This window comes from Nipponia nippon, unplaced genomic scaffold, assembly GCF_047370975.1.
Source record: "Nipponia nippon isolate SJK-2023a ecotype South Korea unplaced genomic scaffold, ASM4737097v1 scaffold_7, whole genome shotgun sequence".
NCBI lineage: Eukaryota > Metazoa > Chordata > Aves > Pelecaniformes > Threskiornithidae > Nipponia > Nipponia nippon.
The window spans coordinates 28,872,447-28,943,862 of record NW_028262391.1 but is presented as its reverse complement, the minus strand read 5'-3'; the positions used below and the strand labels follow the sequence as shown (position 1 = coordinate 28,943,862).

The window sequence follows — 71,416 nt, the reverse complement described above, 5'->3', positions numbered from 1 at the left end:
AGATCCAAGTGCAGCAGATGAAATGGAGACTGTGAGACAGGCCACCCTCAATTCACAAGTCATCCCATAGCTCCTGAGATGGCATGGGAGGGGAAACCAGGAATCTCCTGAAAACCATCAGGATTATCAGGCAGATGTGTGGGGTACACAGGCAGCAGCTGGATTTCCTGCCACTGCTGTCCCAGTGCTATGTAGACCAGGTGAAATATACCCTGGTAATTCAGGATATCCTGTATGAAGCCACCATACTGGGTCTTCTCCTGCCACAGCAGGCCAGGCTGTACAACAAGGCACCTTGCAAAGAGTGCGCCTCCATTCCCAAAGAGCCCAATCACCTTTGTGTGGGTCTGTGGTTTCCACAATGCATTTCTGCCTGTCCAACAAGAAGTAACGTCATGGCCAGAGGCCATGTCCACCCTCTTTTCAATAATGGGATGGTGCTGCTCACAGAAATGGGGGTGGATTTATAGCATCTGTGGGTTGGCTGATGAAAAGAGAAGGGGAACCTGGTGTTCCTAGGTGAATTGCAGCAGGGAGGAAGGCTTTTCTTTACCCACAGTTATTGAAATGTAAGGTTGGTTGACACTGGTTGTCCACGTTTCTTCTGTGCTCCACTGAAGAACACCAACAGCTTCAGGTCTACACTCATAGGCACTGGTTCTTGGCAAGGACAAATCATCCCTTGGTGGAGCCAGTATGCCCTGCTTCTCAAGGAAGAAGTGCAGATGACATGGTTGCATGAGGCACCTCATTTTTAAATGGCTACAAGTGGTGAAAGGAGTTAACACTTCTTAGTCATTTGGTGACCAGAAATACTTGTAAACTTTCACTGGTATTTATAAAAAAGTCTGAGAAGAAACTCCCAGGAAGAGTAAATGTTTCCTTTTGGTCTTTTCAGAATGAAAAGTTTCCCATTTGCTTTACAAACACTAGCTGATGATCAAGTGAAACCTAAATGAAATTACCAACAAAAGGAAAGAAACCCTGTCTCTGCTAATGGGAAAGTTTGACCAAAACTGTGGGGTAAGCAGGCACCCTTTCTGCAGGAATACAGAACTTTTTCAATTTGGAGCTGGCCAAAAGAAACCCCAGTTAAACCAAAAAGAAGTGTTTTCTGCCAGTCTGCTACAAGCAGAGCCTGGGAGTTGTCCGGGACGGAGGTGATGTGCCAGTCAGTTTATGTTATGTTAGCTAAGAAATACTGTTTAAGAAAGATTTTTACATCTGGCTAGGGGACTTTGAGGAAGATCCAAAGTTAGGCTTCAAAGTGTGGCTGGAGGGGACTATTTGTTCTGTCATTGTCCCAGACAAGAGTCTGGTGCTTGGGTGAATGTTGTTTGTTTTAGCAAAGCTTTTAATCTACAGGCAATTGAATAGATGCAGCCTATACAGCTGTTGAAAAGGTACAGGGGCTGGAGACAAATCCCATCATACAATTCCCAAGTTATCTCTTTGTGTCTCTAAGTCTGTCTATCTTTGTCATCATTTGTTTAAAGGAAGGTGGGGGAAGACTGCTCTAAACTGTGCAATATTATCAGTACATTACTATTACATTTTCCTGGGCAGAGAATCAAAATTTAAAACTACCTGATTTTGACAGTGAAAGCAAATGAAATGTTCCTGATCCAGTCTGTAATTAAATTGAAATATGGCCTATGAACTGGAGACATCCTTAGCTGCCATGCAAAACCTGGACAATCACCTTCAGGAAGACCTAAACCATTGCTGCACACTGGACTTCTTCAGATTTAGTGCTCTGGTGCTCACAGCTCCAAGGTCCGGAGCTGGCCAGGGAGGAGGACTCCAGGCTGCTTCTTGTGGCCATTTTGCCAAACCTTAACACTCACCCATAAGTAACTCGGGGAGATGAAGCTGAGGGAGGGACACCAATTTCTGCTCCAAGACTGACCAAGCAGCTTAGAGGCTGAGCATTTCCTAATTATGAAACAGGAGATGCTAATACCAGTGAGTATTGGTTAACACCCGTTTCATTCCTGACGTGAAGGAGGGCTTGATATTTTTGTGATGATCACACATTGAGCTTTTTTTTTCCCAAATGCTGTAGACGGCTTCTGTTGTCCCACCATCCCAGAAAAGCTGTTGTGTAATGAATGGAGAATCAGGAAAAATGTCATGGAAGAACTAATGCAAGAACTGCTGGAGAGTCAATGAAATCTGACAGATTCAAACAATCAAAGAAAATAGTTTCCATACAGTGGGTGTTGAACCAAGGAAGTCCTTTGCCCAGGGAGCTACTGAGGTCAAGAAATCCGCAAGATCTGGGAGGTGATGCAACATTTACATGCATACTAAGAGCTGTCAGTGCTGGTGACAATAACTGATCTGAAAATGCAAACATGAGCACAAATTCATGACCATGTCCTGATGTCTAAATATTGGAGACCTTTAATATCATAGAATCATAGACTGGTTTGGGTTGGAAGGGACCTTAAAAATCATCTGGTTCCAAAAGCCCTGCCATGGGCAGAGACACCTTCCACTAGACCAGGTTGCTCAAAGCCCCATCCAAACTAGACTTGAACACTTCCAGGGATGGGGCAACCACAACTTCTCTGGGCAACCTGTTCCAGTGCCTCACCACCCACAGATGTGATATCAGGGTCTGGAGATGAAGGAGACCTTTCTAATACACCATGATTTGCCTGGTGAATGCATTTGGGTGGGAGGAGAGGAATATTTGCTGCATGTTCCAATGAGACAAAGACCTTGTGGAGATTTACACAAAACAATCCTCCTTCCAGACTGTTTAGTCTTACGAAACCCTTTGGTTTAATTGAGAGATGTGTATTTCTACCCAAGCACATACAGCTAGGAAGGATGCTCATTTTCATGCCACTCTAACCTGCATATTAAGCACACATGAATCCTCCTCACATGCACAGGGGAGACCTAAACAAGGCAACATCACAGAGAATCATAGCCTTCTCCTGTCTCCCCACATGCACACACCCGCACACATTTGAATGCAGGATTTTCTGCAGGTATTAAGTTCCTCTGGGTTTATTTGAGAGCAGGCTGCTCTAGTTAAAATAACACTGTGCAGCAGAACAGAAAATAAGATGTCACGGCAAACTAAACATCTTCACTTTCACGACATACTAGAAAGCTCTCGGGTAGGCAGAGATGGGCTAGCAGCAAAGGGACCACGTAGCCCTGCCTGGCCCCTTGATGGGTGGGTTTAACCGGTCATGCATTTCTATCTTGTCATCATTCCCAGGGAAGAGCTGGGTGAGATGGGCACAGGCCAATCCTATCTTCTAAGACATCTTTGATTTTTGGTACTAAAGAATACATTTCGTTTGCAGTAACATCTTATTTTCTGTTCCACCGCACAATTTTATTCTAACTAAGGTGTTTTTCTCCTGGATAAACTCCGAAGAACACTCTAGCTTTCTTTTCAGTAAGAAGAGCTTTGGAAACCTTGCTTTTATTTATTGGTTCATTTTATTTCCTGTTCTTTTTCTGCCATGTTTAGTATGACTGAGTGACCAATTCAATAAAAAATGGAAAACTTGTGCGGATTGTGTAATAAAGCAGAGCAGGTTACTGAAGGCTCTGTATTATGCTTTCAATATTCTTTACAAAATACAGATTTGAAATAGAGATATGCTGAATAAGATGGGTCGCTGATATTTCATTTCAGTTCATATTATTGCTATGAATAGGAACAGTCACTAGTATATATCTTCTCAGACATCCACAGGGAATACACTCTTGGGAACAGCCCTGTCGTTCCCTGTAAATACAAACCAGAGCCTTGGAAGCACTCCTCTCCAGCCCCAGGAGATGAGACTGCAAGATCTTTGGGGCAGGAACTGCCATTTGCAATATGCACAGTGCCTGGTGAAGGCATCATCCCTTCTGCTCTTGGGACGGAGCAATACCGACAATACTCCTTCCAGCTGCAGCTCCTCTTCCCCTCTTGGATGAGGTTCACCCCACAATCACTCTACTGCTCCATTTCCACTACCAAGGAAAACCCATAATGATTAAACAGAATACTTTGTCCAATAAATATTGCTTTTCTGCATGTGTGTATGGTGTATGTTCACACAATACATGTTTTGCTGAGAAGCCCATCCCAGCTCATCATGTCTCCTACACAGCCCCCATCACCGACAACTTTCTGCATGTGATATTTTCTTTATTTTCCCTTTGCTGCATTGATACTGAAGGTTTAGTGCAGCAGTTGCTTGTATCCAAGGGGAAAGGATAGTAATGAGGAGGTTGCTTTCTCTGTGTAAGGGATACTGCAACTGGGTGATCTGCAGAGATGGGCATCTGCAGAAATGGCACCACATTGGTAGGGGAGCACCGGTGATATATAAGACAGTAAGAAGCTTATTTTTACTTCCTTTTTGTGGGAGCTGGCTAAGACAGAGTGTGGTTACAGTGCTATCTTAGTTCTGCACAACAGAGTTTTTTTGGGTGTTTCCAGGTGTTTTCTGCCCTACTCCTGTGCTAGCACAATGGTAGCACTGCTCTGTACAGGTAAAAAGTTCAGCAGCTTATGGAGAAAATGTTATCCCCCAGCAGCTGCTCATGAATTCTTATGTGCCAGCAGCAGTGCATGAACCATTCTTTGTTGTAAGATAAAATCTGACAGAAAAGCATAGCTCCTGACAGAAAAATCTGATGCAATTAAGTTTCTGTGCACAGCTCATAAACTTTGATATGGCAAATAATGGCTAAAATTGATCTTAAATCCAACATTAAAAAAAGTACCCAAACCCCCCACGTTCCACCAAATCGACTCCAGGTATCCATCTATGCTGACTTTGTGTAGGCAGGTCATGTTTTTCTTTTAAAGAGAAATATTAGTCAACAAAGAAAAAAATAGGACAGTGTGGATAAATTCCAGGCAAAGGTGTATTTCTAGCACTGCATATTAGCAAAACTAATTCTGGGGAAAAAGCTGAACAAAAATGACATAGCCTTGAGGAATTTCTCTTCTTGGGTCAGCCACGTAAGTGAAACCAAGACCATACACTTGATTTTATCACCAGTTTAGATCGCAGCTTTAACTGGGAAGTTGTTACCAGACATCTTTGCATCTCTGCCGTGTTTGCATCTTTGATGAAATGCATGCTTTGGAGGCAAATTAAGGTTTCTTGCTTGTGCCATGTGGGTCAGGGGAGCAGGTGGGAGATGGGGACATTGCCACCAGTGACAGCAACATGGTCCTAGATGGGAGGAGATGGGTAAAAAGCACGAGCTGGGGACCAAGCATGGTCTTCATACTTTTTAGAGTACATAAAAAATGGACCATGTGAGCATCTTGAGTGTGAAACAAGATAATCTGGAGAGGGAAAAGGACATTGTGAATACTAAAAATATCAAACCATTGCACTGAGCAGAGCTTACTATAGTCTTAGGATGAACCCCGATATTTTCTGTTTCCAGCAGTCAGGGATAGGATTGCACAGGTCTGGTGCCTGGCGCACACCTTATCCCAACTTCTAACGCAGTCCAAATGAGCTGAATGTCAGCATTTGTGGAATAAGCTACTTTAAATATGAGCAAAGGCATCCAAAGTTGACAGAAGACCATTCATATTAACTAAACAGCTAACAACATAAAAGAGAGACTAATAAAGCAATAATAAAATAATATTTGGAAGCAATCTCAGCTAAAGAGAAGCACAAGATTCCCTGGCTCCATGTATGCAAAATACAGGAGTATTTTATTTCAAGTGCTGCATGCCCAGAGCCTGGCAGTCACCATATCGCCCCATCGCTGAGATGTGGAAATGGACACCTGAGCAAAACCTGCCTGCAAAGAGGAATTGCCTTAGACATCGCACTTTGGAGATGCCAAATGATCCTATTACAGACTTATCAAAGCAGTGGGGATTAGTAGAGATAAAACAACTTTCAGTACTGGTCCCTGCCTTTCTTTGCTCTTTTGTTTGTCTAAATAGCTGTTTTGGTGAGTGCAGAGAAATAATAGGAGGCAATTATTGCTTCATGTAATGTTCCATGTTTGGTTTTGTAATCCTTCAGTTCCGTTTATTTTCATTTTAAGCAAAAAAGTTCCCCCTGGAATATTACAATCGCCTTTTAGCTTTCCACTGCTCTCCTCCTGCAGAAGGGTTCCTGGCTTTGTATGCACCTGATGGCAACGGAAGGTTAGCGGCATCCCCAGGGCCTGGGGCATTGAATGCCTGTTGTCTGGGCTGCAGTGCTGAGAACCAGACACAAAACAGTGGGAACAAATCCACCCAGCAGCCCAGCGCAGAGAGCTCCCTCATTGGCATCCCTCTGTGGCATCTGTGGCTCAGCTTCTTTCACCTTCAGGAACCCAGAGAGGGATTTTGAATAGTACAGAAGAAGCAGAGGAAACTAGAGGGCTTTTCAAAAGCAGCTTTTCGACGCCTTTGAAAAATCTGACCTTATCTGAGCTTTTAATCAGCTTTTAGACCCTGAAAAATTCTATCCATCCTCTCGTTAGTAGGTGATCTCTTCTAAAATCTCCTTAGGAAGATCTAGTGGGGGGTTCACTTATGCTTTCCTCCATTTCCTCTCCTTGTCCCTCCAGCCTCTCCTTAGGAGGAACAAGGAGATCTCTGAGAAGCACTGCTGTCTCCCGAGCACCATTAAGGCGGGGCTACTGGGGTCTGGAGCTACGGGATTTTTTGGAGGGGAGATTTTGCCCCAGCAAACCTCTGTCACGTAGTTCTGCAGGTAGCACTGGGGATTAAAACTTGGGGGACATCAGCTTTTTCTATTGAATGCCTCCCCAAAGGCTGAATCAGTCCCCTTTACTGGAGCCCCAGCAGTCAGGTTGCAGGAGATGGCGTCCCAGTAGATTTAAGAGCTGATGCTGTCATATATGTTATGCACCTGCTGATTGAGGCAGTCCAGGAGTGGGTCTACTGACTTGGTGTGACTGCCTGGGTCATGAAATCATGAAATCTCATCATTGCTCTGGAGAAAAGTCGTAATGCACCTGCTCCCTCCTGGAAGTACATAGTCCCTGTCTAGGACAGCAGGCAGAAAGCCAGCCCTTTCTGAAGTACATTTGTATTCTGTGACACTGACACTTTGCACCAAGGACAAAATATCACCTGTTTTCTCCCTCCATTCTTCAAGTCCCTAAAGCAGGGATGTAAGATTGCAGAGCTGTCTGGTAATCAGAATTAGTAGATTGCGAGGTTTAAGCAAATTTAACTTTTGCTTGTATTGCACAGATGACTGACGATAATCACAGGAATATTTGCATGACCCTGGGTTGCCAGGCTATAAATATCAGCCTGTGAGCAGTTGTGCAGAAGCTGGAAAGGAAGGACATGTTAAGTACTTTGCTGGCTCGGGGCCTTAAATGATGGACAGAGGGTGGATGAAGGTGCCACAGGTGGAAGATCATCCATGGTCAACTGGGAGGCAGAGGGTTGGTGCCTGGTGCACCGATGCATCTCCAAGGTGGTGGTGTTCATTCTCCAGACCCCTCTTGCAGCCTGGTCTGGAACATCACCAAACCAAAAAGGTACACCCGAGCAGGGATGTGAATTTTACCAATTTGAACTCTGTATCTACTCTGACACAAAGGCACCCCCAACACTTGACCTATTAATCTGTTTATGCCATGATTTGAGGAAAATATCACTCCTCAAGGCAACAGGCTTGTGGACTGTTAACTCCAGCACAGGGAGGCTCCCATGGACATTAAATATAAGCACGCACTTAAGTGTTCTGCTGAGCTGAAAGGGCTCTTCCACTTATGATTTTAAAATACGAAGAGCAGCTTGCTTGTTCTGCCAGGAGTGTCTTTGTTTCATTTGTGCAAGTTAGTTTTGTCTGGCTCTGTAAATCCTGCAGCTGGTCCTGGGGAATTACACGGGCCAACACTCAATGTCGGCTTGGTGGGCTTTCTCTTCTCACTCATACACCGACTGCAGTAAACAAACCCGGGTGCCTCGGCTAAGTGTTCATAGCGGATTAAACACCAAGCCTTAACCGATAGTTATTGACAAGAGCTTTCACAGCAAAAAGAGGACAGGTGACAATATTCAAGAAATATACATAATAAAGCTTTGGAGAAGCATGCTTAGAAGCTGGGGAGGGGAGGAAGGAGACTGGGAAAATAATGCATAATTCACAAGGCAAATTAATCAGTCCTCTTTCCTCTGCCTGTTGCAATTATATGGAACATGAGTAATCACCAGGTTACTTTTTTATTATTATTATTTTTATACCAGGAGGCTAAACAGTGGGGATGATGATATTTGAGTGAGGACGAGCTGAAAGCTGCAGTCACATTTAGAGTGGTGCCTCACCAAGATTTCTATCTAGTTGTGCTTTCATTGTGGAAAGGGCTTTTTTTTTTTTTTTTAATTCTTTCCCCTTTAGATTGGTGGGGAGTTGCGGAAAAAGGAGGGCGGGGGTTGGTGCGCATTAGAGCAGAGAGATTGGGTAAAATTATTTTCCTTCATGCTTGGCTAGGCCTCAGTGTGAAAAAAGGGGACCCAGCTTAGGGCTGGTGGGAGATTGCAGATAAAAGCAGCTTCATTTCTAACTGACCTTCCATGCGTTCGGCCCGGCCGGGGGAAGGCGGGGGAAGGAACAATGAGAGGCACCTCCAGAAAAACCATTCCTGAATACCTAGACCGGGATCCTGTGAAACGAGGTGGGGAAAAAACAAAAGCAAGAGGCAGGGCTTCAGCTGGAAAGGCTTTTGATAACCCCCACGGGTGGAGAAGTGTGGAGTCAGGAGTGAGAGCTGGCACTGCTGTGGCTGTGGGCACGGGGAGCCCCCGGGACCTGTGGTGGTGTGGGATCCATGCAGCCATCAGGACTCTGGTCCAGAGGCTGTCAAAGCAGTCTAAAGAAGTCAAATCTCAAAGAAGCTGGACAGTCTAAACAAGTCAAATCCAAGTCCTGATTCAGAAAGAGATTTCACCCAACACTCAACATCCATTAGCAGGAATAGGTGCAGGCTTGAAATACACGCATGAGCACTTCAGTCACCCAACATTTGTACTTCAAGACCCTCTGGAAAACATGTGCATTTTATATCTTAGGAGGAAACAAAACTTCGCATTACATTGAATGTGATACGAACTGAGCAAAGGGTCTGATGAAGGATGCAGGGTACAGGTGGTCCTGCTTGGCACATGTGGAGGGAGTTCACCAAGAGCCTCATGGGCTTAAATAGGGTATCAGCAAAATTTTTTCTCTTTTGCTTGAGAATATTGCTGGTGCTTGGTGGATCCCTCCTGGAGGTAAGGCCATCTCTGCTGTATGCCCTGAGTGGGAGATGTTTCTTTATGGGAACCTGGAGTAGCCACTTCTTTTTCTGTCCAGCAATCAAGCATCTTATTTTCTCTTTCTTTTCCTTTGTGCAGTGTAAGGCCAACCTGGGAGACTTCTCCAGGGAAGCTCTGGTAGTCATTGCCTTAGTAGAAGAGTGTCTTACTGGGTTGAATAATCTGTGGCAAACATTGTTTGAGATGGGCTATGCTTCTTGTAAGGATGGGCAAATCTGCTCATGGTAAAAGTAGACCTGGATCTTTTGGGATGGCAACTGCTGTAATCCTGTTATGTTCAGATGAGCAGCCTGGGTACTCTGTGGTGTCAAATCTTAGTGCTGTGGGTTGCTTTGTATCCCTTTTTCATATCCCTAAGCAGTTGGAGTGTTGCTTCAAGTGGGAAGGCAGAGAAGAGCTGTTTTGCACTGAGCAGGGCCGGCTATAGGCTCTTAGATTCTGATGCCCTGATGATGAAGGCAAGCGTATATTGCTCTTTCCTTGCTCTTTTCTCCACTCTAGTGACTGCCATGAGCAACTCAAAGTGGAGCTCCTTCCTGGTACTTGTATGATGATTGCATGGTAGGATTCACTCAGTGATTTCCTTATCAAGTGCCTTCATATTACAAAAAGCTGTTTCTTGCCCCAAATTCTAGGCTTGTTTCTCCACTTTGACTAATGCCCTCAGCACCTGGAAGTCCTGATGGCAATTTCAAGCCCTCACTGATGGTAATGTAGCACCGTGATTCTCTTGCTTGCAACACATTTGCAAGCCCAGCTGGGACTGCTTAAGTGCTAATATTGTCATGGAGCTCTTCACCACCTTTGTCCATAGGTTACTTGTGTGTATTTGTAGTTTTTCAAAGACCTGAGGGGAGTCTGGAGGTTTGCACAGGGAAAAGCCTGTGACATGAGAATTCCTTCCTTTCACCTACCTAAGGCTCAAAAGTCAGATATAAAATATATCAGCAGAGCACCCACCCTTGTGTGCAGACTGTTTCAAAAGCAGAGCTGAGACCAAAAGCAGAGCTGAGACCAAAAGTAGAGCTGAGACCAAAAGTGACTGTGGAAATGTTTCCTCATTTTTTTGCTGTGTGTATGTTGTGGTTTAACCCCAGCCAGCAACTAAGCACCACACAGCTGCTCACTCACTCCCCCCACCTCAGTGGGATGGGGGAGAGAATTGGAAGTGTGAAAGTCAGCAGACTCATGGGTGTAGATAAGAACAATTTAATAATTGAAGTAAAATAAAATAGAATAGTAGTAATAGTAGTAATAATAATAATATAAAAATATACAAAGCAAAGCAATTGCTCACCACCTGCCAACTGATGCCCAGCCCGTCCCCAAGCAGCGATCGCTGCCCCGTGGCCAACTCCTGCAGTTTATGTACTGAGCATGACGCCATACGGTATGGAATAGCCCTTTGGCCAGTCCGGGTCAGCTGTCCTGGCTGTGCTCCCTCCTAGCTTCTTGTGCACCGGGCAGAACATGGGAAGCTGAAAAGTCCTTGACTGGTGTAAGCACTACTTGGCAACAACTAAAACATCAGTGTGTTATCAACATTATTCTCATACTAAATCCAAAACACAGCACTATGCCAGCTACTAGGAAGAAAAATTAACTCTATCCCAGCTGAAACCAGGATAACGTAAAATCAAAAAGGGGAATAAACCGTTTTTTAACTTAAATTTCCACTGACATAAGAGGTTCATCAGATCTTGGTGCTGCTCTGTGAAGTGTCAGTACTCAGATGCCTGTTTTGATGAAACACTGAAGAGATCTTCCAGGTTTCTGGCTTCTAGCATAGTCCTGCCAGTGGATGCTCTCAGGGACACTTGCTCCAAGTTAGAACGATTAGAACAAAAGGTCTCTAATTAGACAACAGACACCTTTTTTTGATGATGCTACATTGGCGGGGGGGGGGGGGGCGGAGAAGTGCTTTTGTTTTGCTTGTTATTAATGGTGCTGGTAATCAGGAGCCTGTTTCCTGAAATTTTCTTTTAAATGCCACTGGAAGTTGAGCAATTAGCTTCCTGGGAAACCCCAGGTTGTTACTTTCATGAAACTTGAAGTGTTATAACTTTAAACATAAACATCAGATACATTTCAGCTAGCTTCCCAGCTGAGGCTTTTCCAAGAAACTTTATTGCGTCTCCTTCAAAAGGCCTGCATGTGAAAACAGCCAACAGAGGCATGCTCCCACACAAAAAGCCTGACATACAATGGTTTCTGTATATAAAATGAAAGATGTAACACTTCCTTCTGTTCCTACCGAGTGCTCTTCCAGCAAGAAGCAGCCTCCTGCTGGGCTCAGCTTGTAGGTATCTTTGCTGAACCACCCAGATGCCTGCACAGGACTAAGCTGAAATAGTATTTGGGGGAAGTTTGCTGAGCAACCTGCCCTGCTGCCTGTGGCTGCAGGGAGGTCCAGGGGTGCAGCTGGGTCATCTCCACAAGCTGCGTTATGCTGCTGAGCTGGGAAGCCCTGCTGTAAGGTACCCACTGGATGTTTTTTGGCTCCTGGTTCTTGTACTGTTTTAGAATCCTCTAAATTCTGCAAATTCTAATTGCTTCAGATGCTCTGTCCTCCCCCTTGGCTGCCCCTGACATCAGGACAACACAAGGACCAGCCCAGTGAGTCCTTTAGAGGAAAAAGATGTGGAGTAAAAATGCTTTCTTTCCCTTAAAAAAAAAAAAAGAGGTTTATAATTTCTCCAGAGTGGAAATTGCACCTGCCAGTCTGTTTTCTCAGGCCTCGGCTCTGTGAAGTACTTCAGCACAATTCTAACTTGAATTGCATGAGTTCTCCTGCCTGGCTTTGGTCGGATGACTCATGGGTTTCTAAGTTGGTCACGTCCTTCAGGGTCCTGCTGAATTGAATGGAGCCTTTCCTTCCCTCCAGCTCAAGGATGAAGAATCAGAGCTAGTGTCAAACAGATGGCTGGTTCTTCAGCATCTTGCCATCCTTCCTTCAAAACCTGCCTCCTGCCCAAGCTCATGTCAAAATGTTCTGCTTTGAAAGTTGCATTACGGTTTTGTTTGACAAGTAGTAGAGGGACATGCTAGGTACTTCATAATGGTTCACGTGGGAAACAATTTAAGATCTCTCTAGTTTAAAAAAGTGTTTTCTCAATGTCTTGTTAACCTTTTGCTGCCCAGGTAGAGGAAATATTCCTGCATACCTAAGTTTGCCTAAACCTTTATTTCCAGTCTTAGAAAGGTACTAGAGGCACTGTTAAGAGACCCTTGGTTTTGAGTTAAGTTAGAGAGACACTTTCCATCATGTGTTAAAGCTGATGGACTCCATCAGCAGTAGAGCCCCACGATGACCCTAAGTAGGCTGCAGTGCCAGGAGGAGCCTACTTTGCCTTCTGTACCATCAGCACCAGCAGAACAGCAAATGGACTTGCAGGACCAAGAAGATGTTTTCACTAGACTATAAACTCAAATTTACACACTCAGTGTTGCCTCCCTCTGGTGCTTTAAAGTTTCCAAGTGAAATTTTAGCTGTTCTCATCATTTCACTTTAGTATTGAGCATCTTCTAGGAAGCCCAGTGAGCTCCTTTGTCCTGTTCCTTGCAGGCACTGTGTTTCTCCTCTTGTTCCTTCTGGGTTTGTGTTGATTAAGGTGTCTGCTCAAGCCTGCACATGAAAAACAGCACACAGCCTGAATTTCTCCTGCTGTTTCTGCCCAAGGAAATCATGCAAATGTGTCCTGCTTATACCACCTTTCACCAAAGGAGGAGAGCACTGAAGTTTAGTTGTATCTTGGGGAGGGATCTTGAGAGGTATGTGCTCTGGTCCTGCTTTTAGGTCCTAAAGACAAACAGAAGCAGTTGTTTTATTCATCCCACCATATAAGCTGGGCAGAGCACAAGGGGTCCTGAGACATAGGCAGCAGGGCAAATGCTGCTGTTGTGTTTTCCCATCCTGTTCCTTCTTTAATAACAGCTGACTGCCCTGTTCCATTACCCCACAAGTCCTATCTAATGTCAGGAAAGCCTTCTAGCTAACATAGTTTTCAAATTAAAAAAAATTACTTGTTATCCATCCAATTTCTATGAGAGGAAATTCTATTAAATCCCCAGAAGAAAGTGCATTATAGCTGTACTTTCAGAAGCAGACCCTTGAATAAACTTTTTTAGTTATTTCACATAACTTCCATTATGACTGTCATTATGCAGTAGATGAACATTTTCTTGAACAATTAGACGCGGGTGTGTGGAATAAAGAGTGTAGTTCGCCTGAGATCATTGAAACCTATCTGTTTGGGTGATTCATTTTCTTCCAACTAGGCTGCCCATAATAAGCTTTTCTTCTCTGGCTTTGTCTTGTTTCCCATTTCAGTCAGCCACAATGCCCGAAGAATTGAAAGAATGTCTTTCCTTATGTCCTTGTGCTGCGACTGAGCCTGGAAAACAAAAAAATAAAATATTTTTTTTAAAAAGCAGAAAAAGAAGAGAAGGAGGAGGCAGAGCAGATTAAAAGTAAAACAAGCGCTGTTCCTTGTGGTGATGGTAACTTGGGGCATGAGGGCCTTGAGAAATGTCATGGAGTAAAGGATGGGAGATGCACTTTCTGCTCCTAATTGGAAGTGAAAACACATCCAGGTGCATAAGAGATGGCAGAAGAGCTCTTGTATTGGCCTGGCATCGTACCAGGTGGAGCCATGTGCAGGCATGGGGATGCACAGATGACCTCATCTCCTGCTTGCATGACTTCAGTAAAGTAACCTATGTTAGTAAAGTGCTCCTGGTCACCCGGTGGAAAATCAAATTCAGCTATCCAGTGTGCATGTGTGTTACAAAGGTTTGACACCTGGTATGCAGAGCTGAGCCCATGGAAAGGAAATAGTATGTAAAAACCTTTACAAACACAGGGTGTCCTCTGTACATCTTTCCCATGCCCCCACGCCATGGTCTGGGATTGCTGACAGAGGTGCTATGAGCTCAGCTTAATGTTTTGCTCAGATCATTATTTCCTGACAGCTTTTCTTTGGAGCTGATCAGGACGTTGCTGTGATTCACAACCAGGATCTGCTGTTGATGTGCCCAGCAGCAAGGAACCCCAGCAGGCTCCAGTGTCTGTCCTCGTGAAGGCACCTCCTCTTCAACACGGCTCCATCTCCCTAAGGGCAACAGCTTTATCCTGCGTATAAAAGTGCAGCTTACTCCTCCTGTACCACACAGACTGCTTTAGTGACTTCAGTTTCAAGTGGAACAGCCTGAATTTCCTTGTTTTGATGGTTGTCTGAAAGCACGCTATGAAATCACGACTGCACCTCATGCTCACAGGAGTGGGTGTTGCGAGTCTCCTCCTTGGAGAGCTCATAAAGCAGTTAGTTAGGTGTTTTTTTCCTGCACAGACAATGTACATAAACATAGTGGGTAATGAAAGATGACTGATAATACAGGCAGATTTGTTGAGGATGGTGTCACTTGACAAACAAGTAGGTTTGTAGTGGGCTAAGGCCATATTTCCATTGTTCATCCAAAATTAAACATCAGTCTGCTAGGCAATCCCTTGCTATTTTACCTCTTGTTGCAAGCAAGACAACAGCAGTACAGCTAAAATTCATGTCTAGTGGCTAGGACTCTAAGTGTTCATTTCCTGGGGTGGTTATCACCCAAGTCCCTACACAGCAGCCTGATATTTAGTTGGTACTGCTGCAAATGACATGGAAATCTCCTGGCCACCTCTAAGAATGCTTTGTATATCAGTTTACAACCCAAGAAATTGCTGGAGAGTCTAAGAAAATAAAGAGCTTTCTTTGGTTTTTTTAAAACAGCAGAAGCAGCTGACTTGGTCTGCCCTGGCCTTCTTGTGGATATATATTAGCAGGGATTGAATTGAATGGAAGCTACTGGAGACTGTGAGGCAAGGGAAAATGTTTTTATAAGAAAAAGAAATGGCAAAACTTAGGGGGGAAAGCGGAGAATGTGAGACCTTGAACTGAGCCTCTATGGGGAGGGGGGAATAAAAAAGGAAAAAAGTGCCTGCTTGAATAATAGACTATCTAGTGACCTTGAACGTATATGGTGTGCATAATAAGAGTCAAACAAAGGAACCTCTGAATATGAGGCATTCTTAGACTGCAGAATAATAATCACAAGTGGCAAATTTAAAAAAAAAAATAAATGGAAGACATATAATATAACAGAATTAATGGAGACCTGAACCAACCTGAGATGAGAGAAATGACTGAAGGGGTTTAGCAATAGGCTGGGCTTGTGAATGGCCTAGTTACTGCTTGCAGCAAAGCCAAGATTTTCTTTCTGCTCCAGGAGGATTTTATTGATGTCTTACTATCTTTGCCTATGTGTGTAAACTCCAATTCTTGCTCAGACTGCTGGCCAAATTTGGGAGGGGGGGAGTTTCTCAGCTCAGTTCTGCTATCCAGCCGTACCCAGTCCTCTCTCTGCCCTCCTTGTAATGCAGCCTGGCTCCAGCACAGTGGCTGGCATGGGATGGTGACACCCATTGATGCTGTGGGGTGGCATCAGTTCATGCTAGCGAGCAATGTGGCTTGATGCTTATCACTGGGCTCAATGGATCTGGCAGGGTCAGTAGGTGTATGGGTTTCCACTGACAAGTGGTAACACTCCCAGTTTGTTACCAGCAGTCTCCATAGGTGGTGGGAACTAATACACATCACTGAAACAGCAAGAGCTCTTTTACTGCTTTCCCAGTCTATTACAGCATCTCAGATGAGCAGTGGCAATTCCTTAAGTCAACTTGACTGTTTGTGGATCATCTGTTTCTTGCTTTCTTTGCTTGTGGATTGTTTGTTTGTTGCTTTCTTATTCTATTGTGAGTGCAGGTTTAACATGGTGCTCACCTGAAGACAAAGTCCCTGCCCATGCTGTAGCTTCCCAGGCTCTTTTCCACCTTGGGTATGAGTGTTGCAGAATATTTAACCCCAACCTTGCACTTTTCCTGACCAAATCCTGTATGCTGTAGCCCCTTTGTAACTGTCGTTCAAGTCACTGATTTGACTTGAATACCTCCAGGAGAAATGTTTTAAATGCCTTCTCCAGATCATCAGTGAAGATGTGAGACTCACTTCTGAAGTGCTCCTTTGCATGTAATCCTAGTTTGGTTTCTTCTCAATAATCAGAGTTACTTCTTTGTTGGTGGTATTGGCCAGTTTGAGATCTACATTGCGAGATTTCCTCCTAGATCTCCCCTCAGTTTGTTGTTTGTCAGAGGCTGTGAAGGATGTTTTACTCTAGCTTTCCTCTTCATCCTTTCTGTCCTCAGAGATTGTGAGTTTGTCATCCAGGATGCTCCTCTAATGCTGCTCCATGTGCTGCGGGTGGATGCAGTTGCTACCTGATATCCCCATGAGCGGGCTGGCTCACCACCTCCCAGCTCTCTCATCTTCCCAAAATGGGACCATCTGAGAACAGTTTTTTCTGTTCACATCAGAGATGGGATTTGTCTGGACCTCTATGCTATGAAGGTAGATGGCACTGCTCGTGTGCATGTGGTTTGCCACATGGGCAGATCTTTGCTGCATCTATGCCTAGACCTTGGTTCTGCAAACTGGCACTAGAATCATAGAATCATTAAGGTTGGAAAAGACCCTTAAGATCATGGAGTCCAACCGTTAACCTAGCACTGCCAAGTCCACCACTAAATCATGTCCTTAAGCACCACGTCTACCTGTCTTTTAAATACCTCCAGGGATGGAGACTCAACCACTTCCCTGGGCAGCCTGTTCCAGTGCCTGACTACACTTTCAGTGAAGAAGTTTTTCCTAATATCCAACCTAAACTTCTCCTGGCGCAGCTTGAGGCCTTAAAGACTGCATACGAGGGAGTTTATGGAGCTAGATACCTTTTCCTCTCCCAACCCTGGCTGAAGCCACTAATGACTGGTCTAGAAAACTCAGACACACTGATGTGGCTTTAGCCAAGCTTTGCAGACCTAATGAGGCTGGATTTTTTTGGTGTGTTTCCATCCTACAAGGATGCCACTTGGCTGCTGGATCCTTCTGATGGAGGACCCATTCCTTCACACAGCCCAGAGAGCCCTGCTAAGTTCCCCTCTGCCTGGCTCCTACTGCTTTGTGTGGATCCTTGTGTTGTCCTCATTCTTCACACCACAAAAGATTAAAGATAATACTAATACTAATAATATAAAAACGCCCTTCTGAGAATGGCCTGCTGGCTGGTATTATGCCATATAAAGACTCTGTGAAATAGCTTGGGTAATTTACACTCATTAGGAGGAGAATGCAGTAGATTAAAGGTAGCAAGGGTGAATAGCTTCCCATTTTTGTCAAACTTGCCTAACCTTTTATTCACCTGCTGAAGCCATTATTTTATAATAATAAAAAAGAGGAGAAAGAGCCTTGCATGAACTTGGGGAGAAAGGGAGAGAGTGCAAGCTAGAAGCTATTTTCTCAAGAGAGAGAAATGCAGCATTATAGATTAAAGGTGAAAAGACAGCCCTCATTTAAATCAATCCACCTCTCCGAAGCATATTTATTCACAGATTAATTAGAGTTGCAAATGAAAATGATCTGGTTGGTGGGAACATTATTGAGGCCTTTAAAGTATGGGAGTGAAGATTAAAAGGAAGCACACTTACCCTTTCCTTATGATCTAAAGAGGAGATCAAAAGAGTCGGTGTCAAATTAACAGCCCTGATGATTTCTCTCTTCTTCTAGTCCTCCGTTTATTATCTAAGGCTCATGTTGATACATGCAGGACGAAGACCTGCTTTCCTAAGCAGCTGGTGCATGAAGCGTGTAGGGACCCTTTAGACAATTCAGATCAGGTAGGAAAGTCTACAGCTATCTGACCAGGGACATGGGGGATGTGTGTACAAGGGAGGGAAACCTTAAAACTTTGCTTGTCAGATGACATGGAAGAGAGAAAATTTTCATTGTATATATTGGGGTGTTGTAGGGAATTGTTCAAGCTGCAGTAACATAGCACAGTCAGACTGCAGATTAGTTTACCTAATCTGCGGTTAAAACATGGTTAATTGAATGCCCAGCCTCTTGTGAAGCTGTGGGATGGATTTGGGACTTGCTGTTGCATAGGAAACGTGATTTTGCTCAGCTTGAAGGGAGGGAAGGCAGATTCAGTCCTTGCAAGACTCCACCAGGAAAACACAAATGCAGCAAAGTAAGGAAAGACTAGTAAACCCTTCTGGAAGATGACCGCAGAGGTGAATTGACACCAGGCAAGACTATACCTTTTCATGGCATCTAAACCCATGCCTGTTGGAGGCAGGGTTAAGAGAATTGCAAACTCCGGTGCAGGCTGGCTGGAAGAAGAGAGAGGGGACGATGCAGAGCTGCCAGGGAACGTCCCAGCAAAGTCCATCACACTGAAGCTTCTTGCCTGTTGGATTGCAGGTGCTCACCGGGGGAAGATGGTAAATGGCTGCATTTGGAGGCAGAGGGAAAGATGTGCTGTGCTTTGAAGACCTGGCACTAGGCTGGGTACATAGGGGAGGGAGACACGTTACCGAGTGTGATACAGTAATGGCAAAAGCTTGCTGGTTTGAGAGATTGAGCAGATTATGGCTAATTTAGTAGATATTTAGCAGGGCAATTCTACTGCCCTCCAAATGTAAGAAACCCATAGAGTAAGTATGTGGCTGTAGATATCCTACCTGGTCTTAATTTTCAAGGGGGTTTCCAGTCTCAGACTGGACTGGGATACTTGGGCTTGCCGGAAAGCTCCAAGCTTGCTTGCACTAAGCAAATAATAAGAAAGAAAGATTAACAGCATTACTCTCCAGGAAAAAACTTCATCTTCCTTTCCTCATCTTGCCCCATGGAGCACGTTATCAACTTGAAAAAAATCCCAATAGGAGAGAAAGCAAGTTTACACCCAGCTCTCTGCAACTCCAGGCTTGAGAACAGCTCTGCTCAAAGAATCATCTCAAAAGGACCGGAAATAAATTCTTCTTGCTGAGATTTTTCAGAGCATGAAAGCTGTCTTTAAACATACTAAGAGGAAGCATTTTGCAAAAATATGTTCATTTTAATATCATCTTTAAAAAAACCACCCTGGATTGTTCCATATTTAATTTTGAAAAATGAAAATAAAGATGCAAGAAGAGATATACTGAGAACATTTTCCCTAAACATGTCTCATCTTTTTTCTGAATTTTGAAGGCTGGAAAAGAAACATCACCCATAATCTTGTTTTTCTTACATGGTGGCCTTACCTGTGCAATGAATGCTGTATAAGCTGATCTCTCACCACAGACTAGCTCTTCTCTGGTGTTTTGGATTTGTCCCCATGTGTCTAGTGAGGATAACGGTAGCAGCATTGTAGACAAGGTTCAAGGGGTTGTCCAGCTGGATGGCTGCAAAATAACAGAGGTGTCTCTTGCTCTGCAAGCATGCCAGAATATTACAGATGCTGCAGGTGTAACATAAATGCACTTACTGCAGTAGTTCATCACTTTTTTCTGAGTCCTATTAGAAAGAAGAAATGAGAAAGGGAAAGCCAGCTGAATCCTGTTTGTCTGCTATCAGTGTGAGCAACACAGAATGGCCCTGAAGCACTTATAGGAAGGAGGAGAAGCAGCAGCCAGATGTATATACTAGCTCTTTCTGAAGCGAGACAAAAGCTTTCATTAAGGACAACTGTTTGGGCAGCTTCCTTGTGCTCAATGTCTGATAAAAGGGCTGACCATCGCTCCAGAGGAGGCTGTGCAACCCAGCAGACTCAGCTGAGCTGTGGCAGAGGGTTGTCTCGGGATCTGGACCTGCTTTGGGGTGCAAATGGTTGAGTCCATCCTGAGCTAGAAATGAGGAAAGTCTTGGCTAGTGGTTTGGTACTGGCTGCAAGGGCTCGCAGTTGTCTTGTATCAGTAGGTGCTGGTGAATCCAAATACATCCAGGTGATCTGGTTCATGGTCCTGGTTTGTATCAGGATGAAATGAGCTGCCTCTGTGCTACAGCAGTAGGAGGTGGCTGCTTTCCTGAAACCCATCCCTGAAAGGTATTGAATGACAACACAGTCCATCTCTCTCTGCTCCTAATGCTTAGGTCTTTGTACATAGGATGCCACGTCCTGAACTCCTAAAATGTAATATTTTTTTCTTAAGAAGTCTGAAGTGGGAGGTGTGTGAGTTGGGTGCTAATGGCATGGCATGTTTGGGACTCGAGAGGCTGGCTCCTCCGCAGGAGACTCGTCTACCCCAGGGCAGGCTGAGCTATGAGTGATGCTCCCACCAGGCACACATCCTAGACAGCAACTAACATAGGATGAGGGACTGTTCCACCTATTTATCCATTACCCTGCATCTCTGTTAATTTGCTGGGTTACCCCCAGGGGATGGGGCATGTCTGTGTGGTCAGATTTTCCTTGCAATTGAGTTCTTCTGCCACCAGACACTCTAATTCTTCCCTCTCCATACTGGGAACAATACAGATTCACTGGGATGTGGGAGAGGCAGGATTGGCCCCAGCTTTTATTTAGGTTGCTCTTTCTTTTTGTTTCTTTGTCAGTCCCTGTCCTCTCCACCTTGCATGTCTCTCCACAGCCATGCAAACGTGGCATGGCTGTTTGCCATATCAAGCTACAAATACAACCTGGGAGGTGCTCAGGCATCAGGGGCTCCATATATTTTGGAAACTGTGCTCTGGCCATGCCAAAAGTTGGCTTGCCAAGTCTGAGAGAGGACTTGAGACGCCTGCTCCAGACTGTGTGGGCTCAGCCAGACTTCCTTCTCTCTGCTGCAAGGTGAACGGGCACCTAAAGTGCTGCAACAAGCATTTTGCTAATGGGGCCAGTTCCTTCTCAACATCTTCTGTATGTTCAGGAAAGTCCAGCCATGAAGATTTCCATGGAAGGGATCAGCTCTGGCTTGTGTTAGTAACCTGGGAATCTTTCTGCAATGGCTGAAATGGCATTTTCAGTTTAAAACATCAACTTTTCCCCTTGAAGCAGAGTTTGCATTGGGATGCGGATGCAATGAGAAACCTAATCAGGGTATTTTACTCTCAATATTTTGTTTCTGGTTTGAGAAAACAAAGCACTTGTGTGCGAAGCCATGGTTTGTGTTGAATTTTCTTATTTTGGTTTTGATTTTGACCTGTCCGTGTAGGACAAACATTTTGCATCTAAAAGATTTAAATGAGTCGGGAGACTTGTTCCCCTCCCAGCTCTGCTGACAGGTTCCAGGGTGTTTTCAGATGCTTTCCTGAATTGATGATTTCTAGGTCAAGGAGAGTGTTATGTTTTTTTGACCGTTTGTCTTCTGCTAATCGCTGTCAGCCTGGAGATTTATGCATTGATAGTGACAGCAGATGGGGTCACTTTTAATAGGAATTCACACACCAAATAGTGAAGGGCATGTTGGGGTGTATGGCATGGGAGCTTTTACCAGTTACACTGCAGATACCCAGGGACTCCACTGTACTGAAAACACTTCTGTTTTTAATGGAAGTCCACAAGCTGAAATGTTGCTATTTTTCTTGGAATAAATCCATATACATACACTTTTTTCTTTTGATAGCCTTTATGGGAAATCGTTCTATTTCTGGCCCAGCATCTGTGGTTGCCTGTGTCTGCCTTCGTGCCTCAAACACACTCAGTGTATGTAGCTGGTCCTGCACTATCAACAGTGAATCTGGTTGAAGGAGACTCTAGCTGTCCTCTAAATATATTATCATTTCCTGCAATACAGACCTCTAGAACTGAGTAGCAAAACATCTACTTGCATCTGGTTTCTTTTTCTGGTTGAAGGAAAATCCGCAGTGAGAGTGCAAATCTAGAGTTTTCAAGAATGCCAGAACCAATCACTGCACCCAAGTGGCATCCTGTACTAGAGTGGGAGGTGGGGGATCCCCTTGCAATCTTTACATTACTGTTCAGGTATATGTAAAATTACAATTCACAGGAAATCCAATGCCTTCATTTCTTTTGACTTTGTCATGGCAAAGATCATATAAATCAGATGGTTTTTCTGTGTGGCAAACATGATTATTCAATTTTTGTAGTCTGCTTAAACAAAAAAATTAGATCAGAGTTATAGAAATAAAATGACTGAGATACAGGAAAGGGTGCTCCTCATGCAGCTGTCATTGGTTTTGTTTGTAAACTTTAGAGTAAGTTTATCTTAAGAAGCATTCCCATTTACTTTTAATGAAGAAAACGAGTGAAGACCTTTTCTTTTCTCTTGTGTATACACAGAGATTTGATATACATATGTGTCCCTCCCTTGCATTACATCCCTACCTGTTAAAAGGGATTTCAAGCTTGGCCTTTTCTGAGTTTAGGTCTATTCTCTCCTAGTCACCTGTGTCTCCCTCATCTCATCTGTTACTTGACCAAGCACATCTTTGGGGCCCAGATGTCTTCATCCTCCTTGTTTCTGTCCATTCCTTTCTCTCCCATAACATTATACCATTTTCCTGTACAGACGTGGGAGCACAGCAATATCTCTGCAAATTCTTTCTTTAAAATGGTGTGAACAAATCAACTTTAACCAAAGAACTGTGTTTCAGGATGACTTCCTATTGATTTTTTGAAGTGGGGAATTGTGACCTTGAGTCCTGCAGCAACCCAAAAATGTGTGATATGGGACTATAAGGTTGTATTCTTCCATTTTCCTAATGAAAACACCACGCTATACATCAGCTAACCTTGCTATATGCTAGGTTAGGGGTTTGTCTCAGAGAGGACATGATCTCATGCTCCATGAGTGGTGGAAACATGGTGCAGAGTATTGCCTGCTTCAACAGGTCAAAAGACATAGGAAAAAGGTTTTTACATGGTGCAAACTCAGGCTCTTCCTTGAGGGCCTGAGGGGCACAAGCACATTTTGCTGACCTCTGGTTTTGGGCAAGTGCCTTGTTGCAGGAGATGGTGTGTGTTGGGACAGTGTACATTGAAGGGGTTAAATCAGCTCAGCCACTATGTCATGCCAACTGGTAGATATATCGTCAGATCCCTGAATGTTAAATTGGGTAAAACAACAAACCAGCCTGTGGACCGTGATCATGCAGGCACCAGCTGCCATCCTTGTCTGTGACATCTGGAAAGCATCCCATCCTGGTCTGGTGGGTCAGAGGGATGGTAGAGAATGGACATGAGATGTCCCAGCAAGAAAGCACATCCTGAGAAGAGGAGTGAGGATCCTCTCAGCCCACTTTGAGCTATGAGAAATGAGATGAAACAGCCAAGAACAAATATTTTGGTAAAAATAAAATAATAATAATAATAAAAAAAAAATCCTCCAAGCACCCTTTCAAAACTCCTGAGCACTGGGAGTGATGCAGAGCTCTGGTTAATGGGCACTCCCTAAGGTTCCCCCCCCATGTACCACAATTGATTGCAGTGAGATTATGATGCCATTAAAATTCACTCTGCCCATAAACTAATGCTGTGGAAAATGCTGATGTTTATAGCAGCTCCTACAAGAGACATATTTCAGTATGAAAGTGAGTCCTAATGCAAGAACTTTATTTAGGTAAAACAACATCCAGGGAGGGGGGAGAGGAGGAGGAGAGGTGGTGGCAATTGCAGAGAATTTTATTTCTTTCAACTAATGGGTATACGGATGCTAAATTTAAAAGACATTTTTAATAAATCTATTGGCCTTTGACAAAATCAATCCAAACCCCATAAACCAAGAAGTCACCCACTTGGTATTAATGAGGCTACATTTGCATTTATTTTTCCTTTACACTAGACAAACCATTAATTTCGTGTTTATGCTTCCTTTGAAGTCTGAATGCTTGTAGATAGATGGCCACATCAAGTCTCCTGCTGCTACATTAATATTTTGCTATAAATGATAAATTTGACCATTTTCTACAACACCCCTTTTTTCTTTAAGAAAGCTGAGAAAACGCGAGCAATAAGTCTTAAGCCCCTGAAAGCTTAGCTGTTTTTTTAAATACTCTGCAGTCATTGATTATTAAAGCAGTCATAGCTTTAACTTTGGGTTGCATTTGATGGCACCCAGCATTTTGCTGCTGTAAATTGAGAGATTTTCATTAACCAATCAGGGTTGCTTTTTTTGCAAATCATCTTTCATTTGACTGATGCAAAAACTGGACAGCCAAGTCACCTCTGCTTCACCCCATCTATGGCCTCCGAAGGTCTCTTCTTACATCTTCTGTTTCCTTCCATGCAAGAGAAGTACGTCCTTGTTCCCCATCAGGATAGCAAAGGTGCCTTTTGATAGTTTTACAGTAAATCACACTTATTTTGTGCTTTTTCCTTCAGGATACTCTATTGCCTAGATAGCTTTCTGGGAGTAACTGGTACCAGCAGCTCCCCAAAACACTGGCTCCTAGAAACAAAGGGAAAGACCCTTCTGAAAAACTTGCAGGAGCCTAGGATGATGAGTAGGAGGGACATTTAACTCCCACAAGGACTACGCAAAAGGTTTGTAAGTTTTAGGAGTCTGGACCTTTCTCTCAAATCACAGTCCCAGGTCCAGAGAAGGGCTCAGGTTTGGTGATGCTCCATGTCCCCATGCTTGATGTGGGTCTGAGAATGGGTTTAATGAACTCAGTATGGGTGGATAAGACCTCTCTCAGGTGGAGTGGGACAGCTGATAGCCAAGAGGGTCCCTGCAGCCACTGCATGGAGTTGTGTGGCATTAAGGAAAGCCTAGGAAACACCTAAGCTGGGGCTAGAGAAATGGTGACTCTCTGATGGAGGCATTTTCTTGTAGCATAGAATAAGGACCTGCTCTGAGACTGGTATTCACATCTCAGACATGTTGCTGGGCATGGTTAACTGGGCTGCTGGGACACTGTTAAAGATGTACTCCTTTTTATGACACTTTGATGGGACTGGGGAAGGGATGTCCAGCTCTTCTCTGTCCAACAGGTTAGACCTTCTTCTGAGGCACTCCTAGGAACTGGCCCAGCTATTTCTCACACGCCTTGCACCTTGGAGAACATATGGCATCCTGACTGGCCAGCCCTTGCATGAGGGCAGTGTTTCTGCATGTGTGGTCTAGCAGGGATTTAGATGCTAGCAGACACTCAGCTGCCAAAAGAGAGGGTTTGTGGTTTATGTTTCTTGATGTAGGTGCTTAAATTCTTCCTTGGTCACTCCTTAGGGGTTTTCAGATCTACTCTCTGCCTGTCACTCCTTGCTCTTCAAGAAAAGCATGGACCTGGAATCTTTCAGGGCAACTGCGGGGCATTTTGAAAGAGATGGTGACGTGTTTTGGGGCTTTTGTCTGACAGACAGAAGGAAGCTCTGCTGCTGTGCCGGCACTGCCTTTACCCATGGGGCAGGGTGCTAGGGTGTGAGAGGCAGATTCAGTGGGCTGAGCACTGCCTGGGTCCCAGCTGTGGTGTATAGCTTGCATAGTGCAAGCTATATATCTGCAGCAAGTTGAGTTTTGCTTCCCTTCCAAAGTTCTCTGGCAGCACATCCCTTGTCCATGCTCCTTTTCAGTTCTGCTGCTGTGTCCCCCAGCAACTTGGGTATGCAAAAAAAATGCATGCGATACAGGGATGTTCAATGGTTTGTAATGAGACTATGGATTAAGGGCTACTTGAGCATCCACCTCTTCCTCTTTCCACTAGGTCTTTTCTCTGTCTATTATCCACCAGATCTCCCAGCAGCTTATGTGGTGGAGGATACGAGCTGTATTTTCCCCCTCTGCCCTTATCAATCAGAACTGTTGTGTGGACACACTTCCTAAACAAGGAACAAGGACCTGAGCATGAATTAGCAGATTAAATATCACCTTTTTGGTTTTTTTTATGAAGCATCTTTTATAGCTATGCTTGGGTTAGATTTCATATAACCCTTTTTTATTTTCTTTGCCAGATGGAGTTTATGGAGGAGGGAAGGGATGTTATATCAGTAGGGGAGTGACTATTGACACTTGCTGCTATGAAGTGCCTTTATGTGCTTTCAAACAGCAGGATTATGCTCCAGATGGCTCAGTGCCTGAATTGTCTCATGCTCTGTTAACAGTCTAGATATTGAGGCGTGAACTGATCTTGGGGGTCTGACATGAAAGAGGACTGAGCATTGAATGTGCAAGTTGTAACCACTCTGGCTTTTTCTTTGCTTTTTTTTTTTTTTTTTAATTGACAAAACATTCCTACTTCTACAGATATGAAATTCAGCCTGCTGGGATTCACACCTCCCTTCCAACATACCTGGGAAGGACTCATGCAGCACAGCAGTCTGACACATCCCTTGCTAAGAGTTGGGATGCTTAATTCAGGAGGTTGGCATGAAAACCTTGAGACATGTTTTTAACAGTTGTGTTATAATTTCTCATCATTCTTATTCAACTATTTCTCATTCAGCTCCCAGTGTCTGGACTTGAAAGCTGCACATGTCCAAGCTTCATGCTAAACCGGTCAAATGAGAAACATACTTAAAAAGGAAATAATGCCTCTATTCAGGTCGGTAAAGGATGTGAGGTTTCAGAAATAACATTGATCTTGTGAGAGTCCCATTTAAGTTTCCCCGTCTCAGGCACCAGCTCTGATTAACACAGTCCTAAGGCAGGTTTTGCGCCAATGAATCTCTCCCAGCATCCAAGATTTGTGCCCAGCAGAAGCTCAGTGTTTAGCCCTCCTCTAGCCTACCCCTCTCTTTTGCCTGCTGTCCTGCCAGCTGCTCACATTTTGAAGACAGTGGATATCTTGTGGATATATCCATGGATCTTTCCCTTCCCCAACAAGTATGAACATGCTAAAGATCAAGTGAATGTAGTAGGCACTTCCTGTCAATAATTAGAAATGAAAGCAAGCATGAAACAAATAGACTTATGAAAAGCTGAATTTCTGATTTCAGAAACCAGCCTTCTGCCTTTAATTTCATATTTTGGCCTCTTTTTTTCTTTTTTCTTTGAAAAAAGGAAAATATATGTCTAGCGCCTAGGACCTGGGAACCACTCCTACCTCACACTTCTCACTGTCATTAATGTCTCTTCTCATGCCATGGTAATAGCAGTGTCAGGAAAGGGGCTGAATCTGACAGTCTGGGCATGGGCGATCCTCCCTACCCCTTCTGTAGGAGCTCTACTCTGGCTCTGGGAAGGGAGGTTAGCTGAGGAGGAGATGTTTCCCTGTAGCCCTCAAAATCTGCCTTTGAGCGGAGCTGGGTTTGCAGCCACAAACCAAAGGAAACCTCCCAAACCACAAAAACAAATGGAAGCATAAAGCCCAGACAATTTTAATGGTGGTGGTTATTAAGGGTTTTGCTGCTCATTGGACCTGTTAACTTGTACTGCTCAGGGGCAATGCAACATGCTTGGAATAACCGACCTTATGTGAGTGGATCACTTGTTTTCACCTCTGGCCATCCTCTCCTACTCTGATGTTCCCATGTGTGTGTTCATAAAAGGACATAGTTAACAGCATCACCACAGCTGTAAGCTGCTGCCAAAGCTGGAACCTGTGCTGGTCAGAGAAGAGCCAGACCCAGACTGGTGCCTACCATCGGTCCTGATTCTGCTCATTGAAGAAAATTAAGCAGAACCTCCTCCCTATAGAGATGATCTGCTTTATGACATAGAGGCCATCACCCATGGGATGAGGCATTGGAAGATTACTCACTACTTCACAGATATTTCCATGGAGTGGGCATCATCAATACCTTGTCATTATATGATTCACTATCAGATCTTGGGACCTGGATTTTAGCTGCTCCGCTGACCAGAGTCATCATTCATTTATTCCTTGATAGATCAGTAGCAGTTTTTCTTTTTCCCATTGCCCCCTGTAGCTAGCACCTACTCAGCTAAAGAAACTTGGAAATGGGGGAGCTTTAGGTAATTCAGAAGGACATAATGTCTTTGCCCTACTTCCACTGCAGATCACAAAGTGAGAGGAACATAACAGAGATCCCGTGTGCTGCAGGTTTTCTTTGCTTTTGTCTTTGGCTGGATCCCTGCCCAAGAAAAGGCCACTTGAGGACTGTGGTGCCCCAAACCTTTCCCATTTCATCATGAGCACTGATGACCTGGACTTCCCACTGTCCATCCCAGACGTGTCCCAGTGAGTCACAGCGATGAGCGAGCCAGTGCCACAGAGTCCTCCAGCTATTTCTGCTGGAGGGCAGATGACCTGATGGGTTCTGCCAATCCTTTCAGATCAGAGCCAGAGAGATGGAACGGGAGGGAAACGGAGGAAGCAGAGACACAATGACCAATGGTTTGATAGAAAAGGAAAGTAGTACTCCCCAGTCTAATATCTGCCCTCTATTCTGCATTACAATATGTTGAGACTTTCAGACTGGACACGATGTTGCCAGAATCAAGGCTGAAATTAGTTTCCAGCCATTCATTCATAATTGTTATGTTTAAAAAAGAAAAAAAAAAAAAGAGAGGGAGAGAGAAGGTGGGGGAAACAAAAGTAAATACAAAAAGAGAAATGTTAACATGTGTGGTGCAGAATGTATACAGCAGACAAAGCTCTGCTTGTTCTTCAACAATAGCTTTGAAAAGCAGGTGTCATAGCAGCTGTACAAGGTTAAAGCACAGGGACCATTATGTACAAAATGAGTGAGTCTTTATCCAGAGTCTGCTTCAGCTCTTAAGAATGTGCTTCCTATTGTGCCAGTGTTTGCTGGAAGGACTCCATCTATACAATGGAGAAATTTTTCATTCTCACCTTCCTTCAACCTCCGTTCCACCATCCAAATCTACAGTTATGGATATAATACAGACCTCTGGCATTCAAGGTCCTCATTGCCCTATACTTCTGAAACAAAAGCTATTGTGCTGCACCATGAAAGCCTGCCTGTGGCAGAATAAAGCCATTCAGCAGTGGACCCTGAGAGAGTATTTGTGAGGCCCTCTCTAAAGTTAAAATCCTGGTGAAAACAAAACACTTCCAATTAAAAATGTTCTCTCATTTTGTTTTGTGTTTTTGGCTTCCTTTTCTCTCTCTCCCTCTCTTGGAGATGTTCAGAGAGATGCTCATATAAAAAGGCAAGTGACCTGTCCTTGCTTTCATTCTCAAAGGGAGAAGATGGAAAGAGAAGCAGGAATGCACAGCTTGGGAGACAAGCAGTGTTGTTAAAAAAAAAAAAAAAAAAAAAAAAAAGGTTAGAAACCAGGCCAGGACCTATCTTCTTCCCTCTAGGCAGTGGGATAGGCTGATGTGCTCTGAAATACAAGATATGAGGCTCAACAGCTACCCTTTTTTTTGGTAATAACAAGCACAGGGTGTAATAGGAGAACTGTCCCATTCCCAGCTTTACCATACCCTTCCCCATAGCACATCCAGCGTGCCTCAGGTCTCTCCTAGAGAGAGCATGATAGATGGTCCCTATGTTAAATAATTTGTCCCCTGGGCATGTCTTTTAGACATAACAGGGTGTAGGGAAGCCATGGAGCTGGTAGCTCTTCCTATTGCCTGCCCCCAACTCAGACCGCCCTTGCTGAAAATGAGCCATCAGAGTATGGGCAACCAAACACATACTGAAGACATAAAAGAGATCAGCGAGCGCTTTGCTATCACCACCAGTAGATGCTACTGGGACAAACCCACCCCCTTATTTCAAAAATATTATCTCTCTTGGGCTATCGGACCCTTCTTTCTGTGGGATGTATTCCCATGCTTGTGGCATGGTCCTCGTTGGCTTGCACACCTTTCCTGGGCACTGGAAGCATCAGTGTGTAGCTGAGGAGGCAGTGCAAGGCTTGAGTCTGCCATGTGTGTTTGAAATGAGTCAAAATCTGAAAGGTTAACAAGCTGGCAGGGGGTTGATGTGCCTAGGATGATGATTCACTCATCTGCACCACACATAGGGTATAATGAGGGGCTAGAGGTGGAAGCTGCGTAGTGTCAAGGAGAGGTATATGCAAGGGTTATTCTAATACCTGAGATCTGTATCCTCCATGGCTCAAATTGCTCGGGTTTACCACTCTATGTTGACTTTGGGATTGGAAAGAGAGAGTAAAATGGTGGGGGGAGGGGGGAAATAGTTTGGGCTTGATTTTTCTGTGGCTGGCTCTTTTCTGCATTGAGTTTTGCATTTAGTGCGTATCTGGTGGGGGCATGGAGCCAGACAAGGGAAGCTTTGATTCAGTACCTGCTGCAACACAGTGCAAGCACACCTCTGTGTAAGCAGTCTCTTTGAAATCGCTACCTAGCTTATTACTGATACCAGCATCTAATAAGTCTTTACTTCCATCCATGATGCAGAGATGGCTGAAGAGGAACTGAGATTGATAAAGAGGAGAAATTAAGCCCCAGGACCCAAGTCTTTGGACTCCAGCAGATGACAAAGGCTGGAGTTGTTCTCCCATCCTTGGGCACTTGGGTGGTAGCTCAGATGCCAGCTGGGAGTTCCCCAGGCAAGCACCCTCCTCTGGGCTTCTTTCTAGTGCACCCTGCCTCCCCTGCAGCAAGTATGTAGTTTTCATCAGGACCTGCTCAAATTCTATGGGCTGTTCTCACTTCTGCTTTTAGCACTGATTGGAGTATGCATGATCAGGTGCAGGTGTTACACGCTGGTTATTGAGCTGTGTGCATGTACAGTATTGGGTAGCATCTATCTGAATGTGAATTACTGTTATCTACTATACTATATACTAGGATCTGAAGTTGTAAACTAAAGGCAACAAGGAAAAGGGCAGTGATATAGGGGAAGTAAGGGCAGTTCACCAGTCGGTGCCAAACACTTTCTACAAGATCCCCAGAGTAACACACACAGTGTTTCCATATCCACCAGTGCAAGGCCCTGAGGATAAGAGCACTTGGGATGGCAGGGTAAAGACTTTGCCTCAGCAGCCTCTAGGCATGTAGGTGAGCAGTTACAGCACTGCAAGTGAAAGGCAAACATCAAAACTGTGTGTGGGAGAGGCCTGGAGTGCTACACAGGTTACAGCTCCCTGCAACATCTCCTGTCTTGTCTCACCCTCCTCTCTCTCTTACAGTGGGGAGGGACTAAAGCAGGGTATGTATCTCTGGATGTCATATATCTGTGTTTCAGCAGCAGCATGTTGCTCTTTGGGCTGCATTTGCACAGCTATCCATCCTAGTGCCGTACCTTCTCAAAGTAGTGCCTAGCTTGAGTTTGGGGTTTATACTGAACATACTTCAGAACTCATTTTGTCACAAATCAACTTGTCTTGACACTTTGCAATGGCAATGCATTAAAAAAATCTAGTGAAGAACCTTGTTACTAAATTGTTAGAAGCACTTGAGCCTCCAGCTGTATGCTCCTGAATGCATTTTATTTATGTTGCATTGCAATCACCTGGGTGCTTATTAAATACTGCATTTAGGAAGCAGTTGCATTCACTGCACCTTTATGCAGTGTTCTTCTGAATATTGGGTCTATTCCTAGTTTGATTTTCCTCTGGCACTGGTATTAGCACCCACCCTTTATAATGTTGTGACAGCGTAGGAGCTACTCCCACTGTGATCTTTGAGGAGTTAATCCCAGCTCACACCTTGCAAATCACAGCTGGAGCATTTCCCCACTGCTCTTGCTTCGCTCCAGAGCACAAGCCCAAGCACGAATTAATGCCAGGCATGGGAGGAGGATGGACATCACAGCTTGGCTCCTGGACATGGAGGTCTTCTGAGTGTGAGAGCCAACATTTTTGGCCACTAAGGTAGAAGGACAACTGCATTGTTAGTTCCTTCTTCATGACACACTTCCCCCCATCATTCCCCTTTTGAGGTGAACAAACGTCTTCCAGAATGAAACCGTAGTGGCAAATGGCTCACAAATGGTTTTTCTGCTTCTCACAAAATAGCTGCTGGGCAGTATATCCTTTCTCATGAGAGACTTAGTGGATTCACAGTTCTCATGTTGTTTTAAGGCAAAAGGAGAAATGGAGCTAGAAAAGCAAGCTGATGTAAAGAAATGAGCTAATGAAATGAGATCACAAAGTGTGCAACCCCAGCCGGTAGTATCTTTCTCTCCAGTTACCTTGGTAACTGTATAGTGATATGATGTTGCTTCGTTTTGTATCCTTCAAGTGAGAGAAGCTCAAAGTACCCACCACTGGCAAAAATGTTGGTAAGATATCATATTCATCTACAAAACATAACAATTAAGTTACGGACTCACTAGATACTGTGTCAAAGGGGGAAATGTATCTTCCTTGAAGCCTGGATAAAATAACTTCTATTTTTCTGTGAGCCAGCAATTTAGTGCATCTTTTGATGGGATTTCTTAGGGCCAAATCAAAGGAATCACAACAGGACCACTTTTTTTCAGTGACATGGTTGGCTGAATCTCTACATCCTTTCAATCTTAGGTCTTTCTGCTGATGATAATGTTGGTTAAAGAGAGATACGGACTCCTGTTGAATTCAAACAGGACTTAAACTATGTTTGGATGGGGATGGACTTTCTTAATGGGGAGTTGAAAAAAACCCTAGCTCACAGTGGTGTAGAAACCTCTCTGACAGATGATAGACATTGATTCACGACAGTAGTGAGTCTGGGCAGATTTGGATCCACCAGCTGCCTTCCACGCTGTTGGCAAGGGGCTGCTATGGACCCACCAGTGGGATCTTTAGCAATAGAGGACGATGGCTACCGTGGGCTCATTCTTTCCCCGAAGTGTCAAATATTGAGGCATTGCTTTTCTCTAAGGGTGATGGAGTGCTACTGCATCCCAGTTACTTTTCCCATCACTCCTCCAGCACTATGGCTACTCAACACCACTGGGTAAGATAATTTAGGGGGGTCAGCATGGGGGAATGGACCTTTACCTAGCCACCCTACCTGACCAACCACCAGCTTTTGCTCCTATATCCTCCCTTTCCAGCCTCATCTGTGGCCTCCGACCCTGAGGTCTAGGGTAATGGTGTCATACAAGTGCAGTGTCTCTGGGGTACAGTGCTGTTCATATGGTCTGCAGAAAAGCCTGGTCTGCTTCAGACTTCCTTGGTCTTCTTGGTCCAAGAGTTTCCCTGATCTTCTTACAAAATCTGCAGCAAACTATTAAAATGGAAGGAGCTACGTAAGTAGAGGACTTGAACAGGAAAAGGAGATGGGAAAAACATTTGAAAGGGGGACAATTCACCTGGGAGGAGAGGAAGCAGCACTCCTCCACTGAGGGAGGAAAAATGCCCAAACAACTTATTTAATACTGAATGTCATCTCCTTTCCAGCCTCTGCAGGCATTGAAATAGCACGAGAAAATTTAGGCTGGGAGTATTCTCAACTCTGAATGCAAAATCTGAATGGCCGGAATTTTATGGGTAGACCTGGAGCCTCTCTGGGGGAAATGTGAATTACAGCTTTGCACTGGTCTCTTTTCCCATGCTGTTTTCTGTGCAGTTCTGCAAAGCCCGGGGAGTGTGACCTGGAGACTGGGATGCTCAGAGCTGGAGGCAGGTGATTGGGTTTAAGAGCAGATGTCTTGGAGAAGAGCAGGTCTGGATACAGAGCATTGTCTCCTTGTGCACCCAGGGAAAGTGTCAGAGGCCCCAACAGGGCTGGTTAAGGTCTTTAACCAAAAAGTCCAAATCTGGCTTCAGAAAAAGCACATTGCTTGCCTTTGCCAATACTGTGAAGCAGTTAAACTAGAAAAACAGTCAAACAAAGCAACTCTCTGGCTGGATATTACTCTAGGGGCTGATCATGGGAGATCTGTATGTGAAATTTATGTCTTAGTTCACTTACTGAACACTGACAGTCAATTCACTGAAACATGGAAAATGAAAAAAAAAAAAAAAATCCTAGGGCTGCCACCATTACTTGCCTGCATAAACATCTAATATCTGCCTTTTAAAGGAGAAAATATAGCTACATTATTACAGAAAGAGCAGATAGAAAGATCAGGGCAGAGGCAGTAGCACTGATTTGAAGTTTGCAAAGTCCCTCCAGCCGCTGCTCAGGCCCAGCCGTTCTTGCGCAGTGAAGCACATGGAGAGGAAAAGCAGGTCAGACATTGATACAGTGCTGTGGCCGAAAGCTAGTGCCTGCCTTTGAGAGGAGAGCCAGAGGATGACAGACAGATGGACAGTCAGGAGGAGTGGGAGGGTGTTTCTGTTTTCCAGTGGCCTGAGCAGGTTTGCAGGTGTCCGGCTGTGCGTTCAGGGCTGTACAGCCGGCCGCTATTGACAGCACAGCCCAACAAGTCAATAAAAAGGAGGGAAAATGAAGAAGAGCAACAACGCACCTGAAATGGGCTGGAAAGACTGAAAAGCCTAAGTATGTAAAGGCTGGCTAACCAGCGTCCTGGAGGGAGGCAGGAGTGAGGAGGAGGGAGGTGGACAAGGTGGACGAACAGCCTTTTTATATATATATTTCTTATTAATCTGTGCTCAGTGATTATGCAATGTCTCAGATGAAGTAGCAGAGTTCTCCTATCAATTAACCCACCAGCCTTTTGCACCATGCCCAAAGGGGTGCCCGTGTCCCGCTGGGTGAAACCCACGTGCTGTGGGGCACAGGATACCTGTGTGGGCGCTGTCATCCTTTATCTTTGTACCATCTCCTTGAAATACCAAAGCAGGTCTCTGGATGGAAGACTTCAGAAAATTCCTCCAGACAATAAAACGATTCAATTTACTACCTACAATAGAGGAAGTCCATCATAGCAGGGCAGAATTCAGGCCAGCACTGGATCGACGAGTTTCTGCTGCCATCCTGTGGCCACGGTCCACGTTGCTTTGTCTGAGCCCAGCCTCTCTCTTTTTGAGAGATTTCTTGTCTGAGCAAGGTGGAGGCAGATGTCCCTCGTGTCCTCTGGGCAGCTGCCTGCACTTAGGGCAGCATGTGCTGGGGCTGCTCCTCTCCACGCTGCTGCTGGCATCTCCCTGCCATGTGCATGCAAACACTCCATGCTTTTTCCCCTGCCAGCCTGACATTTTTGCAAAAATATTTTGTTTTGAAAGTTTCCCTCAGGTTAGATCTGCAGGGTTAATCTGTGCACTATTCTCCACCATAAAAAGTCCATTTTTTCCAAGTTGGGTAGGTATGTTCCCATTGCTCCAGCAACAGCAGAATCATGAAAACCCAGAGATCGCACAACTCCCAGGAAGACAAAGTAATTACAAATCTTTCTGTATTCAGGTCACAGCCCAGATATTGCTTTTATTCAGATCAATAGGCCTATCAACACATTTAAAGCCAATACCAGCCAGGCACCCTGTGCAGGGTCAGGGTGCTCTCAGGGGACAAAATGAGAGGCTCTGGTACACGTCATATGCTCAGGGGTCTGCAGGATCTCCTCCTGCAGCCTGTGCCTCGTGTAGAAATTAATTAGTCAAATGTTTGTAAGTTGCTTCAAAAACAAAGAGCCCTGGAAATATTCTTGATATGGCCAGTGACAATATTTATAGGCTTTTTTTCTTCAAAGTAATCCATGGACATCAAACTTTGTCATTGCTTTGGATGTGATAATTTTTAACAGTTTCAGTATTTGCCACGTCAGATGGCAGCTTGAGGAAGTAATGTAGATGAAAAAGAGGACAAGAGAAAAAAAGCGCAACACCTAAGAACAGGAAAATGCAGGGGGGACTTTGGAGTTTTACCCTGGTTTGCCAAATGAAGGGGAGGAGATGGGAGAAAGGTAAGTTGGAAGAAAGCAGGCTGGTGCTCTGCACAAAACTTGAAATTCCCACCCGAGAGGGGAGGTTTGGCCAATACAAATGCAATAATTTGGCACTCCTATCTTTTTTCTGAAAAATCAACCCAGGATATGCATTAGACACCCTATGACTCTGAAATGGGGATTCATGCAGCCTTACATTAATGGCATTGCACAGAAATATCTACATTCTACATACCAGAATTATGTGCCAGCTCCATTTCAGTTGCTTTTCCAACAAAGTTTACCTAAAAAACTGAGTTGAATTTAAACAGAAAATTGAGTCTTTTATTACAAAAAAGAGTATCCGCTTTCCTTGGAAGAGTAAGAGACAGCAGCAAAGGATACAGACACGACAAAAGCAAGTAGAGAAAAAGTTTACTTTTCTAGAGTGAAACTGCACTTTTCCTTGTGACTTTCTTGTCTAGCTACACATAAGGACAATGGATAGATCTGAATGCTTTTGAGTAAAAAAAAAAAATTATTAATTAATGATTAATTTAAAATACAAATATACAATATGAAGGCACATCCCCTAATGGGCTGGAGACTTCTTTTCCTTCCTTGCAAGGACTCTCTGTTGCAGCACTGGGACTCGCCAGTGGCACCCCCACACCTTCTGAATTCCTGGACTATATAGAAAACTGCCCTAGAGTGGGAAAATAAATCCTGACTCTTAACAGCTATGCAGGGGAAGGTGGGAGAGTTTATTCCTCACCCCTTGTCCTGAGTGGACTTTGCTGGAGCCTTACAGGGACATCTGTCCTCATTCCTCACATGCTGCAACTTCTCTCTTTCATTCATCCTAAAATCAGAGACTCATGAAATTCCCTCCTTGTTTCTTTTGCTCTATCCAGAGCACTATAAAACAGGGCTGAAAGGCACCTTGAGAGGTCTTCTACTATGGCCCACATAGGCTTTCTTGGAAGTAAGAAGTAAATACAACAAAAAAAAAAAAAAAAAGAGGATGATTTAGAAGAGTGTCCTAGGCACTTTCTGCCCACCAATGCAGAAGCCCTGCCAAAGTAAATTTTGTCTTTCCAAGGAAACTGGAGACAGATACAATTGTTCTCTTCAATGCCAGGCTTTAGGTCTTGAGAAATCTGGGTCTGTATTATTTGCAGGCACAGTTCCTGAATTTCCAGAAGGAATTTGTTGGTGTCAAAGCAATGAGAAGAAAACAAAGGCTTGGAGAAAAAGACTTGAAATGGTGTTTGTGACAGATGTGTCTGAGCCTTTACATTCTGGCCACAAAACCTGAAGCAGGAATTTACTATCTGTTTGGGCTTTAGATGTTAAAAATCACCCTCCTCCCTCCCCCCAAAATTAATTGTTGCTGGTGGAGTAGGTTTAATATGGTTTTCCTATGTATAAGAATGATGTGCTTGGCACATGCACTGATGGTATTTCAGTAAGTCACCCACTTGTGCCTGGGGAACCTAATGGCTGTGGCTGCAGCATGGCAGTGGGTGGGATGGAGTTGCAGGCAGGCATGCCTGCTCCCCTGTGATGCGACGTGGGAGAGCAAAAAGGTGATGCTCTTGGATAAGAAGGAACACTGATCTGTACAGGGGCTCTGGCAGATAGGTGAGAGGATCTGGGGTGCGTTTGTGTTCACACTGGTTTCCCTCCAGTTGCCTTGGGTCACCTCCCAGGTAACCTCTCCACCCCTCCAGACTTCTTGCCTGGGTGGGCATTCATGCTGCAAAGAGAGACCTGGGGATAAAGAGTGTTTGCCAAGAAGGCTTAAGATTGGGATTTGAGCCTGAGATACACAGATGGCTGGTGAAGTGGAGCTTTTCTGGTGGTGGCAATCAAGAGGTTGAAAAACACTGTGCTTTTGGCAAACCACAGAGTAGTAGGGCACCAGGATATACTGATGAGAACTGATACCACAAAACACTAAGTTGTGCCTTCTGTGAGCAGTGGAGAAAGCCATTTTGCATCATGAAACCACTGAACGAGAGCATCATCCTTGCTAAAATGTTCAGTGTGAGCTCTATTCGTGCTTTGGATATGGCAACTAGAACATGCCAGCTCCGGTCTCCCTGCAGCCTCTGTGCAATCTGGTGCTCGCTCAGTTAAAGTGCGACACCAACTTCCAGAGCCAATTATTGAGAAATCACTAATGACTTCTTAAATATGTAGAAGCCAAAAAAGTCATTGTTCTGTGGCCCAAAATAGTGTTTAAAGTTGTTCTGATTGGTCAGGTGGATGGAGTTTACCATGGCACATCACATTATATACTTTATATAGTATGTAAATTATTCCTGTCTACCTCTCACAAGCAGAAAACTTTTTCATGGATTGCTTCTAGTATAGAAAAAAATGAAGGTAGCGGGATTCAGTACACCATGGTGCCTTGAAATGTGTGAGCAGAAGCATGTCATCACCTCTGAAGTCTTTATGCATGTCAAACACACTGACCTTTTAGGCAAGCACTCCTTAATTGAAGACTGTAGGGTCTGAGTGTGTCACAACATGCATACAAGATATCACAGCTTATTCTACTTTTAACCTCAGTTTCTGTTTTTCTTGGCTTTTAAGTACTTAAATATGCAACCTCAGTGTTGTATTAGCATAAGAGGAAGGGTTTGTAGCGAGTTGTAAAAATAATAAAAAAAGCATTGATACACTGGAGGGGGCTGAAGCTGTGCAACAAATACAAGATTAGAGAATGATTCATGTAGTGAGATGAAGGGATAACTGCCGTGCCACCTAGAAGAAAGGTAACAAAAGTGGCACACATGGTATTTGTATACAAATGCATGAGTGGAATCAGCACAAAGTGATCAAGAAATTATTTAAGGTGGGAGAAAAAGACCTATCAATCCAAATCTGGAAAAGAAAGGAAATCTAGGCTGGCTGTCAGCAAGAGCAACAATTCATGGACAAGTCCATTGTGAAAAGGCACTGTGTGCTCGTAGGAGCTCATCCTGGGGGACCACTCCCACCTGCTTCACAGTTGGACTCGATGATCTTAAGGGTCTTTTCCAACCTTAATGATTCTATGATTCTATGATCGAGAATACCTGTGCCGTTTGGTTCACAGTACAAGTTTCTGTTGTCACTCAAGGCCAGGATGTCGAAGCTAACTACATCCACTATTCTGGGCAGTTCTCAGATTCTTCCTTGCAAAGCTCTGATCCAGGAGAATATCCACTGTTCAGGAATGTATTTAATTGCACAGTTAATTGCACATGTGCTTAGCTTGTATTAGTGTCATTGAGACAAGATCCTGTACCTGCAGCCTATTGCTTGTTCTTCCTTGCTCGCAGAAGTCCCTGTCTAGGGTCCCAGATTGGGCTCGCTGGGTCATCTCCCTCCAGGGACTTGATTTAAACAACCTGTTCTCAAACACCAATGAACCTAAAGAAGAGGTATTAGCAAAAGCCCAGCCAGTTAGGTTCATAAAAGTGTCTAGGTGCCAATACAGGGTACTGCAGCCCCTGTAATGGGGGCCAATGTCATTCACTTGTCCTGTAGACACACTCGAAGGTCCCAGCTTCTGTCTGCTGGTCTGGTCTTTCTTCTTCCTTTGACAATAACCTTGTCTGGGGACACTTCAGGGCGGGTTAGTTTTAAGACCTAAAAGTCATTGGTAGAAAAACGAAAGGCTGTAGAGGTAAGTTGAGGTTGGGTGGGAACAGGGGTTTCCCTACATCTTCAAACACTGTTTCTTGTGTTGCTGCTCCTTCAGGATTTTTCCTTATCACAAAACAGGGAAACAACCAGCAAGTATTGAGTTCTCCTGAACTCTCTTTGGTGGACAAAAGCTCTCCTGCCCATATGTTTCCTCCTCCTCCTCCTGGGGACAGGCAAAAGTGTAGTAGTTGAGAGGTTGCGTGAAGTTCACCCTTCCTGAGAAGCTCATCTTGCTTGGGCATGTACAAGGAGGTGTCATGGTTGAGCTAATGAGCTTGTGTAGGGAAAGCACTCCTTGTTCCTTTTTGAAGACCCTGATAGTCTGAAGCCAGGGCTGCTGCTCTGACCCACTGGGAAAAACAGAAAGGTGCAGAACAGCTCTGTTGTCTGTGCCCTCCTCAGCTACAAACCTTTTCTTATCCTGCTCTTCTGAGTCACCCCCACCACCCAGCCCTCCCTGGCTAATTGCAAAATGTACTCTATATAAGGTTTCCTGGTGTGCCCAGCATTTCTGGGACAAAGCTTACTATGCTGTCCCCTGTTAGAAGCCATCCAGTGATGGAAGGAGTGAGTGACTTCTTGACGTGGCCTTGCTCTTTTGATGGTAGCTGCCTTTCTTGCCTGATGACTAACACTCCTGAGTAGAACTTGGGAAGAGAAGTCATGGCCAAGTAACACCATTAGAGGTCTCTAACCTCCTATAGGTAATGAAAAGCATAAATACATTTTTTGGGCATGTGGCTAAAAAAAAATCACAGGAAAATACATTTCAGCTGGACCAACACATTTCTTCTCAACCTCTTTTTTGCATCCTTTCCTTTCCCTTCCCTTCCCTTTCCTCTTTTAAATCTCTATGTTCTTATAAGTGAAGTTAGAAACAGAAATGTAATTTTGAAATGAAAAGTAGAAAAAGTTTTCACTTTGCTAAATCTGCATATGAAGATCTTGGCTTCTCTCTCCCCAGATTAGTTTTTAAAACCACACCTTGAAGAAACCCATCCTGAGCTCATCTGCAGCCACACTCTGTGTTTTCCAGTGAGTTCACTCTTCGCAAAAATCCCAGACAACCCGAGTCCCTCCAGCTCCCCAAACCCAAACCCCCTTTCTAAATAAGAGAGTACTGCGGTGCCTAGCCCTGAAAACAGTTAACCCACTGTTTTACTTGAGCATATCTTGTTTCATCTTGTTTCAGAGAAGCAGTGGAGGCCCGTACCACTTTGCAGGCTCATTTTTATTGACCTCTGGCAGGTACTGCAAGTGATGTGCCTGGCAGTTTATCTCCTTCACCATGTAGGAGTTCAGTGAGGCCAGGAAGGAGGGATGCAAACAAAAGCATTATTAGCATGTTATTTGGCTCTTAATGGGTAGAAACGATGCAAGATTCTTTTGGCACAGTGGTACTTCTTTTCCTCAAAAAAAAAAAGGGAGGAAAAAGGACTTTAATTGAAGCCTGCAATGTTGTATAAATGGAAGATCTAAGTTTTAATTGAAAAATAATTATAACCACTTAATCATTTTAAATGAGGGCTGTAATTGCAGTCAGTTCATAATAGCCAAATACAGACACTTAGATTCCCGCAATAAAGCAGGGATGGTACAGCTTGATTTGCTAATAGCTCTTCCACTTCTCTCCTCTTTTGTCTCAAAGATTAATTCAGGCAAGGGCTATTAGTGCCGTTAATTGGTTCTGCAATTTAGACCTTGTGCTTGTGAATGAGTGACTGATGCAGACCTATCAGCCAATAATGTGAACACTTTGTCAATGTGTTTCTCATTGTCCAGCTGCACATAACTCCCCTGGCAGCTCCTCCACCACCCAACCCCAGCTCCCTGGAGGGATCAAGAAGAGTGGGTCTCCTCCGGGGTGAGGGATTCACTTAGCTTTAGATAGGTCACGTAGATGTCTTTGAAATTACAGCTGGCTTATGAATAAAATAATTAGGCAGTCAAGGCGTCCTCCTTGGCAGGGACAAATCCCATATTCAGGAGAAATCTTCTCCACCGTGCTGGAGGAAGGAGGTTCAATGGGGTTGTGAAGTCGTTGAGGAGATGTGTTAAATGGAGAGTGGACATTGCTGGTGGGAAGGGGCTGATGGCTCCAGGCAGGGTCCCGTGAGGGGTCCCCTTCCTAGGGGCAGTAGCAATGACTAAAGCCAATCTAAATCACCAGAGTCACAGAGAACACCACAAACTCTACTCTCTAACAGGTATTATTTTTCACTTAAGCAGTCATGGCATTGGTGATGGGCAGTGGGAACAGCTGGTGGGCACAGCTGGCAGGACTTGGGCTAACAGGAGCAGCTGGTGGCATCATCCCTGACGAGGCCCTTAGAAAAACACCCAGGGAAGGCTTTGCCCTTGTCATATCAGTTTTGTGGGAGATAACTGAGAAGATACTATGCTATTTAGTCTTTACCAGAAATAGCTGTCATTTTAGGCCCAGCACAAGTGAAACTGCAGGTCCAAATTCCTTGCTGCATCCTTCTTTTCTGTTCTGTTTATTTTTAAATTGGTCTTCTCCCAGAACTTTTTATTTCTAAGTTATGTATAATTTATTGGTTTTTATTATATTAACTTATTGATATTGATATATTGCATTATATTAATGCAAAACTACAGTATTTATGCAATCCATTATTTATTCATTTTTACAGTTTATTTATCTTTTTTCCATAGCTATTTTGAGGTCATTTCACAGAAAAAGCCAAACCCACCGCCACCACCATTTGCTGAAAATCCCACTGTTGAGAGCAGCGTTTGCAGGTTATTTTTCTCCAGGGCTCTTTTATCAGCATGCGGAAGGTTTTCGTGGTTACACTTCAATCTGGAAGAAAATAGGAGGAAGAAGCAGAGCCAGGCAGTGCCCCAGTCAGCATGGGCGAGCATCATGCAGCAAGCATTAGGCTGCCTCTCCCAAGGTCCATCTAGGGGTATTATCCTGAAAAGAGGTAAGAAGTTGGGTGTCTCTCTACATATGTCTTCCTGTGACACCTCACACAGCATAAAGGCTGTTAACCCCTGTAGAAAGACAAACTCCAGGTCACCTGCTTATTGTAACATCTTCCTCAACTTCAGCATCTCTTATCCTTCCTCCTAAGCTGTTAGTTTGGAAAAGTCACGTGGGCTTGACATGCAGGGAAAGAGTATGAAAATGGGGTGTTCTGGGATGAGTGTTGCCTTCCAGTCACACCACTTCTCCTGTCTGCAGGACAGGTGGGGAAAAGCATCAAACTGTTGCTGAGGTTTGGTGGTGCACACCAAGCACACGAATATTCACAGGCACATCTTCATGCTTTAATCTTATTTGTAGCATCAAAAATATGTTTACAACTATGCTTCTGTGAAGTTCAGCTCTGGTGCAGCTCTTTTTATCCTGAGAGGAGATGCTGAGAGATCTTTGACCCTATGGGGATATTTTCATTTCCTGCTGTTTGTTTTTTTTTCTCATACTGGAGGTGGTAGCTATTCAGAATGGGTTTACACTGGTATTCTTTCAGTTTTTTAGAAATAAAAAAAATTACTGGTTTTATAACACAAATTTAACAGACGTAGGGAGGAGATTGGGGCGAGCTAAATTTTCCTGTTTAAGATATTAAATTAAGTAACAAAAAATAAAGAAAAGCCACCCTTCACCCTCCTCTTCCCCCCCCCCCCCCCTTTTTTTTTTTCTTTTGTTTTTTTAAATCTGCTCCCTTAGAATGAACAATGGTTAAAAGGACCTGCATTTCCTACCAAACCTTATTCTGGTACTGTTCACTGGAGGGTGGACCAGTTCTTGCTCTGGGGAAAACCACAGTCTAGGAATAAGCTTTTACAGAAAACCTAAGCAGGGTAGGATGCGTTTTATTTCAGTGCTGGGAAATCAAGGAGTAATTGCTCAGATGAGAGGCACTGTGAAAGGTGGGCAGAGGAGGGGGAACAGCAAAGGCAAGAGCCCAGGGTGGTGGTTGATCCTCCCAGGTCACCTGGGTGAGAGTTGTGGATTGCACTTCAACACAAGAAACAGTTATTAAAGGTGCTGGTGAGTTTTGAACAAGGGAAATAAGTGGTACTCTCATGTCAAGTTGGTAAGTTTAGTTGGTTGAAGGAGTTCAGTCCTTGATTATTTTCACTGTGAAATGCTGTCAGTAGATAGAATCAGAATCGTTAAGGTTGGAAAAGACCCTTAAGATCATCTAGTCCAACTGTTCACCTAGCACTGCCAAGTCCACCACTAATCCATGTCCCTAAGCACCACATCTACACATCTTTTAAATACCTCCAGGGATGGATACTCAACCACTTGCCTGGGCAGCCTGTTCCGGTGCCTGACTACTCTTTCAGTGAAGAAGTTTTTCCTAATATCCAACCTAAATCTACCCTGGCACAACTTGAGGCCATTTCCTCTTGTCCTATCACTTGTTACTTGTGACTGACCCCCACCTCACTACAACCTCCTTTCAGGTAGTTGTAGAGAGCAATAAGGTCTCCCCTCAGCCTCCTCTTCTCCAGGCTAAACAATTCCAGCTCCCTCAGCTGCTCCTCGTAAGACTTGTTCTCTAAACCCTTCACCAACTTCGTTGCCTTTCTTTGGACATACTTCAGCACCTCCATGTCCTTCTTGTAGTGAGGGGCCCAAAACTGAACACAGTACTTGAGGTGCGGCCTCACCAGTGCCGACTACAGGGGCACTATCACCGCCCTGGTCCTGCTGGCCACACTATTCCTGATACAAGCCAGGATGCCATTGGCCCTCTTGGCCACCTGGGCACACTGCTGGCTCATGTTCAGGCGGCTGTCAATCAACACCCCCAGGTCCTTTTCCGCCAGGCAGCTCTCCAGCCACTCCTCCCCAAGCCTGTAGCATTGCATGGGGTTGTTGTGACCCAAGTGCAGGACCTGGCACTTAGCCTTGTTGAAATAAAACTGAGATAAAACTGCCCTTTTGGTTACAGCTATGAAATTTCTGTTTGTGAATGACACTGCTTATGCACCAGGACCCTACTCTTCTGGCTGCTGTAAATTGGCACAGTCATTGAAATAAAAGGAGTGATGACTTGGCCAATATCTGTCCCTTTGCACATATACAGTGCTTCCCACCCAGGGATCAAGGTGTACCAAATAGAGATGCATTTTTCAGGCCTTGCAGGCTGATCGAATGCAAGGCAAATTCATTCTTTTAGTTAATTTATTGAAAATAATCCCTGGCTGTCATGAGTCTTTCCCGTCACCAGGTGATCCTGGTTGTGACAAACATGGGGAGTGTATTTGCGCTCTAGTCTTAGGCTCTATATTTAGCTATGTGATACTGGGAAAGCTTTCTGTGATTAAGCTATGTTGACCGATACTGAAAGTAATTACAGCCATGACATGCAGCAGGTGAGGTGTGTCACTAGGACTAGGTATCACTATGTCCAAAAAAGGGTCTGTGAGAAAGAGTGAATTACGAAAATGTATATGAATCATCAATACTGTTCCGTTGGAGAAAACAAGGAAAACAGGGTAATGTTATGTTTAAACCAGAGAACTCTTGGTGAGACACATGGAGTGTTACCTTTTCCCTGTTTGGTGTTTACTTTTGGGCAATACTTTTAATGAATGATGTGTAATGAACTTCAGTATTAGGCATAAAATTGTCAGAATTTATTTTTGAAACTCTGGGATAAATTATCTCGAGTGAGAGCAACATCTTCCTCGTGGATGCTCCCTGATGGCAGGTCAGAGCTTTATGAGAAGTAGAGTTGTTCTGCTTTCGGTGTGGGAATGGACTGGATGGCTTTCCAAGGTCTCTTCTAGCTTGCTCAGTGCTCTCAAAAATATGCAGAAACAAAATAATCTCTAGGAGCCAACCACTGCATTCACATAACAGGTTGGATCTTCTTCAGAAGCTGCTTCACAGGGAAGTCTGTCTACATATGAGGTCAAGCATCTGTGAGAGATGGGTGAATGTAGCCAGATGACAGCAGTCCACTTCTTCACGCTCCTTATGACCTTCTTTTCCACCACCTGAATGTCACCCCACCAGGCTCCTGTTCTGCTGAAGGTCCCTTCCTGGACCCTTCACATGCCATGTGTGACTCTGCCACTGCCGAAACAGGGCTTATCATCTTCCTCCCATGGAGAGCTGCTTTCCAGCAACATCGCCCTTTACTCTCCAACTGCAAACAGGTTGGCACCAGTGGAAAACTGGACTAGGAAGGAAGTGGTGAGGGATGTAGGAGAATGGGCAGAAAAGACATTACCCAACAAAGTGATTTTCTGCAATAAGGTTAGGTCTTTTAGGTGCTCTTGTCTTACAGCAATACATAGCAACATGTCTGCCTTGCCCTCATTCTTTGCACATCTAAACAAGTCCAAATTCATATTTTTATATCCATGGATGAGGGGGATAAAGCAAGCGAACGAGGCCATACCTTTGCTTCTATGTATTTTTTTCCCTTAGTCTGCCTGCCAGACTTGGTCCTCCCACAGCAAATTGCAGGTTCACACCATTCACTCTTCAGCAACTGCTGCCTTTCCCATGGGCTCCCAGCCCAACCTTGCTGAGCAGCAAGGTCCATCCGAGCATCTGCTGCAGCAGTGCACTGTTCTTTGTTATACACTATCCTTTTTTATATGCTGTCCTTTGCTTAAAATGTTTTGGTTGAGCAAATATCCCCAGACAGAGTCCTCTCCACTTGGCTTAAAAGCATCATCCCTGCCAGTAAAGGGTTAGGCTCTCCACAATTTTTACCTGTTTAATCTGAGTTAAGCATCTCTGTAGTTGGCCTCCTGGAGCACACAGTCACTTCTGCAGAAGCTTTCCCCTGGCTGTTTCAGAGGGACCTGCTGGTCCCCGTCTGCCCACATTGGCTGCACCTCTGCCTGGAGGGAGAAGGTAAACAGAGAACGAGGCGTTCACACCATGTGTAACAAACGGCTCTTGGTACCGAGCGAGGAAAATTATCTCACAGAAACAGATAAAGGGAAAGGCTAGGTTTGCATGGTGCAGACCAGACCTCTCCTGACTCCTGTCCGTGACGTAGGCTGTGCCTCCAGCTAAAAGTCCCTTCTGCCCTGGCTGCCTGCCCCAGACCCGGCTTGTGGAGGCTTGTGCACGTCAAGGACCTGCCTAGCGAGCACTCGGCACTATGTCTGTGACGATATGCCAGTCCATGGGCTTTGTGGTGTCCGCTTTAGGAATAGGAGGCATCATTGCATCAACGTGCATGGACCAGTGGAGCACCCAAGACCTGTACAATAACCCGGTAACAGCAGTGTTCAACTACCAGGGCCTCTGGCGTACGTGCGTCCGGGAGAGTTCTGGCTTCACCGAATGCCGCGGCTACTTCACCATCCTGGGGCTGCCAGGTAGGGCTTGCTGGTGGCGAGGGCAGAGAGGTGGGAGGGCAGAGCCATGGGCATGTCATCTCCCATCTATGTTGCCAGAATCTGTGTGTGAGTAGTGGTGATGGGTGTGATTTTTTCAGTGCAGAGTGGGCAACACAAGTTTTAGCCAAAAGGGACCTCAGGGACTCACCCCATTTGGAGGACATGTCCCTTGGAGGCACCTCAACCTGAACCCCCTCTCATGGCCAAGCTGAGCTTCAGCAAAACTCCTTACAGCTGATTATGCATCAGGTGCCTGAGGTGTTGTCCAGGCAATACACTTGGGGCAATGGCTGCTCTGTGGGTGGATTCGTCACCCGTGCCTTGGCTGGCTTGGGTATACAATCCTGCCCCAGCTGCCTGGCTGTGCATGTCTTCCCACCAGAAACCACTAATATTTTTGGCGTCAGAGAAGATCCTTTTCTAAGAGGATATGTCACAGTTCAGCTCACTGTATTTCTGTACGGGCTAACAACACCAGGCTGGATTTCTCCCTAATTCTCCTTTGGTTCCAGTTTTTTCTTGCATGGGTATCATTCCTGTGCTGGTTGTGCCTGGAGTATCTAGGGGTGGAAACAATTAGGTTACAACAGGATTATCTGGATTTCCTTCTTGCCTTAATACAGCGAGAAAAAAGGCACTTAGACTATTATATCCAGCTAGCCTCTGTGCTTTGGCACAGCAAGAATGGAGGGAAGAAGCCAATTATATCAGCAAATCATTGCAGAACTTCTGCAAAATGGCATTTCCAAAATACACAGAAATAAGCATTGTGCACAAAAATTGCTTCTTTCCTGAGTAGTCTATCTCTGGGCAAATCAAACCAGTATAACCCAATGAAGCTGTGGCTTCAGACACCAATAGGAGTGGTGTTTCATCCCCTCAGCTGTATTTCTATGTCACTCATCTCTGGATCCTCGTTCCCAACTGGCGTTAGCTGTGCTGCAGCATCTTCCTCTTGCTGGAGCCGTGGCTTTGAATGCCCTTGTTTGTTCACACAGAGTCTGGGGTGCAGACACGCATTTTCCTAGAATTACAAGGGCCTGATCCTGCCTGGGCATCCAGTTGTGCAGCCGCTATCAAAAGCTGTGTGTTGTAGCAGGTACAAGTGAATGTAGGATGACATCCAAAGAGGGATGTCTGTGCAGGGCTTGTATTCACACACTGCTATCGCAGTCAGCAAAGCCAAGCAGTTTCACCAAGGGAAAATTCATGCAGCAAGGGACAGGACAGGTTGGTAAAACTTGACTTCAGCAGGCTAATTGCTTATAGGTAAAGAGATTAAAGTTGTCATATGAGGAACAAATAGAGGTGTAAAAAGCAAATCCTCCCCACGCACATATACACCCATCACAACTGCAGAACTTCCTCAGTTCTTCAGCTCTGAAAGCTTAAAATTACAGAAAATATAACTCTACAGAAGAAGAAATTAATCTTTTCAAGTGTTCAGCTCTGGGAACTACTTTAATCTTTGAAGAAACCAAAATACTTGAGAATTGGGATTTTTTTTTTTTTTGTTCCTTCAAAATACCTCCATTGCTAAACTCAGCATTACAGTGAAAAGCTAAAGTGTTTTTTGCAATTCCCACGCCTCCAGACTGGTGTCTGTAGGGTGGGTATTAATTCACTAAAATGGAAATACACAGCAGTGTTGGGGGGATGGATTTCCTTCATTTAGTGGATGGGCTGCAGGAGATCAGTCTGTCCCTCCTCAGCTACATCCAACAACCTCTGCGGCTCCATCCCATTTGTGTACAGAAACGAGCATCCTATCCAAAATGTCAGAGTTTCTAATGAACTGGTCATCTTAGAGTGGAATTACCATGTGCGTTTGCTGGGCTTATTGTAGTCACCTAGAAAAAGGAATTAAAAAAAAGTCCAAAGAATAAAGCACAACCTTTAAAAATAAAGGTGGGTGGGACCCTGAACCCCCCAAAATTGCTATCCTCATCCTTGGTGGTGTTAGAGAGTTGGTGCCTTCCCCGCTGGTGTGTAGATATATGAATATTTATGTGCTTTTGTCCTGACGAGATGATTTCTGTGACCGGTGCTATCAGCATTGCCCTATAAAGTGAGGTGGATTTTTTTTCCTTTCTTTTTAATGAACAGGGCTTGCTCTTCTGAAGGCACTCTCTTGCTCTCCCCCCTCTTTTCCCTCCTGTTATATATTGTCTGACACTTCCAGTCTCTGGAGAAGCTGGTGCAAAAACAAGTGCCCCACTGCTGTGCTTTATAGATTGGCTCAGTCTCCTGAATTTATCTGCTCCTACGGGCATTTCTTCCCACCCGCTGCCAGAAAAGGACAGCTGTATCCCAACCAAAAGGGGAGAAAAACGATGCTAAAAATCAAATTATTAATTTGTTAAGATATTATTTAAGCAGATCATCCCAGTGTTTATTTTAACCATGCTGCACCTTGATCTCCATTAAACCCTCCTTGCTAACCACACCATAGTTAATGGTTTGTCAGCATTTCCATTATAAACCCCTATTTATTATTCTGACAATGGCAATTTATATTGGGAACAATAGTGCCGGAGTGAATAAAAATAATAGGACTCTAGCAAAGCAGCGAGGTGACCTGAGTACATCAATGAAGTTTTGGTTTCTGAGGATTTTTTTTCTCAATCCCTTGCTCCCATAGCAAAGATTAAACTTGTCTTGCCCATAATCTATCTTCAATTTAGTTGGGAATTTTAATTTCAAATAAATTGAGGAAAAATCAAGATAATAGATGAAAATGAGAAATAACACAGGTAGTTTATGGCTCTCACCCTCGTTGCTCAGTTATAAACAGTCAGTCTCTGGTGAAAACTGTCACTTGAGAACTAAGCTTGTTTGTTGTGATTTTGCTTTCTCTTATTATTAGCTGCTTGCTTTGGTGTGTTGGCAGACCTTACTGTGATTGTCTGGAGGACACAATCTGAATTTGAACACACAAATAATAGGCAAATAGCAATAGCTGAGCTCTGGCGAGGCCGGTAGTTTCACCTAGTGCGGAAGTCACAAGGTACTTTCTGCTAAAAGAAGCATTTTTCAGTTGCTTACAGGTTTGCTAAACTACAATAACACAGGCAGTAATTTTCCTGTTGTCTGTCTTGGTTTCTTTTTTCCAGACCTCTTCAGCTAGACCAGTTCAGCCATTTTTGAAAGGACATTTTGTTTGCAAGTCAAAACCCCTTTTGACTCTTTCAGAAAGGCTGAGGCATCTCTCTGCTGTGGAACAAAAGGCTGGTGACTTGAAAAATAAGAATATTTTTGCTTTTCTAACAGCAAACTTTGAAATTCTGAGAGCACCCTGTTAAAATTCTCCTACTAGTAAAAGGGCATGTGTTGCTAGAGGGGTCAGAGTAAAAAATAGCCTGTCATGACTGTCCAGACTTTTGCATAAAACAACTGCTCTCAGTTTTGCTGGTGCAGGGTAGCAGAGATGCGTAGAGGTTCCCTGAGGAGAATTCATGTCTGGGAAGTCTTAATGCTGGTGTCTCTGGATTTTTTTTCTTGTATATCGATGTTCTGACAAGGTTTTCTTTTATTTCATGCAACCAACATGCATTTTGTGGCATAACCCTAGTAAAACCCTCGCTCTGGGGATTTTAGACACAGGGCAGCCCACTGGCCAAGGAAACAGCATCTCTGCTCCCTGGAACTGTTTCATGCCTGAAGTTTGTAAGGATGGGAACTGCTAATTGCTGTGTCACGATCCTCCACTGGTGATGGCCACGGCAAAGTCTCTTCCAAGCTCTGCTTGCTACTTAAAATCCTTTAACCCAGTCAGTTCAGCTCCAGATTTTGAAATGTCTACAGGCAACTGATGTAACCTGCTTAAAGTCTTTTGAGACCAAGTTTCGTGCACAGAAGGTTTTAGGTGGCCCAGGTGGGCTAGAGACTTGATATAGCCCACCAAGGGCCTGTGTGAGGCTGCGGTGGGTTTGCGCGCACAGCAGGAGCTGAAGGAGGTGTGAGGATGGGGAAAGAGCTAATGTGAGACCCTTAGAGAGGTCTTGGTCACCCTGATCCCCAGCAACACTCAGGGTGGGGAGAGGTGGCAGAGAGCCCAGCAGGGGATGTCAGGAAGCTAGATACATGTATCACATCCTTGCTACTGTCTTGTGCCTTTACACCATGAAAGGATGAGAGACATGAAAAATAATCCTGAAGGATCTGAGTTGAGGGCCAGAAGAGAAGCAAGGCAAGGGAAATGGCAAGAGGCGGTGGAGATGTGGGGTTGGGCTACAGCTCATAGGCATGTAGGGAAGGACACAGCTTCATGCACCCCAGCTCTGCTGAGGGACCTCGAAGGCCCCTCTGGACCACCTGAAGATCAATGGGGTAGAGTGGGTCTGAGCTGGGACGGAGGCCTTCCATGATCCCCCTTTGAGTTTCAGAAAGGCCCATCAGCCCTTCTCATGCTATGGACTGGTGGACCACACACTCCTGGAGGCTGCGGTCATCACAGCAATGGAGGGACAGAAAGAGAAGTGTGGGTTTGCTTTGTTTCAGTCTGAACAAGCTGGAATTGACTGGCAGGGTGTGAGATATATTTGCAAATTTTAAAGTAAACATGAGCTGTAGGTGATTTTTATGGGAGAGGCAGTGATAACATTCAGGAGTTGCAATGGGCCCAGTGAACGGTTTTGAGATAATATAGAGGCAACACCTGAGTAGATAAAGCAAGTATGAGCTGAAATAAAGGTTGCAGTGGGGAGCAGTCACAAAGTACCCTTCCTTTTCCTAGTTTGGGTAAACTGCTGGAGGTATCCCAATACTCAGAGTGGGAGCCCTGTTCTCTGCTCCTTGGTGAGGAAGCTTGGCCTTTGCAAGAGCTGTGTCCCCACCATGTCCCTTCCCTAGATACTGCTCGGCATTACCACATGGCGTGGCGAGCCCTCTGGCCCAAGCATTCAACCACCTTGCTGGAGACTTAGCAACAGGCACATGCTTGGAGAGAGATCCCCATGCTTCAACCACTCCTAGCTGAAGACATCTCCCGGGGTGGCTGGAGATGAGCATCATGTTGTGGTAAAGATGCTTAGACATGCTCCACAGCTATCCTATCACCCAACCACTTTTCAGGTTGTGCTCTGAGCCAACAGTTCAGATAAAACTCCCAGGTGGTTTTCTGTTATTGGGCTGGATGCTGGGAAAATGGGGTGATGAGGCTTTTGCAAAGGGAAACATAGTTTTTCCTCAGAAACACCCACTAAAAATAAGCTTAAAATAAGAACATTTTAGAAAGGCAGACAAAATGGGCTAGGAGAAGGGTTGGGATGGAAACAAGTTTGTGTGTTTTCTCCAGAACTTTGCTTCAGCTAACCACTGAGGAAGGTATTTGTGGGAGCTTTGAGTTCCCAGTGTTTACAAGTGTGATGCTAATCCGAATATGAGAAATGGCAAGCAGTTAATGCTGGGATGGCTGGATAGCACCTTGGGCAATATTCTTAGGGATGAGCAAATAGAAACCCCCCTAAAACACAATAATCCTTCAAAGACAACAACATCTGGAGTGTTGAGCATGGTTGGGTGTTTGTTTGCCTCTTTAGCTAAAGACTGCAGCATGACCCTCGTTACTGAAGTTGCTTTCTCAGCTCCATTTTTGCGGGGAGCATGCATGAGATTTCAGGGGGGAATATGGAACCCTGTACTCCTTTATCCTCTTCAGAGACATGATTCGATCTGGCCCTCAAAATCAAAGACAGACTGGTTCACCTGGGCTTTCTTGCATACCTGGAGACTATTGATGATATTTTTTGGTTGCTCCACCATTGCTCTGGGCTTTCAATGCCCCTGAGTAAGAGGGACGATGAGAAGCAGCATCTCTCATCAGCAGGAGGAAACTATATCCCCAAGGAAAGGTTAGCAAGGCAGCACTGCCTGGGTGGCAGACCCCGCCTCAGGGCACAATTAGGGGCAATCCTGGGGATAGCTCTCTTTCCAATAGGTGTGTTGAGGGGAGCAATGTGTCTTGGGGGTGTGAAATGGTGGAGGGAAGCGGAGGAGAAGAGAAGGTCCCTATTGGCTTGAAGAGCTGCTCCAGCTGCACACTGCTGAAACCAGCAGAAAGGGTTAGAGGAAGGAGTGGTGACTCCCCTCCCAGCAAAGCAAATATACGGGCATGGTGCATGGGAGGGCCACCTCCACTGGTGTTCATGCAATTACCCAGATGTCCAATTTAGCAGAAGAAACAGTAATTTAAAAAGTTGTAGAAGTTTCTGGAAAAAAAAATCTGGAAAAAAAAATCGTTTGCCCTTTGTATTCTCCCCCACACCTTTTCTTTTCCCTCCCCAGGGGTTATTTTTAGCTATGACCAGTCCATGGGTCCATTTTTCTGTGCATCCCTGCAAGCCGTTGCACACTAATGATGCAGGGTGGCACCACCCTTGGGAACAGGGGTTATGTCCCAGAGGAATATCTGTCCCTGGGACATGGTTTGAAGTGGTCTAGCCTGGAAAAGGTCATGTGGTCTCTTACCACTAGATGGCAAGAAGGCAGCAAGTTCTGGGGCATGAAGAAGGAGAGGAGTCCTGGAGAGCTGCTGAGGAGCATCGGTGCTTGGGTGCAACCAGCTTTTCTGTATTGGGACACAATTCTTGCCGTGGGCAGTGAAGGATGGGATGGAGAGCAGGCCATATTACTTGTTTTAGCACTTATTGTCCTCCCGGCTTCTAGGTCCTCCGCAGCCTTTGTTGTCCTCCCACCTTCTAGGTTCTCTCCAGCCCTGATTTATCACAAGGCATTATCCAAGATGAGGAATGTTAGTCGGCATGCCCTCTCCCTCACTGAGGGAGCAGCTCTTACCACTTCTGGTTCTTGAGGGCTCACTTCTATGTTTTTTGTTCATGCAATTATTTTTGCTGGCAACTTCTAACCTTTACATAAGTTGGAGGTAGCCCTTCCTCTGATATAAACTTGCCAAAGTCAGTGGAAATTACTAAATCTGAATAAAATTGCTTGAAGAAAAGACATCTTGTGCCTGACCCAGGAGGGCTTTGGTGGCTGTGATTTGTGGCCACTAGACATATGAATTGTGCTCTGGCTGCTACAGCAGAGTCCAGTGCAAAAGCATTTCTCTCTGCTGCCCACCAGCTCACTGCACAGCCACAAAAGCAAAAGGGGTGTCCTGGGCGGTCATTCTCCAGAAGGCAGAAGCAATAGCCAACATGTAATAACCTCATTGAAACTCATCCATCCACAGAAATCAGCCTCTCCTCTCTTCCTGGTGGCTTTTACATGGCTTCACAACCAGGCAATGGTATTGACGGTGCCTGTGGCACAGAAAAGCATCAGGACTGGTTAAAGTGGGAATTTGAAGTAAATCAGTCAGAGCAGGGTATTAGATGAGAATGGATGAGAGTAAAGTCTGGATGGTCCTTGTAACTCGCTGTACTCTGTCAGCAGAGTGGCACGGTGAATTTATACTGCTCCCCTGAGCCCAGCACTTCTCCACTGTGCAAAGAGATAATTACTTTCCTGATTTTTATATCCTCCGCCCCTTTTTCCAGGACCATCCCCCCAGCCAATATAGAGAAGCACCTGTAAAAAAGCAGTTTCCAAATGGTCCCTGTGCCCTTCCTTTCCTTCTCCCCACACAGGTTTCAGTGGGGCCACGAGACAGATGATGGGGATGCAGGCAGGAGGAGAACAGGGTTGCAGGAGCTTTGCTCAATCAGCCTGGGGCTCTTGGCTCAGTGCCCTGGGTTGCACCATGGTCAGCATCCGAGGCAACCTCAGTGATGTTTGAAATGGCTGCAAGGAGCAGCCACATCCCTGTTTGTTCCCTAGGTTGAGCCAGTGGCCCTACATCCTCCTGCAGAGCTCACTGCTGGCATCCCTATCTATCACTGTGCCTCTTGTGTGAACATGGGTGTCTGGGTGTAGAGATGTCCCTACCTTGGCCTAATGGCAGACCTTCTCCCCCTTTACATAAGCAGAGGGGCCAGGAGGCAGTGACCTGGGCTAGGTGCTGAGTTCACCTGGGAACGTGGTCCTTCCCTCTGCCCCTCTCAGCACCTTTGCACCTTGCCAAGCACGCAGGAGAAGCCCAATGGACAGCAAAGGGTTTCAACGGGAGGACGGCGTGTGTTCCAAGTGGGTTGCCCAACACTCGATGGAGCACAGCTGCTTAGCTGGGGAAGGACAAGCACTTCTAAAGGACAAAAGCTCATATCTCTGGCCCTGCCAGCACAAACCTACCCAGCGAGAGTGAAACTGGACTATCTTGCAAAAACACTTTGAGCAAACACACCGCTTAATGGAAAGCATCTGATAAGAGCTGCTGCATTTCTGGTGGCTCAGTCAAGAGGAATTCTGTGCTCCCATTAGGTCTGTGGCTTCATCAGGGCTGTCTTACTTCCTCTCTCTGGGGGAGACACCATGTCCACGACCATCTGCCAGGTGATGGGGTTCATCGTTTCATCATTGGGTGTTGCGGGGTGCATCGTGTCCACTGCCATGGATATGTGGAGCACGCAGGACTTGTATGACAACCCGGTCACAGCTGTCTTCCAGTATCAGGGACTGTGGAGGAGCTGCGTGCGGCAGAGCTCTGGCTTTACAGAGTGCCGGCCGTATTTCACCATTCTCGGGCTGCCAGGTAGGGGCAAAAGATGAATCCGGTTTAACCCAGGAGCTCTCTTGTAGCTCTGCACAATTTTCATCCAAAGCAGGAGCAGATATCTTAAAGCACTTTGCGTGGAATAAAATTTCCAGGCTACTCAGTGTATGAGCATAAAAATATGTGCATATTTGTTACCAAAGTAATACTCAGTGAAAGTTACAATACTCACATTTGTTACCAAAGTAATACTCAGTGAAGGTTACAACTTGGAGCATGTGTAGGTGATCTCTGGATGAGTGTCATGGGTTCAGCCCTGTTGCTGGCACGAATCAGCACAGCTCTGTTGATGTGAGGAGAGTGAGTATGTTTAAACCGAGAGATATTCTGTCCCTTTGCATCGAAACATATGGAAAACAGTTGCATGTAATTTTGCATTGTTATTGGAATAATGGTTTCTACAGAGAACAATTGAAATATTTTTTTTTCCAAAGAGAAAACTGGTACTGAAAACTGGTACTGAAGAAATCTGCCTGTGAGCAGCGCATGTAGGAAGGGTGAGAAAGGGAAAGGTGCGCTCAGTCACTTCATGTTACTTGGGCAGTTTTAGTGGTTACAGAGGGGTATTACTTTCTTGTTTGCTTGCCTACTTTACAAAAAGAGCTGTTTTTCCCACCCCACAAGGGTGGGAAAATGTGAGGGTATTCCAGTGCCCCCGAGCTAGCTGGACCCATGGGAGGGGAGCAGCCAGCCTGGCTCGCCATGCCTCCCTGTGACCTGTCGTGCCTGTGCCCTGCCAGCTAGCAATAAATAAGGCCCTGAGAGCCTGAGAGTGTTTTTCACTTTACACAATTGCAAATAGGTACAAGCAAGCACTACTGTACATAGGCCTTTTGCATCTATTGATCAGTGTAGATGAGAGCATGATGTGGGCTCTCAGCCCTGTATCGTCAGGGATGCCAACCTTGCTTCCCTACTGTGAAGTAGGACGGAGCGCTTTGCTGAAGACCAGTGTGTTGGCTGCGGTGTTTGCTTTTTGAGAAAAGCCCATGACTGTCCCAAGGGGTGTGATGGAATAAATGTGTTTCTGTGTACCCAGCTTCAGGATTGTTAGGTGACTTCTTTTTCATTTGGAAGAGCAAAACTGATGTTTGGAGTCACTTATCCTATGGGACCATTTGTTTTAAAGAATAAAAAAATACATTTATTAAACTATATATACCAATGTTGATCTATATATATACATATCCTTATAATGCTGTGTGTAGGTGATTGTGTTTTAAAAGATCAATGAGGCAATGGTAACCATCATTTTGATGCTAATTTATCATAACCAAGATTTTACTTTTTATGTTATTTTTAGGTAATATAGCAATAAGTAAATGCGCAAAGCAGTCACGGGCATTCTCTGTTGTGTCTTAGAGATATTCTGTCAGTTTTGTTCTCTTTATGTGTCCGTTTAGCTGATGAGTACCTTAAAACATAAAGGAATGCCCCCGCTTGAATTTAGTTAACTTAAAAACGTTATTTTTTTTCCCTAAACTTTCTATATTCCATTAATCATAACTAGAGTCATAAAGTTAGATTTCCAGCTTTGTATTTTGTATTACTAATAGAAATGCAGGTGATGTTAGTTTAGATGACTTTAAGTTGTTTTACTTCACTCACCTCTCACTACTCGCAGCAACGCTGGGGAAAAAGGCCACTCTCCAGTTTCACTTATGTCTGAAAAACACAGTGATGCAAACTGGTTTCAGATCACTGACATTTATTTTGGTGAATATGCTTGCGTTTTTACTATTTTCTGTGCACACCATCCTTTCGTATGGAAATCAGGTGTGAAAAATGAGCAACCATATGTGTGCATGTAGGAAGCAAAGTTATCCTACCTCATGCAAAGCGTGTATGCAAAACAGCAGGTAGTTTCTGTGCTTGACTTTAACTATAGGGCTGTTTGCTACCTAGTGCTCCTGATACAATTTTTTTTTCCTTAGTCTCCTATTTTGTTTGTCTAAGCCCTTCCACTCCTTCCTTATAGGGGAGGTCATTCACCTCCTATTCAGAGGACTTTTGATGGATGCCAAAATTCACTTGAAACTGCAGTGCTCTCTTTCCAAACAGGTCTCACTTTCAGTCCCATGAGCCAAGTGAAGAGGCCTTCATGCCACAGCAGACCTGGGAGCACTTTCTTCTCCTTTTTGTCCCTTTGTGGAGATGGTGCATAAGTCAGCCTCATGGAGAGAGAAATCACTTCTGATGGCTGTTTTGCATTTTTTCTGTTGTGCCCTGCTGTGTTCCTCTCTCTCCCCTTTCCAATACCTGCAGATTGCTCCTTTTCAATGGAGATTCACCACACTTGGACTTCAGTGCTCCAGCAGAAGTGCAACGTTCCAGGAGCTGCTTGGCTTGGCCTGCCTCTTGTGCCCTTCCATGGGCACCCAAGGCACTGCGAACATCTCTCCTGAGAACCCACAATATCCCTGTGAGGTCTTAGCTTAGGGTCCCTTCTTGAAGGATTGAGACCACCACAGTGATGGCACCTAGGAACCATAAGGTCTGCAGGAAGCATCCCAAGAATGAAAGACTGTCTTGGGGACAAGGACCTTCCATCATGATCTGTAGTGTCTTATGCTGCTTTGGAGTATCAGCCTCTTCTGCCTGCCCTGAAACAAAAACAGTTGCAAGAAACTTAAGTGACTGTAAAGACAAATGAGTATTATGATTTTCTTCTCTTTGCAGCTTTCTGCTTTGCATCAGGTGCAGTGTGAACAACCTTTGAGGGCTGATAAGGCGTATCCGACAGCTTTTTGTTCTCTGATGAATAATAACTAATGAGCTCACACCTGGGGGCTGATGAATGGGAGATTGAAAATCCCAGGCTCGTTAGCACTTGTTATCAGCTGATAAGGGAAAATTGAGTCATAAGAGCAGCAGCCCCGGTGGGACAGCCAGATGGGAGAAAGTGGTGTATTCCCAGCCTGTGGGATGGCAGACCACAGGCTTCCTTGTGCATCATGGTGCTAGTGCAGTTCTGCTCAGGTTTGTGGTACCCCACAAGCAAGGAGACACACACAGGCACCCCAGCACCCACCCTTGCCCTCCTGGGGAGGGTTTAGAAACATTTCCCTTCTCTCTCCCTGTGCAAGACCAGCAGGGTCTACTCCTTGCTCTCCTGCACCAGGGCCTTCTGCTCCTGTTGGGCCATGCTTGGGCGCAACGGTCATCCTGGCCAGCCCAGCAAAAAGGGTGACAGGCAGGCTGAGTGAAGTCCCTGGGGCTGCAGGATATGTTGCCTATCCCTCTCAGTTGGTCACAAGCCCATGTCATCTTCCCTGAAGATGGACAGTCATGTGTGGGGAGCATCAAAGCCAAACCCAGGGCTGCAAGAGCTCATGGGAGGGCAAGAAGAGGCTGCAGTTCATCCCAGCCAAATCACAACAGCCCTTGAAATACTTTTGACCACCCCCTTCCAGTGCTCTGCCAGCCCTGCCGCCTTCCTGTCTCTGCCAGGGACGCATGCACAGGCGGGGAGAAGTTTCTGGGGCTAGCACTGAATTGCAGGTGAGATGGGGTATGTGTCACTTTATTAGAAAATCATCTTGGTATTCAAATGCATGACCTTTTCCCTTCACTTCTCCATTTTAAAAGGTGTAAGTTTCCCTTTGCCTTTTCCCCTACTTTTCTACTCTGGCCAAGAAAAGTCCGGAGGGTTTTTGCTACCTTCATCTGATTGACAGCACCACTCAGCTCCCACAGGCATGACCCACCAGCGCCACAACCTGCCTCCAACCAAGCATTCCCACCTTGACAGCACGCTGCTAAACAAATTCAGGGATAGGGTATTTGTGTGTTGTATTAATGAATGTGGACAGATGTATACAGGACTGATACTACAAATACCCATGGAAAGCATATGCTGGGGGAGGTCATTGCCGAAGCTTTGCTGCTCTCCCTTGGTGTGTGTGTAATGTTTGTCAAGGTGATTTTCCTCTTCTCCTGTGCTGTGCGTTTTACTGTAAAGCAGGAACATACAGAACTTCACTTTGAGACAAACAGTAGCTGGAAATACCATGGATAGCTGGGTGGAGCTGTCTGTTTTCATTGCTGCTTGGGGAGAAAAAAAAGCTTTCTCAATCATTTCAGTTATGAAACAATTCATGCTTATCCCATCTGTACACCAGCTCAATTTGAGCTGAATAAATCATTAGTAGTGCCAATGAACATACACAAAAATTATGCTGAAACCATCAAACTTTTGGAAGTTGAAAAAAACAGCCACATTTCCTGAGGTGTCCCATAAAAAACCACTGAGAGTAGGTCTGGTGACATTTTCCAAGGCATAGTCTTTGCTTTCAGCAAATAAATTGCAAAATATGTTCAGGGTTTTCTTCTTTAATATTTTTATTTTGGACAGAAACAATATTTAAAAACCTCCCAGGCTCTGACAAACCTCATTTCAGTCGCTCAGCATGGCTCTTGTCAATTTGTTTTCCAGCCATGTTCCAGGCTGTGAGGGCTCTCATGATCGTGGGTATCGTCCTGGGCATCCTTGGCCTCTTTGTGTGCATTTTTGCTCTGAAGTGCATCCGTATAGGCAACATGGAGGATTCTGCAAAAGCCAACATGACTCTGACCTCCGGCATCATGTTTATTGTTGCTGGTAAGTGGGTGGTGTCATGTCTTTCATATGCAAGGTATTGCGGTTGCCTCGAATTGAGAACTGGGCAAGTCTTCACACTCTTCTGGTCATAGGTAGCAGATGCTCTGGAGCAACCCAAAGCATTGCTGCTTGCATGAAGTTATTGGCATTTGTCTTCTAGCCTGTGCTTCTGCGGAGAAGTGGTTTCTACCTCTGCTTAGTAAAAGAAGACCAGAATTTTGTATGGGATGGAACATGGAAGGCTGAAAAAACAGCCCACAGACAAAAAAGAAATTAAATCTCTTAATTTGTTAGATGTACATTGTTGTTATGTACTACTATATCCTTTATTTATACATAATAGTTTTATGAAGAGTCTCAGGCTTTATACATAATAATTTTATGAAGACTCTCAGGATTGTTGTAGCTTAGCTTGTAATTTTTTAATACCTTCGGTTATCAGGGAGGCTGGAGGAATACCTAATGTTGCCTAGATAGCTCAAAATTGCAAATACTTAAGAACATCACTTACAGGTTTTCCCACACTTTATTGCAGATGAGTAATCAAATCGAATCCATATCCTAATGAAGGGAAGGAGAATGTCCGTTTTAAAAATCTTTACAGTTGAACAGCACTTACTTTTGCTGGGATATGAGACATACAATGCAACTTAAAGATGTACAATAAGTACAAGCTGGACAAAGGAAACCACCTTCTGCAACACAACTTTAATTTTGCATTTAAAATCTATCATTTTATTGATCTGAGTCAGTGGGTTGAGAATTTGGCCAATGAGGATATTAGAAAAGTCCACCATACATTCCCACAGAAAGGGTGTCTTAAATAACGATGTGGCTGGCTTTTGGGATGGCACATCCTTTGGTTGAGTTCACCCATTTCAAAACAAGGTCCTTAGTTGAGGAGTTGGGTACATATGTGCCATGGTGGACCTGGCCCTTGGTCACACCTCTGTGACCTGGGGGTTGTGTTTCTTCCTAAAATAAGGACTGCTTTCAGGACAGAAGAGATAAAGACTGTGACACTGAAGTACCACGATAGTGACAGCTACACGGGGACCTGAGGCAGAAGCACCACTGATTGCTCAGTCTCTCCCCAGTGCTGTGAGTAACTGGGTTTCAGGAAAGACTCAGAGGTCTTGGTGGGTGTAGTGAGGATAAATAAGACTTGGGGTGCTCAGCAAATCTGGAGTCCATAGTTAATATGTGGGTCTCAGTCCGCCCTTCTGTCTGATCTCAGGTCTGTGTGCCATCACTGGAGTGTCTGTGTTTGCCAACATGCTGGTCACAAACTTCTGGATGTCCACGGCCAACATGTACCAGGGAATGCAGAATGTCCAGAACAGGTAGGTGATCAACTGGCTCGGGGTGCTCCGCAGTGCAGATGTCCCTCAGGGCCAGGGTGTGCTGCAGCTGAAGGAAAGACAAACTCTGGGTGCATACCAGTCTGGTCCCAGGACTTGGAAGATTTATTGAGTCTTTCTTATCTGCACTGGAGATAATTCGTCCAAGCATATTTGCTGGAATGTCTCTGTTCACGCAGCTCAAGAAGGAGGTAGAAAGCCCATTGAGGATGAGCCTGCAGGTGGGATAGTGCCCATGGGTACTTCTGCAGGTACAGAGAGAGAATGACAATGTTCAGTGAGTTTCAGAAGAAGCAGACTGGACCACTGTCACAGCGCTAACCAGCCACGTCTCTCTGTTTTGTAGGTACACCTTTGGGTCAGCCCTCTTCGTTGGCTGGGTGGCAGGTGGCCTGGCCCTCGTAGGAGGCATCATGATGTGCCTTGCTTGCAGAGGGCTGATTCCAGAAGAATCCCGGTAAGCCTATCTGTGATAGACATGGGAAGGTATTGCATGAAGCCTTGAGTGTTGGGGTAGCATACAGCCACCTCACCACAGGACATGTCTATGTGTAATACCCCTGTTGCAAGAGTTATCATGATGATACATCTGTTTGCCCTGTATGGCAATGGTCAAAAGCGACCATTTCCCTTCCCTGACTATATGACTTGCAAACAAATAGAGAGGGCAGGAGAGATCAACCTTAAAATCTAAAATTTGCAATGTGCTGGCTAAGTCAGGCCCATTAATTGCAGCTTTGATTGCAAATTGCATAGCAGATCATCAGCATGTGTAGACTGCATCAGCTGAGCTATGATTTACATCAGGCAGGACTTTGTATACCTACGTAGCTGGTTATTGTAGGTGGCTCCTTCACTTAACCAAGGATTTACTCATGGGAAAGAAAGTATAAGTTTATGAAAAAACATAAAAGAGATTTGCAGCCTGTCCATGGAGGGTTGGCTCTGAGCTCATTGAGTGGCTCCAAGTGATGAGACAGCACAAAGCTGCCTAAAATCCAACAGCAAACAGGAACACCAGGTGCAACGTTGGGTAGCCACAGAGCCTCCAGTGGCTGATGCTATCTTTCATGTCTCTTTCAGTTACAAAGCAGTGTCCTACAACGCGTCAGGACGGAATATCTCCTACAGAACGGGGCCTTATAAGGTTGGTTCGGGGTACGAACCTGAAACGAAGGCTAGGAAGGGTGCAGGGTATGAAGAAGCTGCTCGAAGTGAGGACGGAAGACGCTCGTACCCTTCAAAATACGACTATGTCTAGTAGACTTTCTGGGCTTGAGATGCACTATCTTTTATAAAATATTTTTCACTTCAGAAGCAAAAAGTATATGCAAACAAAGCAGTCTGTAAATAGGATTGTGTTTTCTATAATGTTTCCCCTACTCTGAGGTTGTATCCTAGCTTGTTATGAACATTGGTTTTATTCAACTGCCTGCTAGTATGCCTACGATGAGGAGGTCTGTAACAAAAGTAATGTCTTTTTATGCTCTCAGAGTAGAACAATTTGCTCATATTTTACGTATAAACTCTGATATCCAGGACCAGGATTATGCCTTGTGCCCTTTTCTAATTCTTCTAATAGATTAAAGTTTCCATTTAATAATAGCCCAGATGTAAAAGCGGTGCTACCCCACTGCCTTCTCCCCTTTGAGCAGGCTTTCATGCAATTAGGAAATGTCATCCCCTACTTTCTCAGAGTTTGGAGAGCTGAACAGTATGCCGTGACCTTGGTGTCCTCTGTTCATCAGAAAAAACAGTGTTTTGCTGAAATGGTAGTGTGTATTTGCTCTGGTTTTGCCACCCGATTTTTTTTTTTTTTTAGTAGGTTGAAAAGCAAAAATTATAATCTAGTAGTCTTCTATATTATTTTGCTGTGTATTTTAAGTAAATTCAGTTGTGTCCCTTTGGCTGTGGCCAATGCGTACAAACCCCACAGTCATGGCATTTTCCTCCCTGGTGACTGCTTCTACTCAGACACACCTTTGCTTTTCTGGTTGTACTACGATGCTGATCTGCTGTGATATTTAATCTGATTTATGTTACTTAGACATTTGCTATAACCTGTGATACCAAAGTGTATTTATTTCTTCTGATCTCTCCAGGGAATATGTATAATCCATTGTTATTCCTATGCTAGATATTTGCTGTAATAGCTGAAAACCTCTGTGTGTGACTGGTGTTCCTGCAGATGTCATCTTTAATGAAGCCATATGAATTTCTCATTTAGAATTAATTAGAGTTACATTTGGAGCAGAAATCCCAGGGAGCATTAGATGTGTAACTCCATACTGACATCAGGACTTTCTTGTGTTAATTCTTCCCCCGATGATGTGAAAATTAACTCCTTAGTGGGACATTGCCTCTTCTAGCCAATCCATCAGAGAGGAAGTTTATTTGAAGGGGTCAGAGGAAGAGACACAAGAGCTTATGTGGGAGGGGAGAGATGTGTGCCATTAGTAAGTCCTCCCACCTGGCTCCAGAGCACATCCTAGTGAAGATATGGAAAGAGGAAAGGGTACTGAGGGCTAAGTTAGAGAGAAAAAAGGGGTCCAAACCCTCCAAAGTAGCCATTTTGATAGATATCTGCAATAGGTTTTAGCCCCGCTTGTAATGATTATAAGTCCTCTGCAGGAGTTCACTGGCAAAATTGTTTTGGTGAAATGCTGATATTCCCTGCAGTGGCTTCATGTTCTGGAGGGACTAGAGGTAGAGCTGAACATTTTTCCAGAGCTGGACCTTTGGTATGTCAAGCTGCCAGTCTAGCTGGTATCTCTGGTGGCTTGTGTGAATAGGGGGGGCAGACTGTCTCACTGAACATCAGTGCTCCCAGTGAGCACAAACCGTATTCACCAGCTCTCCATAACCCTCACCTCTCCATAACAACCAACTCTCCACCACCACATGGAGGCACATCTCCAGCACAGGTCCAGGAGATGTGGAGAGGTTGCACCTTGGGCAGTCAGTGAAAGGAAGAGGGAAAGCCTGGCAGGGTGTGGCAGCAGGGGCTGATGGTTGGAGGAGATGACCACCACGCAGAGAGGTGGGAAAAGCTTCCATCCAAGAGAAGCTCTTGGTCCCATCTCAGAGTGGACGTTGGCCCCTGCTGCCACCTGGGGTAAATCGCTGCCTCTGCTGGATGTCAGTGCTGACTCTCCCTTTTGTACTAGTGAGGGACTTGTTTTAATGATTTGTTTTTAAAGGAGAACAATTCAGTTTTGCAGAGGTAAATCCTGTCCTGTTTTTAAACGATCAATATTCTTTACAATGGATTTTTCCCTATCTCTCAGTATAGACTTAGCTTTTCTGCCTCTTTTTTGCATGCTGGATTTATTTTTTGTTTGTTTGTTTTGTTAGTTATTTTTTTTACATGAATACTAAAAAAGAAAAAGTCTTTAAGACCAAAATCACTGTTTTCACTTGTTCTCTCTTTGTTACGAACAGCAGCTACTGACTTTCCTGCTCAGCTAAACTCACTCCAGCTTCGTGTTCTGCAGCTTCTTGGGAGCAGTATGGACAAGTATGTGTGGTTGAGGGGAAAAAATAAAAGATGAGGCTTTTTTTTTTTCCCTTTATAAGATATAGTTAGTTATATGCTGAGACAAAATATCAGTAAAGTAGATGAATAAGCATCAGGGGACCCCAACTCACTGATGCAATGAAATCAGAGGTGCTTGCTGGGACCCTGGGCTTGCTGAGGAGTACAGTTCAGCAAGTGGGTGAGTCTTTTGGGGTTTGAGGCCACTTTGGTCAGTCCAGCATCTGCCCAAATTTCAAGGTAGCAATTAAACACTTCTAAATACTTCACTGTTCTTAGGAGGGCAGAAAAATTGCTGGTATGCTCTCACTCCTGCCAGCCTCCACTGGAAAGGAGCTGAAAAGCATGGGAATGTTTAATTTAGATAGGAAACACATAAGTGGTCGTTAGGTAAAGGTACACAGGGTAATGAAAAATACAGAAAAACACCCAGAAAAAACTGAAATACAAGTTCCCAACTGCAGTAGAAAAAAAAAAGCACACACAGAAAATCACAAGGAAGCACCTTTCAAAGTTACATTTTATTTTTATGCAACACAAATACTCTTGACAAACTCACTGAGCCAGCTATCTCTCAGTTTCACTTTGATGTGTGCAAGCGTGTAGATGACAAGATTGCGGGCAGGAGCATTATGGAGAGCGGCAGAGAGCTGAGACAGAGCTGTATCCAGGAATTCCTGCGCTCAGTAGATTTCTAATCTTCCAACATCAGTTTTCATTTCCTTACCTTGGCTGAAAACTTGCAGTATGAAAAATTTTAACACAGTGAACTTTACTGAAAAAAAATCAAATTCCGAAGCAGAGAATCATTTATGTATGAACCTCTTTGCTGTGTAACAACACCTGATATTATGGCTGCTCCCCTCTTTTTCTGGCCATAATGGACCTTATCTTGTGGCGAGCACCACCGCGAGTGGTGAGCATCGTGTATCAGGGGAATGACAGCATGGGGAGAACCAGTGTCTGCAGCCACGGAGATGCAGTTCCTGCTGCAGAAAGCACTTGGTGTTTCCCTGTCTTGGGACATGGACCCAAATATCCCTTTCTGAGCAGAACTGATCTGTCTCCTGAAAGCCCTGCAGCTGAAACCAGCTGCTTAGGGAAAGCCTTGGTCTTTACTGAGAACAAAGTTCCCATTTCCAGGCCTTCCTCTGCAGCCCCACTGGTTAAAAAAAATGAGGATACCCTAATTATTTCTTGGTCTTTAAGAAAAAAGCGAGATCCAAAAGCCCCTCCAGGATGACCCAACGTTGTCTTGGTGGTAGCTCATTGTGTCCCAGTGCTGCTGTGTCCAAATGCCCACATGCAAAGGACACAAAACCCTGTGCCACATCCACAGCCCATGGTGCTAAGCACCACCTGAATGGGGAGGAGGGACACCCAGACCATATGCTGCCTGGGGAGCACCCTGGGGCCACCCACTCAACACACAGCATCTGCACCCCACACTGTGCCTGGGTCCCCGGTGCTGCTGGGAGGCACTTTTCCTTAAAGGGTGTGAATTTAGGCTCTGAACCCAGCACTACATGCAACTGAGCTGCTCGAAGGAGCAACACCCTGTTCTCAGCTAGTCACCCCGCAGGCAGAAACTCAGGAGGGTACGGTGCCATACCAAAGCATGCAGAGCAAAGCCCTCACCATCCTGCCTTGATGCCTGGCTGCAGTTTGGGAGGAGCAGTTAAATCGCTGAACTGGGCTTGCTGGTTTGACCAATTGCACAGCAACAAGGAGGTTTGTGCCTCTGGAAGTCAATGGCTGAGTAAAGCCTGGAAATAACTAGAGCCCAGATACTGCAGATCTCTTGGCCCCGTGAATAAATCCAGTGTTTCCTCCTGCCATTGTTACTGGTAAGGGAGGGAAGACACACACACACCCACCCCCCCCCCCCCGCTGATTATTTTGCCTTTAGTGACAAAAAACTGCAGGGCAAAGGATGCATTGGGTAGCACTTGCAGAGCCAAGGGAGAGGAGTCAGGGAAATTGTGACTGGAGATGTGTGTGTGCATGTGTGCCTGCACTCAGAAATGGTTTTGTTTCGATAAATTTGATCATCCTCTGAAAAATGTATATCCTGTTTCAGAGGTGCTAATTAAATATAGGCTTGTCTAATAAAGCAAACGCTGAAAAGGCTGTGTGTATTATCTGCCAGCAGAGCCCTATATAGTTTTTTCCTGAGCTTCTGCAACTTTTGTAAGTATATGAGAGCACAGCAGATTTGCATGGACTTTGACTAAAGGAAGCAAAGACCCATATCTGAAGCTACAAATTGGACTATGAGATAAGAACTCTCCTGAAATCTATATGCAATTAAAAGCCCAATCTTCCTTCCTATAGTGACAAGGTTATTGCTTTTATATAGCTGAACAGAGATGAATGAGTCTACGGATTAATAGCACTAAGATTTATGACACTGTGCTTGCCCCAAATATTATGAGAGAATAGCTCTCTGGGTGAGATATTCCAGCTGAATAAATTTGACAGGATTTTTTTTTTCCTTTCTTTTTTTCAGCTTGGTATTATTTGGGAGAGTTGCGTTGCATTCAGAGATTGTTAGTGCTGTGGTTTGATTATCTACTAATTGTCCCACACATATTCATGCTTTATAAAAGTGTTACCAATAACTGGAGTCTCACGAAGACAAATGTCATTGAACAAAACACAGAACATGTTATTTTAAAGAGCATGACACTCCAATGGCATTAAACTCCTGGCAAGGTCCTGACCAATGATTTCAGTGTAGCTGTGCTGCTTTGTGCCCATGGGAGAGGGTCACGCCTATGCCCCATGGATGTCCTAAATGGTATGGCTGTTACAGTACCTGGAAGCTGGTTGTGCAGGCATAAGCTGGGATAGCGTTTATAAAACCAGCATCAGGTTTCCCTTAGACCCCTCAATTTGCCATGGCAGTGCAAAGGTCCCTTTTTCAGAGGGAAACCCTGATTTGCATGGTTTCTCCTTCATTAAATTGGCTAGTTCTTTATGTTGCTGGCTCTGAACATGTTTTACTGTTCCCAGAGACTCCAGAGAGGACGAAGACAAAGGAGACACTTCTGGTAGGAGAAACAAGGTTTCAGCAATTGGTGAAGACCATGGAAAACCCTCCATGCTGTGCTAACCTGAAGACAAGGTTGAAAAATTAGGGGGCAGAAAATAAAAACCTGTGGGAATTTAAGGGGAGTCATTTGGGTATGGGAGGAATGGGATTACATGCCTGAGTGGGCGACATAGGTCAGGGCAGAGGGGTGAGTATTGGGGTGCTTGCACTGGAGGACAGGTAAAACCATGGCAAAAGTCATGCCAAGGAAAAAGCATGAGTACTGGACAGAACCTGCTCTTCCAAATCACGCCATGATGCTAGGGTTGCATCTTCCATCATTTAATGAAACTGCAGGTTTTTTTAGCTTTTCAGGAAAAGCCTCTGGGTGTTAAGCAGCATGGACAGACATGTGTGCTCCAGCCCATGGACTGAGCCTGCTTCACCACCCGCTAGCAAGCAGCAGGCTAGCGTTGCACAACCACAGTGTGCTGGTGGGCAGGATTTCACCCAAGGAGCAGGTTCAAAGGTTTGAGAGGGGATGTGGTCTTAGGCTCTGAGAGATGCTGGCAGCGTGCAGGCAGGATGCCTGTGGTTTGCACGGGTCATCTCTGCCTGCAGCAGCCTCCCTATTGCTTTTGCTGCTAACAAAGTTGCGTTGTCTCGTTGCGTCGCAGCATTGCATCTTTACAGGGTGAGGGAAATGAATTTTGGAGGCGGCTCTTGTTCCATTGTTGTTGTCCTGTGAGAGAAGCTGAATTTGTTTCCTTAATGCGGTCACAAAGAAATCTTTGTGTGAAGGAAATATCAGGACACCTGTCTACCTATTTAACCTCAGCTGTGAGCAAGAGTCCCTGCTTGCACTTCTGACTTTCTTTTCCACTGCATGCTTTCTGCTGGCTTTGTTTTGCTTTGTTTTGCATTCCCCTGGCTGCAGTAATCCACCTGCTCGGGGAGCATCCCTGCTGCTCTCCACTGGTTCAGCATCGTGCAGCACAGCATGAGCGCTCAGCATTGCCAATGGGTGCAAGACTTGTGCCAGGTAACTGGCAATGTGGCCCAATTTAGTGTCATCAGGAAATGGTCAGTACTCTAAAAAGGGGTACACAAGCAGTTGCTTTCTCTGGGGAAGGAGTCCATAAAACAATGGGAAAAAAATTGAGTAAAATTTCTTTTCTGGACAAGACACGCTGATGGAGCTGATACTGTTGGAGTCGCTTCTTCCTCTCCTCTCCTCTTCTCTTCTCTGGAAACAGAGCCTATCACCTGTGATAACCTAAGGTGAATCTTCATGGCTTTTCCATGCCCACCACTCATCCTCTGCTATGTGGCTCGCTGCAGCTTGCAGCACGTAGAGAATAACTTTCCATGGAACGTGCTGGTTCAAAATGTCCAGTCTGAAACAAAAATGCTTTGTCTGTATGTGTATTGATTTATTTGTCAGAGTAGGAGTGTCACCTTTCTCTTAGCACAAGGCTGTCAGCTATTTTTGGAGTTTCCCAAACTTAGGGGAAATTCTTCTCCCATCTTTCTGGCACTAGCTGGACTTGGTGTTGAGTGCATGAAGCTCACTGCAACAGCTCAAAAGCACCTCAGGCATGAAAATTGCTGGTAAAATGAATGTAAGAGTGATTCGGGTGAATATGTGCAGGAGCAGCAGACCTGGGGCTGGCAGGGTTTGGTCAGCAGCTGGCAGGACAGGTGTGATTTAGATTTTAGCACTGGGCAGGGCACCTGCCTTGGCACTGAGGTTGCCACGTAGTCAAGGTGGAACAGTTTCTGCTTTCTGCCCTTTTCCTACCTGTTTGCTCTGTTGGGCAGAAATTTATTTCCCCATTGGTTTTGGACTGTGCCAGCACTGGAGCCCAGCCCAGGGCTGCTGTATGGCAGGCCACAAGGGCAGAGGTGCTTGAACCAGGACAGGTTTCCTATCACCCCTCTCACAGGAGCAAATACTCACTGGTATCTCCACCTGTAATTTTTTACAGGTAAAAAGCTAATTTCTTTTTCCCAGTTACCAATACCGGTGCTCTGAAACAGGTGAAAACATCCCTCCTTTATTTGATTTATTAAAAGCAGTGTTTGTTTGATTAACACTCACCAAAAAGAACAACAGCTGTTAAATTAAGCATGAAGTAACACATCTGGCAATAGCACTGTAAGCAATGAATAACACAAGCCAGGTATAGTTCTTAAAATTGAATGATTAAAATAGAAAAAATCCTTTTCAACGTAGGCAGCTAGAGAGTCACGCCCTATGGGTGGACATAAGCTTATACATGAATGTGCACATACTGGGGGACATGGGGATTTGCCAGATATGGGGAGTTTTCTGCATGTTTGTCAGCAGTTAGGAAGGCATTTTTGCTGTTCAGTGAAATTCAATTAATTCACCCTATTCTGCTCAGCCCTGGTTGGGCTTTCTGCTCCCTAGCATTAAAACCCACATGCAAATGTTAGAAATAGGGAATGGTAGAAGTCTGAACCATTAGTGGAGTGGGTTGGAAAAGACAAGAGAAATTGAGAAGTGCCAGTTTTTCCTGTTGCATTTTCCAAAATTTCATACTTTTAAGGAATCAAGATCATAAATGCACTGCTACAAATGTACAAAATACAGACAGAATTAGGAAAATTAACTTAATTTACACAGATGAGCATTATCAGCAGAGTCAGGCTTATGTGGTCACATTTGAAGTGCAAAAAGTCATCCTTTGGATTGGAGTTTCCACTGATTCAAGAAGGAAAGGAGGAAGGAGACAGCAGCTGTGGCTTGTTACTCTCTCCAAGTGCATTCAGGACAGGTTCCTCCTAGAGCAGAAAACAGGACCTTTTCCATCACCCTCGGGAGCACCGGCAGAGAGACGCAACGAGAAGGAAAGCTGCTTTCTCCCCTCCCTGACTCTGTTTTCTGAACAGCTTAAAGAACAAAAAAGCCACACACAAGTGCCGGACTGTGTCTGGCATGGAGAGTTAGCCCCAGCCTGTGGGATGCAAAGTCCAGGGAGAGCTGCTGTGGCTCCAAAAGCTCATGGCACTGTCGGACACTGTGTTATTGCTCATGTGCACGACGAAGGGAGAGCAGAAATCACTCCTTTTCATACCACACAGCATTTATTCTCCTTGGTGCGATCCACAGTGGCTGGCCAGGGAGGACCCAACCCCAATACTGGGGTCTTCCCAAGAAGAGGGGCAGCTGGAGCCCAGGATCAGCCCTAAGGAGGCTGCAGACCAGCTGCTGCCCGTTTCTGGTCTTGTGGCACCATCCAGTGGCTGCTGGCAGAGGACTCTCACTTCCCTGTCACCATCATGTATCCCCTTGCAGCCCAGCTCCCGGGGGCCAAGGTGGCCCCCTGAGCATCAGCAGCCACCAGTGCCGGTGGCTCGGCCAGGTCCTCCAGGGACAAGGTCTCCAGGTCACTGCTGTTGCCTGCAAACTGGAAAGGAGGACAGAGAGGGTGAAGAAGAGCAGCAGTGCCAGACCCACACCCCACATTTGCACCCTGTGCTTCCCTACTACAAATCAACAGGAGTTTC

General features: G+C 44.9%; 2 protein-coding genes across 3 annotated transcripts in view; one reads left to right on the top strand and one right to left on the bottom strand.

The window, feature by feature from the left end:
- The first annotated feature begins 46,500 nt into the window (after window positions 1–46,500).
- Window positions 46,501–64,717, top strand: CLDN18 (claudin 18). Of its 2 annotated transcripts, none has more exons than XM_009462767.2 (5): window positions 46,501–46,720; window positions 59,788–59,952; window positions 61,190–61,295; window positions 61,660–61,770; window positions 62,397–64,717. In XM_009462767.2, exons 1-5 carry the CDS (start codon window positions 46,501–46,503, stop codon window positions 62,572–62,574), a joined length of 780 nt encoding a protein of 259 aa, XP_009461042.1. In that variant the 3' UTR covers window positions 62,575–64,717. The 2 variants fall into 2 exon arrangements, with proteins under 2 accessions (XP_009461042.1, XP_009461041.1); XM_009462766.2 differs by lacking the exon at window positions 46,501–46,720 and adding an exon at window positions 54,941–55,331.
- A 6,452-nt stretch (window positions 64,718–71,169) lies between these two features.
- Window positions 71,170–71,416, bottom strand: part of DZIP1L (DAZ interacting zinc finger protein 1 like) — an 11,535-nt gene continuing 11,288 nt past the window's right edge. The window contains 1 exon segment of the mRNA XM_087739837.1: window positions 71,170–71,316. Coding sequence (XP_087595963.1) covers window positions 71,170–71,316 — 147 coding nt within the window.

What these genes read in the sequence shown, in the direction of transcription:
- CLDN18 (XM_009462767.2), top strand. Translation starts at nt 46,501, where the DNA reads ATGTCTGTGACGATATGCCAGTCCATGGGCTTTGTGGTGTCCGCTTTA. An exon ending in ATGCAGAATGTCCAGAACAG is followed by an intron (nt 61,296 to 61,659) that starts GTAGGTGATCAA and finishes TCTGTTTTGTAG; the next exon opens with GTACACCTTTGGGTCAGCCC. An exon ending in CTGATTCCAGAAGAATCCCG is followed by an intron (nt 61,771 to 62,396) that starts GTAAGCCTATCT and finishes TGTCTCTTTCAG; the next exon opens with TTACAAAGCAGTGTCCTACA.